This window comes from Mercurialis annua, linkage group LG4 (assembly GCF_937616625.2).
Source record: "Mercurialis annua linkage group LG4, ddMerAnnu1.2, whole genome shotgun sequence".
Classification (NCBI taxonomy): Eukaryota; Viridiplantae; Streptophyta; class Magnoliopsida; order Malpighiales; family Euphorbiaceae; genus Mercurialis; species Mercurialis annua.
In genome coordinates this window covers 30805347-30873774 of record NC_065573.1, presented here as the reverse complement: position 1 = coordinate 30873774, position 68428 = coordinate 30805347, and the positions used below count along the sequence as shown (strand labels likewise).

Genomic DNA, 68428 nt, shown 5'->3' with positions numbered 1-68428 from the left:
GTGAACCCTTTTGTAATAAAAGGTATAATTCAGTGACCATTTTGTAAAAAAATTGACTTTAGTGACCTTTTTGAGATTTCTTGAGACTTGAGTGACCCAGAGAATTTAATATCCTAGTATTTAGTGTTGGCCAATTTCTTTTTGTGCTCCTTGAAAAGCTGAATTGTACATTTAATGACAAATAGTACTCCCTCCGTCCCATTCTAATTGAACACTATTTCCTTTTTGGGTAGCCCATTCTAATTGACACTTTCTATTTATAAAGTACTTTTTATACTATTTTTCTCTTTATACCCTCTTTAATTAATGCATTTAGAAAGTATATTTTTGAAAAATTGTGATGCATTTAATGTAATATAAGGATATAAAAGTAATGTTACTAAATTTTTTTAAATAATATACAATTGAAATTTTTCTCAATTAGAATGGGACAGAGGGAGTACTAATTAGTAGGATGGGCATTGATACCTGGACCTGGTTTGTAGTGGTTCAGACTTAGATAACCTTTAGTCACCACATCAAAGCCTTTTGTATTACAAATGATTGGACATTTATTCAAAACAAACACTTATCAATCATAAATGATCAGGTATTGGTACTTGTTTAGGTATAAATATAATCTAATTCTTGAAAACCCCACGGACAGGGGCAGAACCAGCCCTTTACCTGAGGTAGCGACCGGCCCTGAAATTTATTTATTTTTGTAAAATTGCTCCTTCAAGTTTTAATTTTTTTAAAAAAATATGGTTATTTAAATTATAGATTTAATATAATTAGCCCCTTTAAACTTTATTTTGTACAAGTGTATTGGTAAGGACCATATGTCTCCATTCCGATTTGATGTTGAAAAGAATTGCACCCATGCACGAATTGCAATAGAGACAGTACCCATCTACTACTTCGTTTGTACCTTCATTTAACCAATATATACAATCTTTTTTTAAAAAGTATCTTCTGGAGTATTTTTCTTTTCAAATTGTTGCATTCTTGAACTCGTAAGGACAATAACTGGGCGGTTTACAACAACCTGACTGCAAAATTAAAAATACAAAATACCATTAAATACATAATTCCAACTTCAATTATGCATAATATATAATTCAGTGTTATGAATCTTAAATAATTGTATAGAAGCTAAAATAACTATTACTAGAAGAAAATCAAATATTTGAAACCTGTAACGGAGTAAAATTGGTATTGTAGAACTCCAACTCGTTAAGATGATTGAATTGCTCTCCAAATCTAGTGCAAACTCTGGAATCTGGTACCGCATCGTACATAAGACCAGTCTGTGATTCTCCTGATGAACATGCTTTGATAAACTCCTTGGAAAAATCCCCACGATCATACTCTTTGTAGGCTCTTCCAGGAACTACCCTTCCTTCTCCCTTATGGGTGACCACCATGGCGTAACCCATGACCAGGATGATCATGATGAGGATTTGAAGCATGGCCAGAGAAATCAAATTGGTTATCTTTGTTTTGCGACTCGGATAAAACCAGCACATCATCTTCTTAAAGAGCCATACAGCCAACGACAGTAGGCCCAGGTCTCGGAGGGGGTTCGGATGAATGGCTCTTCTCAAAGAACTCGCGCGCTGGCCAAAGTATAGCCATGATAACGGAGCTGCTAATCCTAACAACACAAGTGGTTTATGAAATTGATAACCACCTTTCTGCTGATATTTCTTGACATTAATTATGAACGAATGATCAAGTAATAATCTGGTTGTTTTTGTGACAAACTTGGTCCTTTACATATGCATTCATATCCTTTTCCTAAACCTAATGGGAATGATGAAATCAACGAGCCAATTATAGGTATCCTTGTTGGGAATTAAGGAAGTATTGTTATGTTCCATCTCCTACAACTGTGGATATTATTATTAGATTTTGTTTTTTGAAATCAAGAATTATTAGAATTTGTTAAGCTCTCGAATTTTAATAGCAAAACTTTACTTGTTTGTTATTCATGACAAACCTAACCCTATCTATAATCAATCCTCTTTAAACTTTGGCTTTTCTCACCATACTTGCGCCTAAAATAGATATAATATAATCACTAGAGGAAGTGAGGTCAGATGTATCATGTATGGTAGTTTGTCAGTCATGCATCTTGCAAATGGGTTTGTTTATTATGTATTCGTTGCTGTGACTGTGAAATCGAAAAAGAAGATGTATATACTGTTCTACTTTAAGTTTGGCTGTATTCATTTGTGCTTAATAATGTAGTTGAGATTTGGGATCGTTTTTGTACCTTAAGTTTCCCTTATTTTTAACAAGGAAGTTTATATAAGTACCTCAGGACTTTTTAAAACACATAAATTTTCCTTTTTTTATAGTGTTGCATGATAATTATCTGCAAAATAGTCCCGTAGGAGGAAATCAGAGAGAATATACAGAAATAGAGATTTTATTAACAATCATCTGGAGTGACACTGACTGACATCTCCAACATATTAAAAGATAATCTTGTGTTCTGGAGTTGGTGACTCCCTATGATAGTTATATCCACAGACGTATCTATGTAGTTAAAAGCAAAACAATATGTATTATTTCCTATTGATGCCATAATATGCTCTGGTGCAAGTCGAAGCTCTTCCTCTCCCTTTCCGCTTCTAAAGCATAGCGATACTTTTGGAATGTAGTCCACAGGGGTGCTCAGGGGTGAATGAAAACAGGTGTCAAATTGCTCTGATTCCGATACGCTCATCTTACCTGTCACACTCCTTCTAAACGAATCGCGGATCTTATTATACACATACATTGGAAAGCGCGTAATCGGCGTACCACTATCCAATACTACCCCGTATTTACCTCTTGTATCTCTGTTCCAATATTTAGCATCGATGGGGATCTTTTCTCCGTTAATTTTAATGCCTTCAAACTGCACATAGTGATGACCTAAGTGCGTTAGTGTCACAACAAATGTAGTGTCTTCGTTGAGGTGCGGGAATTCATAGAGATACAATGGGGCACTATCTGGCCTCCTTTGAATTTTTCCATCAAATTTGGAATGTGCAGCAACGAAGCAAAAAGAAAATCTGTATGCTTCTATCTGATTTGGAAAAGAGAATTCGCTATGCTGGAATCCCAAGATTCCATCAAAAAAGCCGTCAAATAAACCTTCGTTAGTGCTCGCACATCCAAAGATGATGCTCTTGTATAACATACCATCGTCTGATGATATTGTTTCATTGGCTAAAAAGCCTGAGGAAGAAGATCCATCTCTATACTTTATAGTATATTGGCACTGATTCATTATGCATTCATTGGTAAAAGTGTACCTGGTATTCTTATCACACCAATTTGAGGGGCAGATTACTGGTTTGTACGACGTAGAAAGAGATGGATTGTACAAAGAATTGAATTTTTGTTGAAAGCAATGTTTGCACGGTGAGCACTGCCACCAAACAAGCGGCGATCCGTTGTCTAGCAACATAAGTACCCTTTGGGATCCAACTTGCAATTCCACGATGTACTCGCCTGTGGGGACTGCAACAAGAAGAGGCATTTCAACTTGAAAAGGCCCTGGCAACCAATCTTTTTTTTGTATTAGTCTTTGCTCATTTTGTAGCCGAATTCTAGCTAAAGATAAAGACTGTGAGTCATTATTAATAAATTTCCCGATGTGATACATGGGAAATTTAAGGATTTTCTTAGAAGCAGAAGTAGATTGTGAGTGTTGTACTAAAGTGGAATTTGAGATGGCCGAGATGGTTGTGAAAATATCAAGAACCATGAAAAGTGCAAGTAGAAAGAAAGAAGCAGATGCCATGTTTGGAAAAGCAATTTAGAATTAGAATAATAAAGGTGGTGTATGTATGGCTTTTAGAACAAGGATTATATAGATAGATTTTTGGGTTTTGCTGGTTGAGTTTAGATGTGAATTAGATGAGTTTAACTATATATATACTAGGTGTAAGTTGAACACTAATTGTATGTGCTATGTTGGTATTGTCTAGATTGAATTGATGGTGTGTTTTTGATAAGTTTGGTGTACTTCTCTTTTTGCATGACTGTTTCTTTTTGTGTGATGATAGAGCAGTTGGGAGGCTCGTCTTTCATTTTTTATCTGAATGGTAAAATTACCCGTTTAACCTGTATGATAAAATTTTGAACTAACACCGTAACACGAACTTGCATACATTGCTTCTGTTTACTCATTTTGGTGCTAGCACACGTCAAGGTTGGCTTCTGGTGGAACCAGAGGATTAGTTCGAGTTTCCATTAAAAGATGCTGCTTCAATCCAACCCAACAGGAAGAAAAGAGACAGTTCATTGGTTTCAGCTGGTTCAATCAATCCTGCAGATGACAATTTCCTACTACTAGGTTTCAGATTCTTCAAGTTTTGTTTTTTTTGTTTGTTTATTTTTGTGTTTTATTGCTGGTTTGACTGATACCAAGTTTTATTTTTCTGTTTATTTCTGTGTTTTTATGTTGGAATGATCCTCATTCTCATCTATGCTGAAGCTTTAGCGCTCTATGGTGTCATTGTTGGCATTATCCTTTCTTCAAGAGCTGCTTAATCAAGAGCCGGGTAAAAGCTGTCCGTATGCTTAATAACAGCACCCTGCTTAAAAGGTTTTTAAATTTTTTGTAATTTGTCATGTTCATAACTTTGATATGGCAGGGTACTGTTTTTTCTGCTTATTTGAATAGATGTTAAAAGATTACGTAATTGAAGTTTCCCGAAAGTAAACCAAAAGTAAGCCGGTATAATTTCGGTGTAGTTTAAGTTTTTTTAAGTGTTATTTAGGTGTAGTATAAGTGTATTTTATTGTTATGTGATGTTGCTGTTGGTGTTTTTTGGTATTTATTTAATTTGGTTTATTTTCGTCGCAAGTAAATTTGGTTTACAAAGTATACCGGTTTGATTCCGATGGAGGAGTGTAAAAGTCAGGCTTTTTTGATACTGCTGTTTTAACATGGTTTGAAAGTATTTTTTGTTTTAAAGAAATTGATAATCAGGAGGAGTTATAAAATTTCACTGAACGTTTCGGTTTACTTTAGGTTTTTGCTGTATTTTCACCGAAAGTCTAGATGATTGTCACCAACTGCGGCGATTCACATGCTGTTTTGAGTCGGACCAGTGATTCAGTGTAATTTTAGTGTTTTTTCATGTAATTTCAGTGTTCTTTGGTGAAGCTGTGATTATATTAGCAACAACTGATGAAATGGTTATAGTTAGGGTTATAAAACTTCCAGAGATGGTAAAATCATTATTAATACTCGCTGATGTTTCTATGAGCATATATGCTGTCGGCTTATAGAAATTTTGTATGCTTTAGTTCCTTATTGATATAAGTAGTGTTAAGGCCAAGCGCAGGTCTAGAAATATTTAAATCATGAGATTATAAAGGCAGAGTTTTTTGGAATTCGCTCGGAAATAAAATACTGAAAGTTTATGGCCACAAATTTTATTTAAAGATTTTATGAAAGCCGCAGATGCTATGAGAATTAAAATTTTGATATTTAAAAGGATAATAAAATTGAAAAAGTAAAACTAAAGTGATTGATCTGTACCAAATTGTTAATTAATGTGTGAATATCAGGGTCAGAGACTAGGGGAGTGGTTGATGAATATGCTCCTGGATACAATGTTACGTTTTGAGAAATTGAGAAGTTTTTGAAACTTCGAAACTCTATATTTGTAACATTTTATTTTGTAAAAAATGTCATTTAGTTGTTTCTCGTTTCTGTATTTCTGTTTACGTGATACATGGTGTTTAACTTAGAAAGGTTTTTTGCCTTTGAATTTTCAGTGATTTCTCTTACAACAATCTGAGTGGCCCTGAACCAAGATTTGCTGCTAAAACATTCAAGTAAAATCTATATCCTTTTCTGTTCCACATTCTCTAAAATGTGAATTGGACACTTAAATTAGATGCTGATGCAGTATTGCTGGGAATGCTCTAATCTGCCCAACTGCAGAATGCTTTGGGGCAACATTTATACCAATGTCCATGAACTTGAATAGCAAACAAGGTAAGGACACTAGTTTTAACTGTTTTGCCCCAATATTTGCTAATAGATTAATGTTGGATTGAGTCTAAATCTGATCTCATTTACTTTTTAAGCTTCTTCGCCTTGGGGCAGACGGCGAAGTCATAACGTAGCCCTTGCATTTGGCTTCAGGAGATGGTGAATCCGGTTATCCGGTTTCATTTCAGATCTTAATCATGTGAAATTTTACAAGCGGTCATGTTTTTAAATGTTCTTCCATGGACCCACAAACTGGTTGTACATTTATTGAATGCTTTGTCTGCTTCTATGCAGCTGAATCAATATTGTAAGAACTTTTTGAAAGTTGTTTTGGGGAGTAATCATTGACTAAATTTGGTTTATTTTCGGTTTATTTAGGCGTTTCTGGTGCACCTGATTATTATTGGTTGATACTTGTATTTCTTCTTTGTTTTTCTGGTGTTCCATACTTCAGCGGATTACAAGTAATTCAAAATAAAAGGAGACTTGAGATTGTTTCGAAGATTTTAGTTGCATTTTTTCTGCATTTTGTGGTAAAAACTATTTTCACAAAAATTCAAATTCGTTGTTTGTGAGGTGCAGTGCAAATGAGTGATTTTAGGCGGGTTTGTGGGTTTTGAGCTGGATAATTTTGGATTTGGTTAGCTCACTCAATCCAAAACCTTAGGACCAATTTGAAATTAGAAACACAAATCTAACACCAAAAAACAAAAATTTAATTTTCTGCTCGTTTTGGTTTTGAAGAAAATTTAATTTTAATTGGTTCCATAGTTTGGTTAGGTTTGATTTAATTTTAGATTTAAACAATTTTTTTGGTTTGGTTAGATTTTGAAAAACAATATAAAAATTTGATTCATTTCTTTTCATATAATTTAAAAGATTAATTGTTTAAATATTCTTTTTTAATTTTTTTATTCGAGTTTAATTCATTTGCTCCTTATTGAAATAAAATTTCAATTGCGTTATACTTTTAATAATTTCAAACAACTCTTAAAATTTCATAATCGATTAGTTTAATGAATAAAGGATCAATTAACCCCCTCAACTTGGCATGAAATATCAAATAGGCCCAAGTTCGTCAAATGAGGTAAAAAAACAAACCAATAACTCTAAAAATCGGTCAAAAACACCCTTATGACACAAAAAGAGAGTGAAATTGATAGTTTGACCTAATTAACCCTAATTATTAGAGTGTTTATCCCATGCATTGTTTGTGCCATGTCATAATTACAACAAGCCAATGGTGATTTGCGATAGGGAATCTTTCATTTATTACTTAATTTTTTTATTATGAATTTTTTCACATGGCTAACGCACCATTGGTTTGTTGCACGAATGACATGGCGCAACGGTTGCGTGCAATAATTTTTCTAATTATTATAGTTAATCTTAATTAACCTTATTTAAAATTATAATTGAATTGAAACTCTAATTAATAAAAAGTTAGGGACTTATTCTATCCTTTTTCCTCAATTAATCTATTTAAACCTAATTAAATAACCTATTCAAACTTAATTCAACTAATTAAACCCTAATTGCAAATCCATTTGCCTCACAATCAATAAACCAATACCACAAACCACCATTTCCACCACCATCAGTAATTTGGGTTTCAATTCTTCATGCTAGATGTTACAGGCATTTTAACTTGCATTACACTGATCTAACCTAATTTATCATTCTAAAAAAACGAACTTCAACCCAACTCACTGCCGCCGCCGTCGTCGTTTTCTCACAATTCTCAAATTTCCAAAACAATTGGAAAACAAATCTTAAAATTAATAAAAAAAGAAGGCTAAACCCATATTCGGATCCCTGCACTATTACTTTTTTTAAATTGGATCCCTACATTCAAAAAGAGTAAATTACACACATAACTAATTGAGTCTGTGGTTACTAAGTGAATGACACATCAGCTATAGCTAAAAAAATCAAACATAATTATAAGGACCATTTTTTACTTTTTTCCATTTAATACCTTATTTTCTGCTACATTAAACTGATGCCTTTCTTCTTCCCCATTTCTCTGGTTTTTATTTTCTTCTTACCTCAACCATCCATATCGTCATATCCCGCTGCCGGAGTTTGTCTCAATGCCGCCTCAAGCCGTTTTCATTGGTACCGCTCATCTGTTTGTTTCTGGTGGTGGTGGAAGCGGCTTAGACATGGATACTTTCAGCACCGAGGTTTACCCTACCCCAACTGAGTATGCTAGTCATATTCGTGTGTGATTGTTGGTTTTATTGGTTGATAGATTAGATCTAGAATTAAATTTGATTTTTTTTATCAAGCTATCCCAATTGAATTGAAAATCGCTTAATTTCTAAAATCGCTTCTGAACCACCGGCGTCGGCATTGAAATTGAATCTCGACATATTGCGTGACTTGAAAGAAGCCAACGATGCAAGAACCGGCGGAGATTTTGAATTCGGAGGCTCCTCCTCGCCGTTGGTGTATTAATTGCAGCTGGACTGGGTGACGATGCAAAAGCCGACGGAGGTTTCAAATTCAGCGGCTACACCTCACCGTTGGTGTATTCATTGTAGCTGAACTGGGTCATCTTTTCTTTATGGTTTTGTTATCGATTTGAAAATGGAGATTGATGATTCTTTATGGATTTGAAAATGGGGAAGGCGGAGGAGAGGAGATGAGGCTGTGAAGGTTTTTTTTTTGTAATTTATATATATTTTTTTAATTTATTTTTAGATGTAATTCCACGTAAGCAATTATATGGCATTTGTTTAATTTTTTAATGACATGTAAATTATATCTGTCAACAATTATAAACTGTTAGTGTTCAGTTAACTCGCACAGATAAAAGAACTCAATTTTAATGTTTCTAATAGTGTAGGGAATTTTTTTTACACTTTTTAGTGTAGTGAAAAAAAAAATGATAGTGCAGAGATCTAAATATGCGTTGGGCCAAAAAAGAACAATAACCTGCAACAATGGCAGCATTAGTCTTAGTCTCGTTCCTGCAAAAGTGGTGGGTTCGGTTCGTGGCGACGTTTGGGGCTGCAACGGCTTGTGGGTTCGGTTCGTGGCTGCTCGTTGCAACTGTGTGTGGTTGATGCGGCTAGAGAACTTCTGCCGTTCGTGACCGGCGACGAGAGAGAGGATAAGAGATGGGTGTTGCTGGTCGTCCCATGGTGGAGAAGCGGTGCTCTTTGATGCCAAAAATGAGGTGAGGTGGCTGGCAAGGTGAGGTGGGCGGCGGTGATAGATGTAGAAGACGAATAGGTTGGGAAAATTTGACTGAAAGATGAAAAAGGTGTAAAATAATCCTTCAGTTTTTATTTTAAAATTAATGTAATTTTTGAAGTTTTAAAATATTAGTATTGTAATTGAAATTGAAAATTCATTAAGTATTAATTTGAAGAATGGAATACAAATTAAGGATTATTTTAAACTTTTTTCCATTTAATTAGGGAGAGTGTGTTTCACACACGGAGGTAAGAGTGGGAGAGGGTGTATTTGCTCCGGTTTGGTGTAGTAGTGGGCTGAATTGATCTGATTTTATGATCTTGGACATATTTGATATTGAGAAAATGTCACCATATACCTCAAAATCTGAAAAATTTATGTTAGTGACTCAACATAATTTTTTAGCAACAATCCCTCTTTTTTAATTTTTCATTTTCAGCTCTATCTCTTTCATTCACAAATTATTAAATTATCCTTGTCTTATACTTACCACTATGTACTATATGCACATGATTCCCTCCTCCTCACTTTCCCTTCTCTTATACGTTAGCAGTGATAGAATTTAGAGGTTATAGATGGGTTTTGGTGGCCGGAGGTGCTGGTTTTACATGTGATAGTTGTTGCTACGACTATGGTGATTTCTGGTCTGCCCGAAGTGAGCGGCAGTGGTTGGTCGGCAAAATAAAGTCGAGGAATTAATCAATTCCATCACTAGAGAAATCCAACTAATATGATCCATCGCCGGAAAATAAACATGAACGGGACACCAGCGGTCGGAAAAATCAAGTCAATGAATAGCTTCACGGAATCAATCAATTTCATTCACTACCAACTGATATGATCCATGGCCGGAAAAATAAAACATGAACGAGACGCCGACAATGTAATCCTTAATAAGATCGTTCATCGATTTCAATAATTTGCCCAGAACGTTGAATTTCTGTGACATTTGTGGTGGATGTTGTTTATACTTTTGTTGACAACAATGATATGTTGATGATGAAGAAGATACAAAAGTTGTCAAAATTGAAAAAAAATGAAGGGGTGGGTGGGGAAGGAAGAGGAGATTGATTTGCCAGATGAATGGAGAATTACCAAGGAAGATAATGAGAAAATGGTAAAATTATAGCAAATTTATTTACAAGGAATAAACTTGCAGATGTATTGTTATTGAAGAGACTGAAATTTACCTATAATAAGAAGAGGCCGGTATGGAATATACAGGAATCGATGAAAACTGCACAAAATTGTCTATATTGGAGCAACTCGTTACTTGTCAGCACATGGAATAGATAATGATCACCAATTTTTAATTAAAACTTATGAAAAATTAAAAATGATGAAGGTAACAAGAGATTGATGATTTCATTTTTATATGATGAAATGCATCTGGATACTCATATATATGTTGAGCTTCTGTTTTTAGTTTTAGTAGTGGTGCTTAATGTTTAGATTTGTGAAAAATGTTGGTCGTCAGTGAATAGTCTATAAAACCAAAAATTGACCTGATATTAACCTAATGTGAACATATATTAACTATACTATTTTAATTCATTTTTTTTATAAAATTTGTCTTACTACTCTTTACAATCGTAACTGACATTTTATATAGATAAAATTTTGAGATTTAGTGTAACATACAAATTAAATATCTCTTTTAAGTGAAAAAAGTATTTGATTGTCTATAACCAAAAATCAACTTCATATGAACCTATATCAACTGAACCATCTTAATTCATTTTTTTTATAAAATTTATTTTACTACTCATTACGATCTTATTTGATATATTATATAGAGAGATCTTGAGATATAGTCTATTATAAAAATTGAATAACTATTTTTAAGTGAAATGTAATTAACATTCTATAAAACTGAAAATCAATCCGATATGAACTTATGTCAACTAATTAGTTTAATTCAATTTTTGATAAAATTTGTCACACTTCTCTTTACAATTTTAAATGAGATTATATATAAAGAAAATTTAAAGTTTAGTGTAATATACAAATTAAATATCTCTTTTAAGTGTATTGTATTTGATAGTCTATAAACCGAAAATCAACTTGAGGTGAACCTGATATGAACCTATATCAACTAAACTATCTTAATTCATTTTTTTTTATAAAATTTGTCTTAGTGCTCTTTACAATCTTAACTGACATTTTATATAGATAAAATCTTAAAATTTAATGTAATTTACAAATTGAATATCTCTTTTAAGTAAAATGTATTTGTTTATAAAACTAAAAATCAACCTTATGTGAACCTGATATAAACCTATATTAACTAAAGTATTTTAATTCATTTTTTTATTAAATTTGTTTTACAGCTCTTTATAATCTTATCTGTATTTTATATAAATAGAATTTTGAGATATATTCTATTATAAAAATTGAACATATATTTTTAAATGAAATGTAATTGATAGTCTATAAAACTGAAAAGTAACCTGATATGAACTGTATGTGAACCTGAAATAATACCACATACTGAATTTTTTGGTACAGTTCTTATGAACATATTTAGTTTGATTCTGACTTCTGATTTCATAATTTGCCTTCAAAAGAGTTTTTCCACATTTCAAGTCTACATATATCTACGGAACAAAGAGCAAAAATGAATTGGTAGTGACGTGAAATGTAAATGAAATTAATCTGACCTAATGAAATGTATGTGTAGAGATATAACAAGTGAGTTCATGCAAATGTAGCCATTACTAGAAGACCAATAATGGAAACTATATAAACCAGCAACACAAATAATCAAATATGCAGAAGCATTTTGGTCATCATTCTATTGCATAACAATAATCAATTGATTGAATGGATAATGTGATTTGTTTGCATATAATTGGATCAATAATTAATTTAGTAGAGCTTCAAATGGGATATATGTACCAAAAAACTCTTTACATACACAAACTTTAAAAAAATTGCAAACCTGAGATTGAATTTTGTATGTTTTAACACTTTTTCATTCAGGACTTTTATCAAACATATAATGAGCATAAATAAAAACACAAAATACCAAACAATTTGAAAGACTTAAGAACATATCAATTAAAACAAAAACAATTAAAATAGAACCAATGGGAGTTGGTCCAAGTGGTAAGCGGCTTGGTATCGCTTAAGCAAGGTCTCGAGTTCGAGTCCTTGTGAATGTAGAAAATTCCCACTGGAAGACTCCCCCACCATGCCAGGTGGGCGACACGGGTCGGATCCGGATTAGTCAGGGTGAAGCCTTGAAAACCGGATGGGCTTACAAAAAAACAATTAAAATAGAGCAATATTCATTCTCTGAAAAACTGAACCCGCCGTCAACATAGCCGGTGTAGCAGCTGCAGCCATTTCTATAGAATATAATACTGAAAAATGTGGGCAAATTTCTTTGAAAGAGATCTCGACGTTAAACTCTATTTTTATGCTAAACTCGGCGCGACCGCTGTCAGACCTCCGCCAAATTTCTTCTCCGCCGAACCGCTGCTAGACCTCCGCCAAACTTCTTCTCCGCCGACCGCTGCCGATCTACTTCTCTGTCAGACCGCTGTCAAACTACTTCTCCGCTGATCTGCTTCTCCGTCCGACCGTTGTCAGACTGCTTCTCCGCCAAACGGCTACCAAATTGCTTTGTCTATGTTACTTTAAGCATAAGGGGCATAAATGTCCAGTTTCATATTAAAATCAGTTTATGGGAGATTTGTGAAAAGAAAGTTTTTATTTTGGGAGATTGTTGCACATTAAATTTTCCTGAGGTAAAAACATTAATGAAACCCTGTTTTGAGTTATTTGTGTAAAAAACCCTTTGATATTTCGTTGTCCTAATCACTCAAAAACCCCTCACCTTTAAACTTTTTTTCAATTCCACCCCGGCGTTGAAAATTTGTCAATTTTACCCACTTTTGAATTTTCCGTTTTCAATTGTACCCCAATATTTTAATTTTTGTTATTTTTTTACTTAAATGATGAAATCATTCAATTAATTAAGTCTAAACATGAAATTAAATTCTTTTTTATTCAAAAAAGTACAAATAAGTCCTTTATTTTTAAAAACTAACTAAAAACCATAATCAAATTAACACTAATTTAAATTCTTAGTTAATTTAACTAAATTTAAATAAATTTTAAAAATATACAATCAATATATGCGAGACATGGAGAATGTTTTAAACAAATTTTCAAACACAAAAGACGTTAATTTAATTTTTCAGGGTACAATTAAAACACAAAAATGCAAAATAGGGTAAAATTGATAAATTTTCAACGTCAGAATATGATTGAAAAGGGGCTAAAAGTTCGGGGTTTTTTAAGACACTAGTTTCGCATTACGTGCTACGCACGTGGCTCGTTATGTGACTCGTAATAAATATTATACCTCAGTTTATTAATTTTTCAAATTATTACTATAATTATACCAATATATTTATATTATAATCAATGTTAAAGTAGTTATAGTTTTGTCGGATTATAAGATATTTTTATTAGTTGGATTAAAACTATTAATTATACCAATAAATAGTATATTAATAAATTTATTTTGATTATTTTACTGATAATCAACATCAAATTTGTTAGTAGTTAAGAGTTTTCTCATTAGATTAAGATAGTAATTATTATAGGGTTAGAGTTATAAAGCATGTAGGTTAAGTTTTTCTATTTAGCTAACTTTTTCCTTTCAATCGATTATTTGAAAAAAAAACCAGTCAGACTATAAATATTTTTCTAATCATAAATGTTTGCAAATCAATTTGTTCAAATCATATGTATAAACAACATATTGTATCATAAAATGATCAATTGTAAAAAAAAACATAATACAAGGTAATTAATTTAGTAATTGACTTATTCTCAAAAAAAAACTTAGTAATTGACTCTATTCTCAAAACAAAAAACTTAGTGATTTACTCTTTTTGTAATAGGAAATTAATAAATATCATGGTATAGTGGTAGATATAATAGACGATTCTACAAAATATGTGAGTATTTTAATTGAATCAAAAGTAGTTTAAGTTAGTTAATATTTAGATAAATTAATAATTATTTAATATGTTTCACACGTGGCTTGTAACGTGACTCGTCATGTTAATTTAATTTATTTATAATCAATATTAAATTAGTTATAGTTTTTATTAGAGATAAATATAATTTTATTAGTGCTATTAATTTTATTCTACTAATATTTAAAGTAGTATTAAGTGTAATATTATACTAAATTAAATGAATTATAATTATATTACTATATTTTAAATTATATTTTAAATTAAATTAGTTAGTGTTTTGTTGGATTAAAAAATATCTCATGAGAGTTGGATTAAATATATTATAATAATATCATTGTGTTTGATTCATAATTAATATTAAATTAGTTAGAGATTATTTGAAGGTTTTATTGAATTTATGAGTTGGATAAGGATTTTAATTTGATTTATTAATAATATTAATAGTTAAAATAACATTAAAAATATGACCAATTATCAAAAAAATATTAATAATATAAATTTAAAAATACATGCTTCTCTTCGTATTTTATATATAATATAGATATATAGAATAGACTTGATAGCTATTAATAATTTAAATAAAAGTTAGCCATATGTATTTTAAATGACCTTAAAATCATCAAGTGTTATGCCCTTATCTTTGTTCTGTTATTGCACCACATCTACTTTTTTCGAATTCAGAAGGTCTTTGCAGCACATAAAAAAGAACCAAACAAAACAAATTAATAAAAAAAAGCAATAAAACCAAATAAAAACAATAGATTACAAAACAAAACCTATAAATGAGAAGAAACATAAATTGGCACCCATTTTTTGCAAAGATTGTGAGGACACCGAGTTCTAAGAAATTATATTAAAGATATTAACATTTTATTAAACCAACAATGTAGCTAGTTTTTAATTAGGATTCCGTTCTATTATATTTAGGATTTTAATTCTAATTAGAACTCTAATTCTATTATATTTAGGATTTTTTTTATGAAGTATATTTAGGATTCTAATCATACTATATTTTTAGTAATAAATTAAATAAATAATTAGTTAATGACCATATAATCGTTATTTAGTAATATATTAAAAAGGACTATTTGGTAAATTTGCCTGTCCCCCCCCCCCATCCGTGCTTTTATATATAGTATAGATTAGGCCTATTTCGTGCCAAGTTGAGGGTTTTTTTTATCCTTTGTTCTTAGTTTAATGGTCGTAACTTTATAATTAAATAATCAATTACTAATAAATTTGAAAATAAAAATTTAGTAAATTCTTTTTTCTTCCTATCCATATTTATACACATAATATAGATCATTCCTAACACTTCAGTAGATTTTTAGATTAGACCAGAAAAATAAATAAAAAATATAAAGCTGAAATAAATAAAATGTTGAAATATTCCATGCACAGAGAGTTCAATGTAAATAGGAATAGTAAAGACGAGGTAGCGAGTAAAAGAGCAGCAATGATAGAAGCAGAATCGTATTGGTAAGAACCATGTGTCTCCATTCCGTCTTGACGTTGAAAAGTACTGCACCCCTGCACGAATTGCAATTCCAACAGTACTTTTTGTCATCTTCATCCAAGTGTTCATAATGATGCCAACGTAGACAATCATTTTTTGGAAAATATCTTATGCTGCCCTTCGCTCTCCAAATTGTTGCATTCTTGAATTCGTAAGGACAATAACTGGGTGGCTTACAGCAACCTGACTGCAAAATCAAAAATATAAAATACCCATAAATACATCTTCAACTTTGCATAATAACTCTAGTTAGTTGCATGCATTCCAACTGCTTTCAATGACATTAATATTTGCTTAAACAATTGATATAGAAGCTATAATAAAATATCTGAAAGTAGAAAGATGAAACCTGTAGTGGAGTAAGATTGGTATTGTAAAACTCGGACTCATTCAGATGATTGAATTGCTGCCCAAATCTGGTGCAAACTCCCGAATCTCGTACCGCCACTGGAATCATAAAAGACCTTGATGGATAACTTCCCAATTCGTTTGGAAAATCCTCAAGATCATACTCTTTATAGGCTCTTCCAGGAATTACCCTTCCTTCTCCCTTATGGGTGACCACCATTGCATAACCCATGACCAGGATGATCATAATCAGGATTTGAAGCATGGCCAGAGAAAACAAACTGCTTATCTTTGTTTTGCGACTAGGATAAAACCAGCACATCGTCTGCTTAAGGAGCCATGCAGCCAACGATAATAGCCCCAGGTCTACGAGGGGGTTCGCATGAAGAGCTCTTCGCCAAGAACTCACGCGCTGGCCAAAGTATAGCCATGAAAACGAAGCTGCTAATCCTAATAACAAACACGAGTGGTTGATGAAACTTAAAACCAACTTTCTACTCATATTATTGCTTGACATTATGAAGAATGACCAGGTAATGATCCGGTTGTTTGTGTGACAAACTTGGTTTGGTTTGTCAAAAAACAAAATCAACTATGGCCCTTTATATACGCATTGTCCTTCTCATGTCCTTTTCCTAAACCTAATGGGAATGGCAACCAATTGGTATCCTTATTGGAAAGGAATTAGTGTCATGTTCCATCTCCTACAACTGTATTAGATTTTTTGTTTGTTTTTTTAAATCAAGAATTATTAGAATTTGTTAAGCTGTAAGACTCTCAAATTTTAATAGCAATACTTACATGGAGTACACGGCCGGTTTGCTACTCATGATAAACCTAACCCAATCTATAACATATCTATAATCAGTCCTCTAATTTGAGTTATTTTGGTCCAATTCAGTTTGGTTTTCCTCACCATACTTGCGCCTAAAATAGATAAAATAAACACAACATTTTTCCGTCATACTTTTTGTGTTTTGCTATAATCACTGCAAGCGAAGTCAGGTGTATGGTAGTTTGTTAGTGATGCATATACAACTGTAGTACTTTAAGTTTGGCTTTTCTGTACCTTTATTTTTAACAAGGAAGTTTATATATATATACCTCAGTTCTAATGAGGACTTTTTAAAACTCAGTAAATTTTGGTGGTTAAATCTACTTTTTTTTTTAGTGTTGCATGATAATTATCGACAAGCAAATCAGAAAGAATATAATAGATTGAAGAGTTGTATGAAATAGATATTTTTATTAACAATCATTAGGAGTGAAACTGACTGACATCACCAACATATCAAAAGATAATCTTGTGTTTTGAAGTTGGTGACTCCCTATGATAGTTACATCATCATTAGTATCTAGGGATGAAAAAGCTAAACAATACACATCGTCTCCTCCTTTAACCATAATATGCTCGGGTGCGAGTTGAAGCTCTCTCTCTTCGCCTCCGAAGCATAAATGTACTTTTGGGATGTACTTTACGGGATTGCTCATTGAATAAAAACAGGTGTCCATAATACCTAATTTAATTATGTGCTTTTTGCCAGTCACACTCCTTTTGAATGAATCGCGGATCTCATTATACACATTCTTTGGAAAGCGTGTAATCCGCGTACCAGTATCCAAAATTACCCCGTATCTACCCGTACGGCCTCTTTTCCAATATTTAGTATTGACGGGGACCATTTTCCCGTTAATTTTGATGCCCCGGAACTCCACATAGTGTAAACCTAAGTGAGGTAGTGTCACAACAAATGTAGTGTTCTGGTTAAGGTCCGGGAAGTCATAGAGATATAGTGGGGCATTATTTGTCCTCTCTCTAATTATTCCATCGAAGTTGGACTGTGCAGCAATTAAACAAAAAGAATATTTGTGTGCTTCTATTTGGTCTGGGAAAGAGTATTTGTGATGGTGGAATCCCAAGATTCCATCATAAAAGCCCTCAAATAAACCTTCGTTTTTGTTGCCACATCCAAAGGCGATGCTCTTATTTAACATACCATTATCATTTGATATAAAGTCACGGGCTAAAGTGCCCGCGGTATAAGATTTATCTGCATAGCTTATAGAATATTGGCATTGATCATTTTTGCAGACATCTACAAAAGAGTACTTGGTTTTATCACACCAACCTGAAGAGCAGCTTATTGGTTTGTACGAGGTAGAAAGAGAGGGGTCGTAGGCAGAATTGTACCTTTGTGCAAAGCAAGGTTCGCACGGTGAGCACTGCCACCAAACAAGCGGCGATCCGTTGTCTAGCAACAGATTTACGTGTTGGGATCCAACATTCAATTGCACGAAGTATTCGCCAGTGCGGGGCACAACGTAAAGAGGTAGATTAACTTCAAAAGGCAATGGCATCCAGTCTTTCAGTTTTTGGTCATTTTGTAGCCGAAATCTTTCTAAAGATAAAGATTGCGAGTGATTATTAAAAAATTTCCCAATGTGAAATACTGGAAATGTAAGGATTTTGTTAGAAGCAAGAGTGGATCTGGAGTGTTTGAAAGAAGTGGAATTATTTGAGCCAGCTGAGAGGGTTGTGAAAATATAAAGGAACACAGGAAGTGCAAGTAGAAAGAGAGAAGCTGAGGCCATGTTTGAAAAAGCAATTCAGAATTAGAATGGTAAAGGTGGTGTATGTATGGCTGTTAGAAGAAGGATTATATAGATAGATTTTTGGGGTTTGCTGGTTAAGTTTAGATGAGTTCAACGATATTTTTACTAGGTGTAATTGTATGTGCTATGTTGGTATGGTTTAGGTTGGCGGTGTGTTCTTGATGATGCTGAAAATAAAATTTAGTTAATTTTTTGTTTTTGCAGAACATAAACAGGTTTGATGTTGTTGAGGTAGTGCATACATGTTGAATGTTAGAGTCTTTTGTTTTCTATTGATTTGGTGTTTTGGATTACATAGAGCTCTTTGTTTGTGTAATGTGCTTTTGTTCCAATCTGAAGACTAAGGGATCCTGATGCTAAGACTCCGTTAAACGAATTAACCCTTCGACCGAATAAGATTTTTTAACTGAAAACCGAACCGACCGAATAAGATTTTTTAACCGGAAACCGAACTGGCCGAATTAGATAGGAAAAAGAATTCAAACCCGAAACGCCCGAATTGATCGGTTAATTCGGTCGGTGCGGTCAATACCGACAAATTATGAGGAAAAATTCAAACAAATTCAAAATTTCGGTTAATTCGATCGGTTCGGTTAACTTAGATAATTTAAAATTCAAACCAAATAATCAAATTTATTTTTTTCTATAAAAGCTGAATTAACCATTTAAACAACATTTTTGTGTGACGAGTAGTTGTTAGGCTCGTTTGATTTGTGCGGGTACCGGTTCTTTTGTGTGACGAGTAGTTGTTAGGCTCGTTTTTTATTTTCTATCTAACATTTTTCATCTCAATTTTATCTATACTCGTCCATCCATGGCATTCTTCATGACCTGGCCAGTTCTTTTGTGTGACGAGTAGTTGTCAGGCTCGTTTTCTATTTTCTATCTAACATTTCTCATCTCAGTTTTATCTATACTCATCCATCCATCATGAATCACCCTATATGTCTACCTTTTTATAAATACTAGTTTCGCATAACGTGCTACGCACGTGGCTCGTAATTTGACTCGCCAATTATATATTAATTATATTTGTTATAATTATATCAATTTCTTTTATTTATAACTAATATAAAATTAGTTAGAATTTTGTTAAAAATAAGTAATATTTATTAATTAATTTATTTTAAAATTAATTGACTTTAATAATATTTATTTATAATTTATAATATCAACATATTTTACAAATACCTGATATCAAATTTGTTAGATTTTTTTTTGAATTATATAATATATTTATGATTATGACGATATTTATAATTTTCTGAAAATTCTACTTTCTTTTTCCATATAGAACTCAATTTCTTGTTTAAATAGAACTATATCTTAAATAATAAAATAAGTATATTTTATTTTTATTTTTCATTATAAATAATTATAAAATTTTTGAAGTATAATATCAATTATTTTCAGATAGAATTCAATTGATTATGTAAATAGAACTCTATATTTAATAAATAAATAAGTATATTTAAATTTTATCCTTAGCTATTTCTATTCAAATAACAGTTGATTTTACTTTATATATAGTATAATTAAATAAATAATCATATTTATAATTACTTAAATAAGTCATAATATCTTAAAACACCCGATCTTTTAACCCCTTTTCAATTCTACCCTGACGAAAACTGATCAATTTTACCCTATTTCGCATTTTCTCGTTTCAATTGTACCATAATTTTTTAAATTTTCATAATTTTTTTATTTAAATAATAAAATCATTTAATTAACTAAATTTAAAGATAATATAAATTATTTCCATTCAAAAAAGTACAAAAAAGTCTTATATTTTAAAAACTAACTAAAATCATAATCAAATTAAAACTAATTTAAATTCTTACTTAATTTAACTAAATCTAAATAAATTAAATAAACAATTAGTTAATGACCATAAAACCGCTATTTAGTAATATATTAGGAAGGGCTATTCGGTAAATTTGCCTGTCCCCCCCCCCCATCCGTGCTTTTATATATAGTATAGATTAGTTTCGCATTACTTACAACACACGTGGCTCGTAATGTAACTCGTCAATTTAATTATTAATTAAATTTATTATAATTATATTAATTTATTATATTTATAAGCAAAGTCAAATTAATCAGTAATGTATTAATTTTTTAAAATTAATTAATGTTAATAATATTTATTTTATTATAACGAAACCATAAAATACTTTTCACCCATACACACCCATTATATAAAGGGTATGAGTTATAAAAGGATAGTTATTTCTTAAATGGGTAGTAAATGGGTAAAAATCTTCCAACCCATTAAAATAAAGTAATAAAAGGGTTTGACATTGGTACTCACACTCTGCCCGTAATGATCAAATAGTTGAATGACAAATGTCAATTTAAGAGTATTTGAGTTTTTTTACAATTTAAATAAATTTTATATTTTAAAATCAATATTTAAAAATCGTAATTAACCAAAATATTTTTTTTCGGAAAATATTTTTTTTTCAAAAAATTATTTTTTTCAGATGCTTCAGAAAATACTTTTTTCCAAAAAATACTTTTTATTCAAAAAATATTCTTTTTTGAAAAATATTTGTTCTCGTAACATATTCTCTCTAAAATTTATTAATTCTCACAAGATGTACAATTAAAATGTAATATAATTTAAATTTTAAACAGTCAATTTTTAATATTATACATATGAAGTGGGTTAATGGGTGGGTTAGGAGCATACATGATTACAAGAATATGGACACCCACATAAAATTAAAACGGGTCATAAATGAACAGATTACCCATTTATAACCTATCTATTTAAACCAATTCATACCAATCCATTTGTCGCCTCTACAGAGGGCTGGTGCACCAAACTTACAGATCCGCGCATGATGCGCGGGTCATTAAGTAGTCTATTATTATTTGTTTTGTCTTTTTTATAAAATCAAAAAAAGACCAACCCAATTTCTATGGATTTCTGTGATTTTTTTTATTTGATTGCTTTTTTTAAGGTACCTTATCTTTTAAGGACCAACCAATTCAAAACATCATTATGATAAAATTTACCTATAATTTATTTTTTATATATATATAAATTTTTCAAATAAGAATAGTAATATTAATTTTAATTCTAAAATATATTAAATTTTTAAAATGTAGAATGTAAATATATAAAAATGATACAATTTTAAAAAATTTAATTTTATAAATTATTTATTAGATATCACATTGATAGACAGGTCTAATTTATAAATAATATATATCACATAAAAATTATGTATCAGAGATGTATGTATCACGAATATTTAAAAAAAATATGTATCACGAATATTTAAAAAAATTTATAAAAAAGATAACAAAATAAATGCATATGCGGTTAACAAGCACACATTTAATAATAGAAAAGGGATATCAATATACAAATAATTATAAAAACAATTATGTCACAAATGTATCTGATGAATATATAATGTATCGAAAATTATGATGACTAATCTACATCCATATCTATACTATATATAAAAGTCTGGATGGAGGGAGGGGACAGACAAATTTATGATAATATCCTTTTCACTTTATAAAATTTAATTATTAAGTAAAAACTATTAAAATAATTATTAGAGCTAGAGTATTAATTAAAATAGACTACTATATCAAGATAAGTTAGAGTACTAACTAAAATAAACTATTATGTTAAGATAATTATCTAAAATACTACTTTAACTATCTAATAAAACTATTCTAATTATTATTTAATCATATAGAATTCAAAATAAGATAAACTATCCTGATAAATTACTATTTTAATTATTATTTTATATTTTCTATTAAAATATAATATAATTAAAAAAATTTGGATATTAACTCAACATAACAAGATATACTATTACAAACTACTATTTCATATTATGTTTGATAATTTGAAGAGTCACAAACACGTAAAGCAAAATTAGTATATATATATAGTAGAATAGTGGATTACGATGTTATAATTAGACCATAAAGAAAAATAAATAAAAAATAAAAAGCTGAAATAAATAAAATGTTGAAATATTACATGCACAGAGAGTTCAATGTAAATAGGAATAGTAAAGACGAGGTAGTGAATAAAAGAGCAGCAATGATAGAAGCAGAATTGTATTGGTAAGAACCATGTGTCTCCATTCCGTCTTGACGTTGAAAAGTACTGCACCCCTGCACGAATTGCAATTCCAACAGTACCTTTTGTGATCTTCCAAGTATTCAAAATGAAACCAACGTAGACAATCATTTTGTTGAAAATATTTTCTGGTGCCCTTCGCTCTCCAAATTGTTGCATTCTTGAATTCGTAAGGACAATAGCTGGGTGGCTTACAGCAACCTGACTGCGAAATCAAAAATATAAAATACCCATAAATACATCTTTAATTATGCATAATAACTCTAGTTAGTTGCATGCATTCCAACTGCTTTCAATGACATTAATATTTGCTTAAACAATTGATATAGAAGCTACAATAAAATATCTGAAAGTAGAAAGATGAAACCTGTAGTGGAGTAAGATTGGTATTGTAAAACTCGGACTCATTCAGATGATTGAATTGCTGCCCAAATCTGGTGCAAATTCCCGAATCTCGTACCGCCACTGGAATCATAAAAGACCTTGATGGAGAATAACTTCCCAATTCGTTTGAAAAATCCTCAGGATCATACTCTTTGTAGGCTCTTCCAGGAATTACCCTTCCTTCTCCCTTATGGGTGACCACCATTGCATAACCCATGACCAGGATGATCATAATCAGGATTTGAAGCATGGCCAGAGAAAACAAATTGCTTATCTTTGTTTTGCGACTAGGATAAAACCAGCACATCGTCATCTTAAGGAGCCATACAGCCAACGATAATAGCCCCAGGTCTACGAGGGGGTTCGGATGAAGAGCTCTTCGCCAAGAACTCACGCGCTGGCCAAAGTATAGCCATGAAAACGAAGCTGCTAATCCTAATAACAAACACGAGTGGTTTATGAAACTTAAAACCAACTTTCTACTCATATTATTGCTTGACATTATGAACAAATCAATTAGTTACGTAATAATTTTTCTAACATAAACACTTGGTTTGGTTTATCAAAAAACAAAATCAACTATGACCCTTTATATATGCATTGCTGTTCCCATATCCTTTTCCTAAACCTAATGGGAATGATTACATCAACGAGCCAATCAAATTGCTATATAGGTATCCTTATTGGAAATTAAGTATTGTTATGTTCCATCTCCTACAACTGTGGATATTATTGGGTTGATTATTAGATTTTTGTTTTTTAAAATCAAGAATTATTAGAATTTGTTAAGCTGTAAAACTCTCATATTTTAATAGCAATACTTACATGGAGTACACGGCCGGTTTATTACTCATGATAAACCTAACCCAATCTAAAACATATCTATAATCAGTCCTCTTTTAAGTTATTTTGATCCAATTCAATTTGGTTTTCCTCACCCTACTTGCGCCTAAAATAGATAAAATAAACACAACATTTTTCCGTCATAGTTTTTGTGTTTTGCTATAATCACTGCAAGTGAAGTCAGGTGTATGGTAGTTTGTTAGTGATGCATGATCAATATGCCTTTTCAAATGAAGATCCAGCCGATTGATTCAGTCACACGGCAGGCAACCAATTTGAATCAAACGACAAGTTTTGCTCCGTAACGTAGCACGTAATCAAGTTAGTCGATGAAAGAAATGAAGTTTCTTGGACATCTTTAATTTCCGAGTTCATGAAATATGGATTTAGTTTCGAAAGCTGCTTTTTGTAATTCTTTGAGCTCGTGAATGAGTTTGTTTCTTATGTATTCTTTGCTTAGAGCTTAGACCGTGAAATTGAAAAAGAAGATGTAAATACTACTGTACTGCTTTAAGTTTGGCTTTTGTACCTTTATTTTTAACAAGCAACTTTATATATATACCTCAGTTTTAATGAAACTCAGTAAATTTTGGTGGTTAAATGTTACTTTTTCTTTTTAGTGTTGCATGTAATTAATTATCTCCAAAATAAGCAAATCAGAAAGAATATAATAGATTTGAAGAGTTGTATGAAATAGAGATTTTTCTATTAACAATCAATCGTATGGAGCCAGCAACATATCAAAACATAATCATGATAATTACATTAGTATCTATGTATGTAAAACCAAAACATAATATAGATACAATGGGGCATTATCTGGCCTCTTTTTAATTATTCCATCAAATTTGGACTGTGCAACAACGAAACAAAAATCTCTATCTCATACAAAAATAATCTGAATCTCATACAAAAATCTGAATCCCAAGATTACATCATAATAGCCCTAGAGGTACAGCTTGCGATCCAACTTTCATATCAACTATGTATTCGCTAGTGGGGTATACAGCAAGAGACATGTTGACTTGAAAAGGCTCTGGCATCCAAAAACTTTCGTATCTTTGTTTTGTTAGCCGAATTCTGGCTAACAATAAAGACTCCGAATCATTCATCAATTTCCCAATATGTTACATGGGAAATTTAAGGATTTTATTATTGGAATTGAAAGCAGATGAAATGGTTATGGAAAGAGAAAAAAACACAAAAAGTTTTATGATAAAAAAAAGAAGCAACAGCCATGCTTTGAAAAACAAGCTCTTAGAATCAATTTAGTAATAGCTCTTACAATTAGAATATTAAGGGTGGTGTATTCCGCATATTTACACGGAATCAAATTAATTATTTATTTAAATAATAGATTTATTAAAATATATTTTTAAAAAAAAAAACAAAATACGCAGACTAATAAAATAAAAATCTCTTTCGATTTTAATAATAGATTATTTGAAAATACTGATAATCTCTAATATTAATACTATTTTAATAATAACTTTTATATTAGGTAAAAATAAAATAATATATAATATTAAAATCATAAAAATTAAATCAATATGTTTTATAACATGTGAATTTGTCAAAATTTTAGATTAATTTTATTTTTTAAAAATTAGTATTCAATAAATAAATAATTTGTAGAAATTAGAGGTTAATATATATTAAACATTATAAAATGCAGAAAGTAGAAGTTAAGTTAAATTAAAACACTATAATATGTAAAAATTAGAAGCTAATATAAATTAGAACACTCATTAAAATCAATATAATTTAAATGAATAATTTAAAAAAAGTGAAAATTGATGAGAGGCCTCGGATCCTCTCAATTATAGATTGTAAGAGTAGATGGTAAGAAAATAAGAGATATTTATACCAAGCTGATTTAATTTGTGTGACTGATAGCATTTCTTTTTCATTTTCTATCTAATTTTTATCATCTCAATTTTATTTTCTATCTAACTTTTACCATCTCAATTTCATTTTCTATCTAACTTTTACCATCTCGATTTCATGTATATCCATCCATCCATCCTCAGTCACTTTATACGTCTCTTATTTTATTAACACTTAAGTTTTTAATTGATGAGTTTGTATTTGTTTAGTGATATAAAATTATAGGGATTTTTAAACAAACTAGTTTCGCATTACGTGATATGCACGTGGCCCGTGATGTGGCTCACCAATGTATATATTGATAAATTTATTATAATTGTATTAATTTTTGTTTATCTATAATCAATATCAAATTAGTTAGAATTTTTGTAAAATAGTATAATATATCAAGTTATTAAAATTTAAAATTAATTACCGTAAAAAATATTTATTTATTAATTATTATATTAATTAGATCTATTACTATTGAAATATATACGCTTGTGTGTGTATGTGTGTAAATATATAATATTAAATTAATAATGATATCTTACTTAATATTTCATTTAATAATTTTAATAATTTAGTATTTTAACTAATAATTAAATTAAAATTATGTATTATATTATAAAGTAAAAAAAATAGCTGAACTTTTATTGTTTTGGAAAAAATTAAGTTAGACGCCAACAACCTACATTGAAGCTAGTAATATAACTTATTAATGGTCTACCATGCAAGTGAAATGGACATGTACTATTAGAAAAAACATGGAACAACCCAAATTAAACATTTTAATAATACCAAATTATATTTAATTAGCAAAATATTAAAAAATAAATTAATTTTTTTTGTTTAGTTTTGGTTTTTATCCTAATCCGCCCGTTTAAATGTTACATTAACTAATATTTTGGATAATTTTTATTCTGATTCCTAGTCAATTGGATACGTTAGCTACTTTTTTTCATACTGAATTTATTCTCTTTTTGATTTTATAATAACCATAATTAAATAACTAACTAAACTTAACAATTATATTTATAAAAATAATACGATATAAATTAAAATAATAATATATTTACTAATGCAGTATCTTGATTTTGTAGTTCAATTAAACTAAAAATTTGATATTCCTACTAATTTGAAGACTATTTAGCTATTTTTTCCATACTAAATTAGCAATGTTCCGCCAAAGACTAAATTATTGATAATTTAGCTATCTATCCTAATTAGAACTTTAATTATAATATATATTTAGTGATTAATTAAATTACTAATTAATTAATGACTATAAAACCTTTATTTATTAATAATTCAAAAGGATTATTCGGTAAATTTGCCTGTCCTCCTCCCATCTGTGCTTTTATATATAGTAATAGTTTTTTGCCACGTGCTACACACGTGAGCGGTATTTATATGACCTGGTATATATAAACTTATTTAATATATATAATAAATTTGTAATTTTTTTATTTTTATCTGAGTATTATCTTTTTATGTTATTTAACTTAAATATAATTTAAATTATTAAATCTAATACTTTAGTTTTAAATAAATTATATTTATTTCAATTAAAATCGTACCCGTAAATAATAGTTATATGACCCGTTATCTATAATAAATATTAATTAAATTATTAAATATAATATGTCAAATTGATTTGAAAACTCCATAAACATAAAAGGTATAGAGTGGTTCTCGCTATAACAATATTATAATTTTTTTTTGAGATTCAGAACAAATATCTAATTAATAGAAAAAAATTAACACAATATGGAATCTTGAACATGGTTTCACTTCATATCAAATATACACACAATAAAAATTAAACTAATTATCAATCAGATCAAACTAAAACTTTTAAACCGTAAAATAATTAATGAATCCATGTACACAAAAATAATAAAAATACATGTTAATGATAATTTAAATTGTTCAGTTAATAATTTAAAAAAAAAAACAAAATTAAAGTACTCAAATTTGACTAATTAAGTATTAACTTTTTTTTAAAAAAAAATCAAGACTTTCAACTTCAGTAATAATTAAATAGATTAAATTAGTACATATAATAACAAAATTCTTAACCATTAAAATAATTATTCCATGAGAGTAAATAGAGTTAATTTTTCGTGTTTACCTCTTTTTTGACTTTCAATTCCTCATTTGCATCATTGCATGCCTTCAAAATAAGATATTTTATTATTAAAAATAAAGGAGATGAATAATGAATCATACTCATCTAATTTAATATTCACGTGATAGATGTTTAGATTACCCGTTATATATATTAATATAAATTCACCCTAAAATAAATAAATTTGAATTAATAAAATTATAATATATAAAAGCATAGCATCAAAACATATATATATATATATTTGTCAAAGAAATAAATATTTTTGTGATGACTCATTATTTATATTAAATATTATTATTAAAAAATTAATTGGAACTAAAATTGTAGTATATGATTAAATATACTAAATATGATATTTTACTTTTTCATAAACTATTTTAAATTGTTTTTATTTAAATTAAAATTATAATACTTGAGTGGTATTTTTTTTATAGTAATTAAATTCTAATTGGCCCTATTTCCTTTGTGCTGTTTTCTATGATTCCCATAGTACTTTAACTCTTTAACTTTTATTAACACTTTTAATAGTACTATTGAACTTCTAATTAGCCCCATCTCTTTTATGTCGTTTTCCATGATTTTTTGATAATAATTTAACTCTTAATTAACTTTTATCAGCTCTACACTTTTAATAGCAATATATTGATTATTAAATTTGATTGGTTGTTTTTGAATTTTATATTAGCATATAGTATATTGATTTATTGTTATATTGCCATAATAAAGAAGATTCACATAAGTTAAACAAAATTCATGGTGGACCTATGAAGCAATTTTAGGTATTAAATCTAACAACGGAACAAGGGACAACTATGACATAAAAAAATTAAAAATAGAAAATCAATAAAAAGAATCAAAATTGATGCATAAAATTGAAAATTTAAAAGAAATTAAGAGAAACCACATACATAATAGCTACTTGCTTAACCCCGTCAGGGAAGAAAATCTCCATACCAAATTTTTGATCCCCAATTCATTAAAAAAAAAAAAATTGATCCAATTGAGAAACAGACCCTGCAATATATAAAAACTGATCGATAAACACGGTATTTAGTGTTCAACTTTACCAAAGGCACCGTTTGGCAAACAATGTTTAGTTGCAACCTGCCGCTGGAAATACACAACAATTTGTTTCTAAATTTTGCTTTAAGTCCACACATGAACACATATTTTTTAGACAGTAAAATTTTATTCAGAAGTGGCTAGTATTGACGAAATCTAAAAGAACAGCATATACATATTTCTATACCTTGTCTAAGTCTAACTTGTCCTGAAATGCCTTGTACACAAATACATGCAAGTTCCAAAAAATTTGATTAATGGCATTAATAGCTGAAAGTTTGTTAGAAGACCTAACACTCTTATGTATGCATATGCACATCTATTGCCTTTTGACCTGCGAAAGATCTCGCAAATTATTCCAAATGACTGATGGATATCAAAATTTATTGCCCCCGGGTTGCTACAAAAAATATGAGGAACAAGAACAGTTTCGAAGACACCGTGTCTTGCCGATTGGAAAAATGCAACCGGAGAAGTCATGATATTGCTATTGACATTGTGGCCTTTACAATCTTTTATTATCTTTGCTTCTGTGAAATAGCATTAAAGTCGTATAATTTAACTGGATGCACATCATTCAGCTGTGTCATTGTGCTCAGGAGCCAGAGAATCACTGATGGAAGATGATCCGTTTGTTACTGGCAAGTAAGACCATGCTAAAGAAGCAGTGCCTAGGGTTAGCACTGCAGCAATTGAGCCCCAAACCCATCTCTGCCTTATTTTCCTCACCTGCCTGTTACGCCGACCCATCTCTAAATGAACAAAAAGCACAAGAGTTAACGCACAGAACTACCGATATACAATATATCAGCGCAACAAAAAATACAGGCACATTTGCAAATCATCAATATCCATACATATTTGTTAAAACTCCCAACACCGAAAATTTTCCTTCTGTAAATGACACTAAAACCAGTTTTTAGGCAATGCAGCCAACAAAGTATAAAGCAGTATCAGACTAATTAAAGTAAAAAAAATTAAGGTAATTATGTTTGTGATACAAAATTAAATAGAACTTGTAAAGCTTTCCAAACAAAACAATGATGTGAAAATCTACTTCCCTACTTTCACAACAAAATTATCACCTACAATTGGCATGAGCCGCCACTCATGCAGGGTCAACCCCATTTATATGTAGGAGTAGGATTCACCAGATGAGAATTGGTGTAGACGTGTATTTTTTATTAATTAAACAAATTTGAGATTACTCTTTAGTTCAGATTTGTATTATATGTGAACGCACACATAAACCTCATCCATCACTTAACTCTTTAAGGTCTTACTATCATTTTAAGTGCTCCTGTCTCTCAAGAGAATTTAACTAGTTTAGCCTACTTTTTTCACGTTAATCGTTGTTACCCGCCCGTTCTCTTAACCTATTTACATTAAAATTAGATTCAATCTAGCAAGAGGCGTTCCCACCAATAACACTTATTTAAAAGCTTGTTAAAATTCTTGCAAATGTCAATAGCATCTCAAAAGGTATAAATGATGATAAATCAAACAAGAGAAACAAAATAAACAACAACAATGGCTTTTCTGGAAACCATAGATGAGCAAAACAAACCAAACAGCAAATTCAGAAATCTCACCTACTGCTTCTTGGTTCCTCTGAGACATTTCTCGATTCATAGCCTCATAATAATGAAGCCGGTCCCAAAGTCGAGCTATCTCAAAGTTCTTAGCCTCAATTTCAGCTTCCTTCTCTATCTCCGCCTCAGCCTTAGCTAATCCCCTACCTATAGAGTTTGAAACAAACCGAGCAAGATAAACCTGTCGACATAGTTCTTCTGCAGGATCAGCACCCAAAGAGTGCTCTTTCTCTGTAACAGTAAATGGAAATGCAGGAAGAGTCAATCCTACAAGGGCTAATTGTTCCCTCATCTTCTGCCACTGATTTTGCGCATTATTCAGGGTTTCCTCTGCTTGCCTCCGCTTCTCTATTTCCATAAAAAAATTTAATCTCATTTCACGCAATTCTGCTTCAATGTCACGAAAAGATGACTGCAACCCGCTCTCAGAAGAAAGCTCTATATAAGTGAAAATTAAGGGGGGAAATCAGCTTGCCTATAATGCTACGAATCAATAACAAGTATTATTACACTACTAAAAATGATAACACATAATAAGTCGTGAAACTCAACAGCAGGTGTATATGCAGAGCCAATATGCAGCACTGTCGGATAGTATCGAGAGGACATATCAGTTCTTTAATAAAAATGAGAAACTGTAAATGAATGTAGCAATGCCAAAAGCAACATATAACACCAGGATGTGGAAGTAAACTAGAAGAATTAGGCATGCTACACCAACTTTTGCAGGAATTAAATTTCCAAAAAAACAAATAAGAACAAAAATATAAAATGATATAATGGCAATAAACCCAAGTACCTTCCCAAGCATCATAAAACTCTCCCACTGGTGTAATTGTAGCAAGCTTCACAGAACTTTCGAAAGCAGAGTTCTCCTCAATATCAGTGTTGCTAGTGTAACTCATTGATTCCTGTGGGTCAAAGAAATCCTCAGACTCACCATCTCTGTCTGAATTCAAGGCTGTAAGGTTGGACACATCCTTTTCAACCGTGAAGTCATTCTTCATAAATCTGATTTTAGATTCACCATTACTGCTTCCTATTTGACTGCCATGAAGACCATTCATTTGCTTCTCACTAGAGGCCTCAAAAGCACCATTTGGAATCTCAAGCTTTCCATGACTGTCCTGCACACCATTTGATCGCATCTCCTCAACAGAATCAGAATTGGCAAAAGTAACACAGTGATCTTTTGTCGAATAAACAACCTTGTTTTGTCCATTCCCATTGATCTTTTCTTCGTCCAAGTTCTTCCTTGGAGAATCCACATCGTCCTCAGAAAAGCTCTTTAAGAGACGTGGCCCGCGTCGCTTGTGGTTAATAATGTACGGTGAAGGTGGAAATGAACATGGCGAATCAGGTAGTGGCGTTGCTTCTGGAGTGGCATAGAGAGCTGGCGAAACTTGAAGACGATTGACTTCCCTCTCTGTGCTTGCTATACTGTTTCTCCTCTGGATGTTTGAGTCAGGTGCAGGCCTTGTTTTCGGAAGGCGCTCTGGTTTCGACACAAAATTCGAACCACGAACAGAAGTGTCGACAGATTTAGAAATTCCAGGTTCTAACAGCCAGTCTAAAGCTATAGCAGTAAACGTTGGCATTGCTCTGCATTGTCAATCAATAAGCAAATACTTTAATTAAGTAACTATAGCACATCAACCTGAAATTCAAGCTAAAAATCAGACACTGCCAAAGGATTGCAAATTTGCAACAAAACAATTCAAATTTAAACTAAAATGATAAAAACAATAAAATATAAATCATATCCCTGCACGTCAGATATACAATCAAAAGAAAATATTTCATTGAATTCTAAGCTATATTTCTCATAGACAAACTAAGTAAAACCCTAAGAAATTATAATCAGTAAAAATAGCCATTTCAACCTAAAAAAAAAAATCTTTCCTGGATTATATTGTTCCAGACTATGATAAAAATAAAATAAAATAGCAAAAAAAAAATTACCTTGATTTGGGAGTAATTAATAGCAGGGGAGAGAAACCCTAGGTACCAGAGACAGACAGAGAATCAAAAGGTAAAAATGAAAGGAGAAGAGTAAAATAGCATCATGATGAGGCTGTTTTTATTTGAATTTGCGTTGGATTGGATTGGATTGGAGTTCACGACTCGATATCTTCTGTGACCTGACCTTGAAGAACAAGGCAGATAAAAAAATTAAAATCAAACAAATTAAAATAAAATTAAGAGATAGAGAGAGAAAGGCCGTTGAAGAGTTGCGTTTGGTTCAAGTTCAACCTAAGCTTTTTTTTGTTCTGGTTTGTTCGATTAAAGCAGCGACCGCCTGATATTTGAATCTTTTGAGTCGCTATTATAAAGTCAAATAAAAATGACCTTTAGGTGTAAAACATAACAATAAATATCATGAAAATATTAGACACGTTCCTTGCTCAACTTCTGTTTTTTTTTTTTTTAAGAAATTAAATTTACGATCTTAACATCATTTTCCGCTGAACGCTTATACTAAAAAAAATTATAAATAAAAGAAGCATTAAAATACAGTACATCTTTTTGACTGTTTTTATTTAAAATAGTTCATTTTTTAATTTTAATTATAGTTAAAGTTATTTATTTCAATTCAATTTTTTTATTATTTTAAATTCAATTTTTTTGATAATAGATAGACAAATTGTAGCAATATAAAAAACAAACATAAACTCTTTTTCACTCCATTTGAACAGACAATTAAAATTAAAAATTGAGAAAAAAAATTAAAATTAGCGCCTAAAATTTTATATAAAAAAATGAAATATTTTTAGGTGATTTAAAAAATAAAACTATAATTTTAGTAACTCGCAAGGGAAAAATACAGGTGTTAAAAGCATAAAATAATTTTCTTTCATAAAATAGAGTTTTTGAAGAAAGAAAATATATTACATTTTATATTATATGTAGTTTAAATAAAAAAAATTATTTGTCATTTGTATGTGATACGTAATTTAAATATTTACATTTTAAATAGTATTAAAATTGAATTTATTTTTTTCATGAACTCTAAATCCGTCTCTGCGGTAGATATAAGTAATTAATGTGATATTTATTAATTAGTTAATATATTTATTATTACAACGTGTTAAACGATAAATAAATGACTTATAATTCTACGTGGCGAATTAGGTTCGTCTAATTCATGTTGTGTCTTATTTTTCAACTATTGGTTATTGCAGTTTGCATCACTTCCTCTTATTTTGGTCTCCCCTTTCTATGATGTTTGCTTTATTTATTTTGAACAATGATGCTTACTCAAACATTAGTTCGGTTTTATGATGTTGGCTTCTGCACGCTACATTTCTTACCTCAACTTCCCCGCCCAAAACCGTAGTTCAAAAGCCATCACTTATCAAATTGTGCAGCTCCAAGACTATTACCATACCAATGAACACCAGCCGTTTGATGAAATTCCTCACAGAGACATCTACTCGCTCAACTCACAGCTCGCCCGTTTCTCTCGGCGAGGAAGCTTTCTTTCAACATGGGATCTATTTTATGACATGCATTCTTCTGCTTCCGTTAACCTCGACGCTTACACGTTCACACCAGTTCTCACTGCCTGCTCTGCTTTGCCTAATGCAGAACGTGGCAAGCAAGTGCATGCTCTTATGGTTAAAATTGGTACTCACTTGGGAACTATTACCAAAACTGCTCTTATTGATATGTACTCCAAGTATGGTTACTTGGATGACTCGGTTAAGGCCTTTGAAGAAGTTGAATTCCATGATGTTGTCACTTGGAATTCTTTGCTTTCCAGTTTCTTACGCCATGGTCTTGCAAATGAAGCCCTTTGCGTTTTCCGAGCTATGAGGAGGGGAAATGTGGAGTTTACCGAGTTTACGCTGTGTTCGGTGCTTAAGGCTTGCGCGTCGGTTAAGGCATTTCTACAGGGTAAACAGGTTCACGGTTTAGTGGTCGTGATAGGCCGTGATTTGGTTGTTTTGGGTACTGCTCTTATCGATTTTTACAGTAGCTTGGGACGTGTCGATGAAGCATTGAAAGTGTACACTAGTTTGAGTTCCAGAAAGGATTATGTTATGTGCAATTCTCTGATTGCTGGGTGTATTCAGAATAACCGATACAGAGAAGCATTCTCAATGATGAGATCAATAAGACCTAATGTAGTTTCACTCACTAGTGCTCTAATAGCATGTTCTGAGAATTCTGATCTGTGGATGGGGAGACAGATTCACTGCATTGCGATACGTTTTGGGTTTATGTCAGATACTCAATTGTGCAACAAACTAATAGATACATACGGGAAGTGTGGGAAAATCACAACTGCTAAGTCATTGTTTGACCGGATTTTGCTTAAAGATTTGGTTTCTTGGACAAGTATGATTGATGCATATGGAAGGGCTGGACATGGACATGAAGGTCTTGAGCTGTTCAAGAAAATGGGAGAGTCAGGAAATTCGGTATCACCCAACTCTGTGACATTCCTTGCTGTTCTATCAGCTTGTGGGCATTCAGGATTAGTGGAAGAAAGCTGGAAACTTTTCCATTTGATGAGAGCGAAATACGGTATAGAACCGGGAGTTGAGCATTATTCTTGCTTCATCGATAGCTTAGGCCGGGCTGGGAAAATAGAAGATGCGTGGTGTGTGTTCCACGATATGGAGAAAAAAGGCGTTAAGCCTACTTCTGCAATATGGGCAGCGCTGCTGAATGCTTGCAGTGCTAATGTAGATGTTTCAGGGGGTGCGTTTGCTGCAAAGAAACTCTTGGAGTTGGAACCAACGAATGCTGGGAATTATGTTATGCTTTCGAAATTCTATGCATCAATTGGAAGGTGGGATTCTGTTGATAGCTTGAGAAGGCAGATGAGTGATAATGCTTTGATTAAGGAGGTAGGGAGTAGTTGGGTTACTGCAGCATAGTTATGCCAAATTGGTATATGAGTGCCAAATTAAGTAGTAATTCAATATTGAGATAATTATTTCTAATACAATAATATGACAACATGTGAAGCAATTAATCTCGTGGGTTTAAACTTAATCACTCCCCTCAGTAAACAAAGATGGGTAGTATAATGCAACTTTCAAAAAAACTAGTGTCATCCGTATGATATACCACACTACCACTTGCGAAGTGATATATAGCATTTTTCTTACATTTTATTGGGCTATAACAGAAACAAAGGAACATGCCAAGAACTTTTTTTTCTCGTCTGTTGGAGTGTATAAAAATCGAATCAAACTGTACGGTCGAATCGAAACGAATATAAATTGGGTTTTTGATATTTGGGTGCCTCAAAGGCACCCAAAAATCCAGATCAGTGCCTCTTTCGGATTTAATTCCGAAAGAGTGCCTGGTCCCACGTGGTCCGCATTCTAGGAATGCGGACCACCTCGTGTTCCGCATTTCTAGAATGCGGAACACGCTAATCAGATTAAATAATCTGATTAGCAGTGTTCCGCATTCTAGGAATGCGGAACACTGCCAACTTTACCGTTGGGAGCTGGTCTCCCAACGGTAAATTAAATGCGTTCCGCATTCATGGAATGCGGAACGCATTTAAAACCGTTGGGAGACCAGCTCCCAACGGTTGGCTATAAAAGGGATGGGGGAGGGTTGGATTTGTAAGAAAAAAAATTACTAAATCAAAGAAAAAAAAATAAGAGTATAGGGGAGAAAAAAAAGTAGTTTCGAGGTTATATTTTGAAAAATATTTCGGGAAAAAGTTGGAAGAAATTATATTTCGGAGCTAAACGGATCTATTCGTGAAGTGTTATATTTTTTATTCGATACTTATTTATTTAAAGGACTACAAGAGGTTAGTACGTGTAATTTTTTTAATTATTGTATTAAATAATTTTAGTGTTTATAAATGTTAGAAATTTAATAATATGTAAAATTGTTATAAAATTAATTTTAATATAGCAAAATATTAGACTTTAATTGTAACTTAGAAATGCATGTATAATATAAAAAAAATAGGATATGTTTAATATAATTATATTAGAATATAATTAAAAATTTCATGTAATAAGGAAGTGTATAATTAGAAATTTCATACAATTATATTAGGATATGTTTAATTTATTTTTATTTGAAAAAAATATTAGAAATAAAGTAATAGTAATTACGATTGATATGTTAACGCTATAAATTTAAGATTAGCATTTTAAATATAACGGTGTTAAAATTTGCTGTTTATTAATTAGAAATGACGAGTCCAAATATATCTTTGTTGATATGGTGTGATGGCCGTATTGTGAGTTCTCCGTGTGGAATAGAATACCACGAGGGTCGTCCGGTTAATATGGCGCTTTTTTGCTCGGATGGTTAAAATGTTCGACACGCGTTGGAAGACGTATGAGGAGTTGATTGCTACAAACGTTCACTACACCCCAATATGCATCCAACTACTGAAGCAGAGGGGGGAGAAGGCCCGTTTTCATACAAGTCAGACGTACGACCGTTCTACGATGACATGCAAAGTGGAAACTAGGAAGAACCACTCAAATGGGAGAGGAGGAAATACCCATACGGTAAACCTTCAGCATAAGAAATGCACGTGCGGTAAATTCCAGCAATTTAAGTTGCCCTGCTCTCATGCTATGGCCGTTTGTGCGAAGGAGAAGCTGAACCCTCTTGAGTTTGTGCATTGGCATTACCAGACCAAGTTTGCAATTCAATGCTGGAACACTCCATTTAAAGTGTTACGTGCCGGCACATACTGGAAGAAGTCCGGCGTAGGCGAACCCCACTTCATTCCAAACCCTGAATGGCGTCGAAAAAGAGGGCGTCCAGTCAACCAGCGCTTCAGGAACGAGATGGATCAGGAATACAGGGAAGATCCGAGTCCTAACTGGTGTAGTAGATGTTGTCGCCGGGGTCACAATGCAGATGATTGTACCAATCCTATCCGAGATGAGTAGATTATGACTGTTATCGTGTAATAGACAGGAAGTAGTTATGACTGTTATTGTATTTGTGATGACTGTTATTGTATTTGTGATGATTGTTATTGTTTTAATGAATGTTACTTTAGTAATGTATTATTCTTATGAATCTCCTTTTAGTAATTCTTACGAATATCATTCACTAATGTATTATTCTTATTGTATGTATTTGTTATTTCAGCTATGGCTGAACGTCGGGACTACTACACTCCTGGGCCGTTGGTGTCAGACGTTCTGACAATGCAGGACGATCACAGATCCTCGGTTATTTGGGATAACCAGGTAAAATTTTGTTTTTTATTGTCCTAATTTGGTTATAATTTTTAGTGTCCTAATTTTTATATAATTTTTATATTTTCAGGGCGACGAGTCTTCCTTAGGGTCACGTTCGAGCGCCAGACTTACTCCATTTCACGAGCTAGATTCTCGCATCAGGAATGGGATTATTCAGACTGGCATGTCTGGTTTTCTCGCGATGCGCCAGTTTCCAGTTGACCTGTGCCTTATCACAGCTCTTGTGGAGAGGTGGAGACCAGAGACACACACGTTTTGGTTTCCAGAGGGCGAGTGTACTATCACGCTGCAGGACGTGGCCATCCTGACAGGGCTCCCAGTGGATGGGACGCCAGTTACCGGACCTCGTATACGGAATTGGAACACGGTGTCTGTTCCTCTTTTAGGGAGGCAGTTAGAGGTCAGCCGTCCCCGTAAACCGGGGTCCTCGTGGGTCAGTGGTGCTTGGTTGTCAGCCCAGTTTGGTTGTTGGACGGTATTGCCTGCGGGTGCTACAGAGGATCAGGTTGACCAGGCGGTTCGAGGTTACCTTTGGGCTGCTTTACAGGGTCTGTGCTTTCCTGACTTGAACAGCGGCCACTTGGGCGTGAGGATTCTTCCGCATCTGGCGGATTTAGGCCACTTGCGCGATATTAGCTGGGGATCGGCTGTTCTGGCGTATTTGTACCACGAGCTATGCCTCTGCGCCTCTGCTTCGGCGGACAGACAGAACATCGGGGGCGCCGTGTGGATTCTACAGCTCTGGGCTTACGAGCGACTTAGGCCATTGCGACCCCGTTTGGCCGACTTTGATGTCACGGGGGGATTGCCTTTGGGTGACAGGTACATTTTTCGTATGAAGTTATCTTAATTTTACGTTTTTCAGTACACTTAAAATATAATTTAATAATATGTGCAGATGGGGGGGTCCCAGACAGCGGGAGCGGGGGACACCACGAGTTCCCAGACACTCAGTTTCTCACTTCAGACTGTTATTGGACGGGCTGCGTTACGACGATGTAAGTTTTAATTTTTTTTTTGAATTTAACTAACGTCCTGACAAATGTTAACTAAATTTTTAATTTACGTGCGCAGATCGTTTGGCAGCCATACTCCGACGACGTTCTGCAGTCCATCCCACAGATGTACCTGACAGGGCGACATATTTGGCGTGCCCGAGTGCCAATGATCTACTATCACATCGTGGAATGGCACCAGCCGGATAGGGTTCTGCAGCAGTTCGGCTTACAGCAGCCCATTCCCCTGCCTGCTATGCAAGATCGGCGCCTTCATAACATCCAGTATCAGGGGAACTACAACTTTGATGAACTGCTCTCAGATTACATTCAGATTTGGAACAACAGAGCGGCTTACGTTGTTCAGGGTTACCAGCTCCAGCGTCCACCTCACTACCATTCAGCGTATATGGAGTGGTTTCGGAGCCGCAGCCGGCGTTGGATTACCCATGAGGGCGCAGCGGCCGGACAGAGTGTACGTATTTATTTTATTATTAAATTTCTCTTATTATTGTATACACTGACAATTTGTTTCTTTGATGTAAACAGCGCGACACTTTCGAGATGATCGCCCTTCAGAGAGAGGCGCGTGCGTCTAGGATTGGGACTGCTGCACGCAGTTCTCAATTAGCTTACGGAGAGGAGCGCCGTGACGTCACACTGCCCCCACCAGAGCCAGCAGTTCCGGCTTACGTACTACCTCCTCTTCCTCCCCTGACCATCGATCTGGCTCACATCAGGGGAGCGCGTAGACGGCAGCCTAGAGCCGCCCCGCCTCGCGAGCGCCCGGCAGACCCTATCCCCCCACCGGTCTACTTCCACTTCGATCCTACAGCCACTACAAACAGACGGGGGGAGTACTATGGCCCGACTCAGTACTACGGTTCCACTTCCACTTCAGCATCACAGCCTCCGTGGCATCAGACCTATTTCCCACAGGTTTCATGTCATTTATAATTTAATTTATTGCTTTTTTAACTCGTAGTTAAATATATATTTTAAATGTTGCGTTTTTAACTTTGTATTTCAGGGACCCCAGGTATCATCGTATCAGGTCCCGCCTTCGTCGATGCCGTTTTTTGAGCCGTCGTACGGACAGACAGCATATACCACTTCTCTGGGCACACCACCGGCGTCTCAGTTCCAGCAGGCCACACCACCGGCGTCTCAGTTCCGGCAGGCCACACCACCGGCGTCTCCGTTTCAGCAGACCACACCACCGCCGTTTGCTGCATCAGATCAGTATTACCGTCCAGCGCCATATACAGATGCTCAACCGTTCACGTCTTTCGATCAGTGTTACCGTCCCACGATGCCTTCGGATGATCAGCCGTCGACGTCACATTCGCGGCCATCTTCTTCTCACCAGGCCCAGGATCCATCACAGCTACATTTTACACTGTCAGAGTCATGGTTATTCGGTCCGGAGATCGGTTCAGAGGCGTACGAGGAGCTTTTATCACGACCGGATCTCACACCTCCATCTTTTAGACTTCTACCGCCCACACAGGAGGAGACCGGTACTGCACCACCAGCAGCAGACGTTCAGCATTCAGCTCAGGACGAGGACGCCTCCGACAGCAGCGAGAGCCCTCCGGTACCCAGACAGTTTCACTCGATCACAGACAGCTCGCGGCACCGACGAGAGACTCACGGTTTGAGGGTACAGAGACCGAGGACTCGTAGATATGAGGATTAGATTTCATATCTTTCTTTATTTATCGATTTTTGTATTTTAGTATATGTTGTATGTTTACTATATTATGTATATTATATTCGTGTGTTATAATTGTTATTTTGTTATCAGTGTCTGTTATAATCATTAGTTAAATAAAATAAATATTTATATCGTCTGTTAAATTTTGTCGTTTATTTATAAGCGTTTGTTAAATTCAGTATCGTCTGTTAAAATTATTAGTTAATATCGTCTGTTAATATCGTCTGTTAAAATCATTAGTTAAATAAAATAAAATTATTTTATATTATTTTTAGTTTATAATTATTTAAACCAAAGGGGTTTTTAAAAAATTAATAATCAGCAATGATTGGGCATTTTAGTGCCCAATCATTGCTGCCCCAATGATTGGGGAGACAAAACTGTCTCCCCAATCATTGGGGAAGCGTGTTCCGCATTCCTAGAATGCGGAACACGCTTTAATCAGATTATTAAATCTGATTAGCGTGTTCCGCATTCTAGGAATGCGGAACACGTGGTGGTCCGCATTCCTGGAATGCGGACCACGTGGGACCAGGCACTCTTTCGGAATTAAATCCGAAAGAGGCACTGATCTGGATTTTTGGGTGCCTTTGAGGCACCCAAATATCAAAAACCCATGAAAATTCTAATAATGATGTGATTATTTGATTAATATAGTTTGGTCCGGTTTGATTTTTTCAAGAACTCCGGTTTTTTAATTTTTATATCGTTTTGGCTATTTCAGAAAATCAAAATATATGAAATAACGGAATAAGTAAAAATCAATGCAAATACATTATTTATATTATTTTAGTCTTTATTCCTTAAATATATATATATATATATATATATATATATATATATATATATATATATATATATATAATTATTAGATAATATTTTCATTAATTTTAAAATAGGAAAAGAAAAAATATAAGTAAAAAATTATTTCAATTTCTAACCGAAACCAAAACCAAAAAAATTCAGTTCGATTCAATTTGGAATTATAGCAAATCTCAGTTTTTGGTTTCGGCCAATTTTAAATCAAATCAAATCAAACCGACCCATGCACTATACCACATCATCCTCCATTTAGCTCATTTTCCGCACGAGCAATAAAGTTTGAATAACAAATTCGTTTTGCGGTAGTTGGAGCTGTACTACATACAAGTCAATAAAAAATCCAACTTAGCTTCCTCTTATTTTCACACCAAAAAGCCGTGACAACTTTTCAAAATACACTCACCAAACACCAACACATCACAACAGCAAAACAATAATAATAATAAAAAAAGAACATCGAAGAACGTAGCAAACCAAATAAGACCAACTTGTGGAAATGCCTAATATATATATATATATATATAAACTCTTCTCTTTTGCCATAAACCTTCATCCTCACTACTCATTCTCTTACAAATCTGAAGAAATTTATAAGTTTACACACTCATTTTTCTTTCATATTATTCACATCAAAACTAATAAAACATGTTGAGAGCATTGAGCACAAGAAAAGGCCGACGAGGGTATGACAGATTAGTAGCCGATGAATCTACAGCCCTTAGTCTTTTAGATGGGAACTTGAAGAGGTCTAAAACACTGCCTGCAAAATTACCTCGATCTTTTGATTTATCTGCTAAATTACCCTTACCGCATGATATTAAAGTGAAGCCTGCTCCTAAAAAGCTCAGCAAGATTGCTACTCACCCGCTCTTTGCTCTCTTTGATACTCGCCGGAAAAAGAAAACTACGGCCAAGCCGGAGTTGGCAAGATACTTACAGTATATGAAGGAAGGTGGGACGTGGGATGCCAAGTCAAATATGCCTGTCATCTTCTACAAATGAGAAAGCGTTGTTAATCGTCTTTTATAATTGACTTTTTTTCTTCATCTATACCGTAATGATAGAAATTAAATTTATGTTTTTAATTTCTTTCTCGATAGAATATAAAAATGTTGCAAATCTTGTCCATTTTAATTATATGTAAGGGTTGCACATGAAATTTTTTGGATTTAAAGACCATGCAAAAAAAATACAATATACAATAATTCTCAGAGATTTTTTTTGATGAATAATTCTCAGAGTTATATTATGAATTTGGAGTATTATAATTTTTATGAGTTGTTACTATCATCTGGATATTACATTGAAATTATTTTGTTTTTCTTATAGAAGGAATTTGTTTAACACTTCATTACAAAATCATAATAAATTGGTTAATCACCCAAAAATATCTCACGGTTTCGACTTTTTTCGTTTGTAGCCTTACCTTTTAAATTTTTTATTTTTTGTCCATTTTTCAATTTTTATTTGCATGTGTAGTCATTTTTTTAAATTGGAGCAGAAAAAAGTTTAAATATGCCGTTTATATTACTTCATATGTTTTTGATAATTTATATTTTTATCATAATAAATTACAAAAATGAAATAGTACGAAAAGTTTATTTAGATCATTTTTTACTCCAACAAATGGCTATAATTGAAAGTGGAAACTGAAGATAGATTAAATTATAAAAATTAAAAAATGAGGTCATAAACGGAAAAAAGTTGAAAAAGTAAATATTTCCGTGACTAGGTCTAATAAATTATACAATTCATGCAATTACAAAATAGTATACATTATGGATTTTTCAATTTATATGAACTAATTACATGTGTTACAAATCATAATAACTTAATAATTTTCAACAATGTTTCCCTTAGTTGTCAAAAGAATTAGCATGTGATGGAGGAAAAAAAAAAGAATAAGTACCCCTTAGGTGATAAGTGTGATGCTGCTTTCATTATAATTTAACTAATTTTTTATATCCAAAATCAAACATAACTAGAAAAGCAAATTTTTCGTTAAATTTATTACACATTACAATTTTTAATATTTTTTTAAAAATATATTAAGAACTTATTTAGATTGCGTGCCAAACATTAAGGGCGTTTTTTATTTGTTTCATCTCAGTAAGAGCGTTTTCGATTTCTTTTACTCCAATTTAAAAGAGTAACCATAATTAAAATTGATACTTTTAAAAATTTGAGTCATTAAAAAACGAAAAAATACGTGGTAAGCGGTTTGGTATCGCTTAAGCAAGTTCTCGGCTTCGAATTCTTGTGAATGCAGAAAATTTCTACTGGTAGACTCACCCACCATGCCAGGTGCGCGATGCGGGTCGAATCCGGATTAGTCAGGGCGAAACCTTAGAAACCGGATGGACTTACCAAAAAAAACATGAAATATTATAAATTGATGATTTTAAAATTTTATTTCTATAATTTTTAGTAAGATTTATATGGGAATTATAAATTGATGACTTTAAAAATGTGATTTAAAATCATCAATTTATGAAACCGCTGGACACCTGCCCTATCCTTTGCTTACGTTATATCCCAATAATTGCAAACTATGTTATCAATTTATATTGTTTGAAATCATTGGGGTATAAGTATAACATAAACAACAAGAACATTCGTTTTTGTCTCTACATTTACTCACAGGCTCGATCCATTGAGCTCATTTTCCACATGGGAACTAAATTCTGAATAAAATAATTTCATGCCAAAGAGATGAGACAACTTATCGATAATAAAATAATAATAGTAATAATAACAATAAAATACATAGCAACCCAATAATGACCAACTTGTTGAAATGCTTAATATATAAAATCTTCTCATTTGCCATAATCCTTATTCAGCCTCACACTACTCCTTAATTTCTCTTACTAATTATCTGAAGATATAAGTTTATACAGTTTCAAAGCTTTAAGCATGTTGAGAGCACTGAGCACAAGGACTAGCCGTCGTGGGTACACAAGATTAGTAGCTGATGAATCTGCAGCCATCAGTCTTTTAGATGGAAACTTGACGAGGTCTAAAACATTGCCTGCTCGATCATTTGATAAATTAAACGATATTAAAGTGAAGCCTGCTCCTAAGAAGCTTACCAAGATCGCTGCTCACCCGCTCTTTACTCTCTTTGATACTCGTCGGAAGAAGAAAACTACGGCCAATCCGGAATTGGCAAGATACTTGCAGTATATGAGGGAAGCTGGGACATGGAATGTCAGTTCTAACACGCCTGTCATCTTCTACAAATGAGAGCGTATTTAGTGTCTCTTATTATTGATTTATTTTTGTTCATCTATACCATATCTGTAGAATTACATATATATTTTCATTTCTTCCGTGATTGAATGTAAAAATGCTGCAACTGTTATCCATTTTACTTCTATATACGTGCGTCTTTCTCTCATTCTAATAAGTTTATATAGAGGTTGAACTTCTTTTTATCTCATTCTAATAAGTTTATATAGAGGTTGAACTTCTTTTTATTATTACATTTTACGTCATGACTGATATCTTTTTCAATAATTTTTTAGAGGGAGTCTTGTTCCACTAAATAATTTTTTTTTCTTTTTTTTTCTTTTTCACCCAATCAGCTTTTTTTTTTAGATTTTTTCAATATTATCCACAGGTTTCTTCTAATTTGGGTCAAAATTAGTGGTGTTTTGGAATTAATTCTGAAAGAGGCACAACAATAGAAATTTGGGTGCCTATGAGGCACCCAAATATCAAAAACCCTAGAATTACATATATATTATCATTTCTTCCGTGATTGAATGTATAAATGTTACAACGGTTATCCATTTTACTTCTATATACGTACGTCTTTCTCTCATTCTAATAAGTTTATATAGAGGTTGAACTTCTTTTTACTATTACATTTTACGTCATGACCGATATCTTTTTCAATAATTTTTTAGAGGGAGTCTCGTTCCACTAAATAATTATTTTTTTATTTTCTTTTTCTTTTTCTCCCAATCAGCTTTTTTTTTTAGATTTTTTCAATATTATCCACAGAATTCTTCTAAAGAAATTTCAAGCAAATATCTTGAATGTCAGTTGCCATTTGGCTATGTGAGTAGATATCCAACCAAGACGTATATGTTATATTTTTTCCATCATGTAATATTTTATTTATGCTTCTACATTATATATTTTAACTATCTGATAAAATTTCCATAATATATGATATAATAGAAAAAGTTGTTATGTTTACTAGGAGTAAATTCTCTTGTTTTATGTCTCATTTTTGTAAGGGTTTCAGTAGATTTTTTCTTCCTTTTTCATCGTCTCAAGGTAACCATTGTTTTAAACAAATTATCGAATTGTAATGGATCTAAATACTCCAGGTTGTAGTGTTATAATTTATGAAAATAATAATATTTCTGATAACTTTTCAATTGAATAATGACATGAATAAATCAAAAAAAAAAAATCCAAATCATAATAACATAATAACTTTTGAACAGTTTTTGGATCGGCTCCTTATTTGATTATAACTATATTATAAATCATTCATAAAAAAAACTATATTATAGTTTTTTTCATAGCAGTTGTACTTATTCCAAATTATAGATTATTTTGCCGAGCTTGTATAATGTATAATTCAAATGTTATAAGCCTTGGACAGCAAACTGTTAGATCGTGGAGTCATATCTTTCTACAAACGTTTCCATTCCCTAATTATAAAAAAATCATATCAAGTGAAAAAAGAATCAGGTTGGAATAGAAAATTAAAGGTGCAAATTTGGATAAATTGCACAAAATTACAGTGTCGAGATGAAATTGAAAATGAGCTCAAATGTAACAGCTCAAATTCAACTAGCCCAAATTAACTTTTATGTCTAATCCACTGCCCAAAATAGTTAACCCAAATAAATTTAATAGTTGAATCCCAAATATTATAAACTACTTAAACCATCCTCACACTTTTAATATGGGATGTTACATTCACTCATCTTTAATTCTGCGATGTCCTCATAGCGACTCAGCTCAAGTCTAGTCTCAGACCGCACTTGAGTGTTGTGGTTCATCAACGCCTCCTTTTTCTTCACGCCCGACATACCACAAAGTAAGAGTGTGTATTCGGTTCAAACCGAACCGATTTTTGGTGTTTTTAAAAACCGATCCGAACCGGAATAATAAAAAGTTATAAATTTTCAAACCAAACTGAATTAGTTAGTTTGTTGGTTATTTCGGTTCGGTTCGGTTTTGCACACCTCTACCACAAAGCACATGGGTCGGCTCTGATACCAAATGTAAGAGCATGGATTCAACTGACTCATATTAACTTTCAGATTTAATCCATTGGTCTAAAATTATTAACCCAAGTTAATTTACCAGTTGAATCTAAACTTTATAAACTACTCAAACCATCTTCGCTAATGTGGGATGTTACATAAGAAGTGGAAGGTTATTTTGGTGATTAGGCCTATTAAATAGTAGTATGATTAGTTCACTTCTTTGAAAAGTTGACAATAGATGGTGTACTTTAACTAAGAGTAGTATAAAAAAGTTAATCTTAAAAATTGTGATTTTAGCAAGTACATCTAGAATACAAAAGAGAAAAATGAACAATAATTTTGGGATAATGAGAGTATAATTTATATATAAATTAATTGCAGTTGTCATAAAAACATAATGTTTATTTATTTATTATACAATTTATGTGAATGAATTACGGTTGTTACAAATTCATAAAAAAAAAACATAATGAATATATTATAAAATTTAAAATTTACATGAACTAAGATAAATTAATAAGGGTATCGCTGAAGAATAGATCAAGCCTCAAAATAATTAATAAATTAATTATATTCAACTGTCCAACAAAAAATAGCATGATAAAAAAAAAGAATAAAAATCATTTAGGTGATGCGTGTGATGATGCGAAATCATATTTATACAGTTTGCATAAAGAAGGAACATTTCAAGAACTTTCATTTTTGTCTCTACGTATACTCACATGTTCTATTTAGCTCAATTTCTACACGAGCACTAAAATTTGAATAAAAAATCAATTTTTCCGATAGTTGAAGTTGTACTACAAGTCAATAAAAGATCCATCTTAAATATTCTAATCAAATTGCAGCGAACCAAGTAAGACCAACTTGTTGAAAAACTTCATATATAAAATCTTATAATTTGCCATAATCCTTATTCAGCCTCACAATTCTCCTTAATTTCTCTTACTAATTTTGAAGCTACAAGTTTATACATTTTCAAAGCTTAAAGTATGTTGAGAGCATTGAGCACAAGAACAAGCCGTCGTGGCTACCAAAGATTAGTTGCTGACGAATCTTTGGTATCCTCGACTACCGATATCCGTCGAGGATGCCAAAGATTAGTAACTGATGAACGTGCAGCCACTAGTCTTTTACATGGAAACTTAAAGAGGTCTACGACACTGCCTGCAAAACTGCCGCGATGTGCTAAAGTAAACGATATTAAAGTGAAACCTGCTTCTAAGAAGCTTACCAAGATTGCTGCTCACCCGCTCTTTACTCTCTTTGATTCTCGCCGGAAGAAGAAAACTACGGCCAATCCGGAATTGACTAGATACTTGCAATATATGAGGGAAGGTGGGACGTGGAATGCTAATTCAAATATGCCCGTCATCTTCTACAAATGAGAGCATTTTTTATGGCTTAATACATAGTTTGACCCCTGAACTTTTACCCTTTTACCCATCTAACCTCTAAACTTAACGTCTCACCTATCGAACCTCTGAACTTGTTAAATAATCCGATTTAACCCCTAAACTTGATAAATACGTAAATATTGAACCCCTCCGTGCCACCTGTCACTTGAAACATTCTAGAAGAAATTGTGTACGGAGAGGTTCGATGTTTACGTTTTTATCAAGTTCAGGGGTCAAATCGGATTATTTGACAAGTTCAGAGGTTCGATAGAAGAGACGTTATGTTTAGTGGTTAGATGGGTAAAAGTGTACAAGTTCAGGGGTCAAACTATGTATTCAGCCCATTTTTTATAGTCTTTTAATATTTATTTTATTTTTCTTCATGTATACCATAATCATAGATATTAAATTCATGTTTCTGATTTCTTTCTCAATCGAAGGTGAAAATATTGCAAATCTTATCCATTTTAATTTCAAATGTCTTTCTGCAAAAAAATCTTTTTATTTGTATTGTTTTTTAAATTTGTCTTGTCGCTTTTGTCATTGATAGATACTTTTTTAAAGACTTTTTTAAGATAACTTCTACTCCCTCCGTCCCACTTTAGAAGTCCCATTCAACTTTACACACAGATTAAGAAAACATTAATCATTCTTGTCTTTTCATGTTTTTTCATGTTTTGCCCCTATTAATGATAATGGAATTTTCCATAAAACTCTTTTAAAATAACTAAAATAAGGGTAAAATGGGGTATTCAATGGAAAAGTATTCTAAAAATAGTAATGGGACTTTTTAAATGGGACATCCCAAAATAGAATATGGGACTTTTTAAACGGGACGGAGGGAGTACTAGTTACTTTGAGTGTCATTCGCCATTTACACATACGAATTAAATATTCAACCAAAATGTAGGTGTAAGTATTTATGTTTCTATTAATGAAAAAGAACGTCAACTACAAATACGATAATAAACTTTTCGGTTGCCATAAAAGGCAATAGCTGAAACCAAAAAACTAGGCACAAAACTGCACCAACAGCTAGTAGATGAATAATCTAAAAGCTTTCTTTGATAAAACATCGGCTCAAATGTTCTCCTCCCTATAAATATATATGTACTAACATAATGATCGAGTCCAGTTGCAATTAGCACTGATGCCAAGCTGCTTTCCACTGCAATACAACATTTCCTCCAGCCATAAGTCCAAGGTTGAAGGTCCATTGACTGTAAAAATGTATTGCAGCTAGCTCTAGTACTTCATAAGCAAAACAAAAAACAATAGGGATAGAAAAATAAAGAAGGAAAAAACTCCGACTATTCATAAAAACGTGGCATGTACCAGCTCTTCCAAGAGCTCCGAAAGCAGCTCCATTTGTGTTAATTTTAATCCAGGCCATCAGCGGAAGGCCTGGATGCATCACCAATGATTAACTTGTTTGAATTAAAAAAAATTATATATTCTCATTCTTATATTGGTAACATTTTCAGGATATATGGTAGAATGGTAAAAGTTTTATGTTCATTAGCAGTCAATTCTCTTGTTTCATTTCTCATTTATGTAAATGTTTCTGTGAGAATTTCAATTTGTTTTTGAAAATATAGTGAAGTTTAGTAGTTAATATATACATTTTTTTGAAAATGTAGGGAATTTTGGAATGATTAATTAGACTGTTACTATTTACAACTGTTTCGAAGTGATATTCATCATAATTAATTATACAATTCACCAATGAGTTATAGCTCAAATGATATAAGCGCTAAGCAGCAAACTGCTAGGTCGTGGGTTCGATTCCTTCCACAAGCGCTCCCCCTTTCCCAGATTATCAAAAAAAATTATACAATTCAGTCACTTGTAAAATATACCCCGTCGAGTAATAGACATCTATGAATATTACTATATGAATTAATTACCAGCTATTAATTACATAATTTGTACTATATAAAATAATTAAGGCGAATCCGATCCCCTTCAAAAATCCTCACTTTTTATCCGTAATTCGATTACACCCTCACGTTGCAAAACCATCAATTTTATCTAAATTACGACCTTTTAGTTTTAATTGTACCCTCAAACATTGAATTAACCTTTTTCACTTGAAAAATGTTCAAATCAATATTTTATGTTTGAACATATATTTTAAATAGTGTTTAGTGTTATCTTTAGAACAAAAAAAATTCATTTCAAAAAAATTAAAACTTAATAATAATTTTTTATTTAATATAAATAAACATTATTAATTAAATAAAGTTTTTAATATATCATTTTTTTCCGGCAATTTTCTTTTCAAATTTTTCTTAATTTTTTTCCCGGCTCCTCTTCGTCGCCCATCTTCCGAAGAAGAAAATATCCGCTTTTTTCTGATTGAAGAATAAAACGGAGAAGATGAACAGAGTTTTCTCGGCGGTGGCGGGCGGCCTCCGAAAAACAGTGGGTGCTTTTATCAGACCGTTTGGGTTATAAATTAAAATATGTTCGTATTTTTTGTGACGAACACGACAAGGGTTCGTCTCGAGGAAGACATGCAGTTTTTAATTTTTTTTTTAAAAAAATTAATTTGATATTTTAAAATTATTATTTTAAAATTATATAATAATATATTTAATTGATTTATGTTTAATAAAAAATTATTATTAATTTTGAAATTTTAGGGAATATGGTATTTTTGTTTTAATTATAACATTTAGAGCTATTTATTAAAATTTGAAATATTAAAAAAAGATCAATTTGATGTTCGAAGGTGTAATTGAAATTAAAATATGTGAATTTTGATATTTGGAGTGTAATTGAAATTGAATGGTTGTAATTTGAAATTGTGAAGTGGTCAAAAAAGGAATATTGCAAGAACTTTCATTTTTGTCTCTGCGTATGCTCACTTGCTCTATTTAGCTCATTTTCCATATGACCACTAAATTCTGAATAAAAGTATTATTTTTGTGGTAGTTGGAGTTGTACTACAGGTCAATAAAAAGTCCAACTTAGGTTCCTCTTTTTTTCATTAAAATAAAATTAAAGCAAACCAAATAAGACCAACTTGTTGAAACGCTTTATATTTAAACTCTTCTCGTTTGCCACAATCCTTCAGCCTCACTACTTATCCTCTTACTAATTCTGAAGCTATAAGTTTACACAGTTTGATCTTATTCGCATCAAAGCATAAACCATGTTGAGAGCATTGAGCACAAGAACAGGCCGTCGTGGCTACCAAAGATTAGTAGCTGATGAGTCTTTTGTATCCTCCACTACCGACCGCCGTCGAGGACACCAGCGATTAGTGGCTGATGAATGTGCAGCCATTAGTCTTTTAGATGGTAACTTGAAGAGGTCTAAAACATTGCCCGCTCGATCATTTGATTTATCTGCTAAACTAGCCTCTCCACATCATATTAAAGTGAAGCCTGCTCCTAAGAAGCTCAGCAAGATTGCTGCTCACCCGCTCTTTGCTCTCTTTGATACTCGTCGGAAGAACAAAACTACGGCCAAGCCGGAATTGGCAAGATACTTGCAGTATATGAGGGAAGGTGGGACGTGGGACGTCAATTCTAATATGCCCGTCATCTTCTACAAATGAGAAAGCAATTTTTGTAGTCTGATCTTATTATTCAATTTATTTTTCTTCAATTATACCATAATGGTTGAAATTAAATTTATTTATGTTTTTATTTCTTCCTCAAGAGAATGTGAAAATTTTGTGAATCTTTTGCAATTCTAACTATATGTAAGGGTTGCACGTGAATTCTTTAAAATACATTATTCAGAATACTATTGAGAATTTGGAATATCATTTTTCCTTGAATTAATTATTAGTATCTTTGATATTAAACTGAAATTATTATTTATTCTCATAAAATAAATTAATTTTATAAACTTGATATCTAAATATTAAAAATACTAAAGAAGTTTATTATTAATAATTTTTTGTTAACTCATCTTTTATCTTTTTTTCTTGAATGTAGTTGCTAAAAATTGTCATTTTTTACAAACTATTTCACTTGTGGTTGTTGCTGGATTGGTAGAAACTGATATGTAATTCATAGATAGTTGTGCAAGTTTATTGTCTATGCATATTAGGTGTCCCATTTTATTTAAAAAAAATTATTTATAGAATATTTTTCACAATACTTTTTTTCTTTTACCCTCATTAATTAATGCAATTTAAAAACATTTTTACAAAAAGTGGTAAATTATTTAAACTTTTTGAATAAATTCTATGGACAATTTTCCTGAAATAAGCTGTTATATGTATGATTTCTTTTTTAATTTTTTACTTGCAGTTCGTTGATTAGCTAGTAATATAAATTATTGACCTATAAAATAAATCTGATAATCTATTCTTCTTTTATGAGATGTTTCATTTTAAAATTAAAATTAATATAGTATTATTGTCATCCCATTTCCCTTCTTTAAGCTAATTTTCTAAACATTGTAATACCATTCCTTTTAGCTTATATATAAGGTTGTAATTATATTTCTTCTTTAGGGTTCATAAATACTAATAATTATATTCTTTTTATTTAATGTCTCTTTTGATAACATGTTTCAATTTTCCAATTATCTTAATGAAAATTAATATTATAACATTATTTAGATCAATTAGAGATAAGTATCTTAAATATTTTATCCATTTAAAAAAAATGTGGCAAACTATATAACTGAAAGGACATTATATAATTCAAAAAAAAATCTAACTCGAGAAGGTGAGAGACAAGACCAAATAATATTGACATAATATGATGATCCTCTTTGAAGTCATAATTTGATCTTCGAATTTTAAAATTTTGACTTATATACAAAATCAAATAAAAACTTAAAATTTTAGGTAAACTAATAAATAAGCTCCGGAATTTAGATACAAAGTAAAAGAATTCCTTTTTAATTTTGAAAAGTGCATAAGAAAAATCTAACTTGGGAAGTTAAGAGACAAGACCAGACAATATTGTACATAATGCCTCTTTTTGAAGCTATAATTTGATCTTCGAATTTTAAAGATTGGACTTATATACAAAATCAAATAAAAACCTTAAAACTTTAGGTAAAATAATAAGTAAGCTTCGAAATTATGATACAAAGTCAATAAAAATCCTTCTTAATTTTGAAAAGTTCAATTTTTCTGGTTATTTCGGTTTTACAAACCTCATAACCGAATCGTTAACCAAACTCTAAGTTTTTCCGAATTACCCACCGAAGTAGACCATTTGACTGAACAACCGAACGAAACAATAAATTTTAATTCGGTTCAATTCAGTTCGATTTTTTTGGTATGGTTCGGTTTCCACTCATCCATACTCACGTGCTCCATTTAGCTCATTTTTCACATGGCCACTAAATCTGAATAAAAGAATTATTTTTGGGCAGTTAGAGTTGTACCACAAGGCAACAGAACGCCCAATTTAGCTTCCTCCTAATTTCATGCCAAAGAGATGAGACAACTTATCACTAATAAAATTATAGTAACGATAATAAAATAAAATAAAATATATAGCAACCCAAATATGACCAATTCGTTGAAATGCTTAATATATAAATTCTTCTCTTTTGCCATAATCCTTATTCAGCCTCACACTACTCCTTAATTTCTCTTACTAATTATCTGAAGATATAAGTTTATACAGTTTCAAAGCTTTAAGCATGTTGAGAGCACTGAGCACAAGGACTAGCCGTCGTGGGTACACAAGATTAGTAGCTGATGAATCTGCGGCCATCAGTCTTTTAGATGAAAACTTGAAGAGGTCTAAAACACTGCCTGCTCGATCATATGATTTAACTGCTAAATTAGCCTTCCCGCATGATATTAAAGTGAAGCCTGCTCCTAAGAAGCTCAGCAAGATTGCTACTCATCCGCTCTTTACTCTCTTTGATACTCGTCGGAAGAAGAAAACTACGGCGAAACCCGAATTGGCAAGATACTTGCAGTATATGAGGGAAGGTGGGACATGGAATGTCAATTCTAATGCGCCTGTCATCTTCTACAAATGAGAGAACATTTAATTACTCGTCTCTTGTTAATTGTTATTCGTTTCATTTTTATAATTTTAATTTTAATGTGAAAATATTGAAATTTTATTCCATTCTAGCTAATTGTATGCGAGGGTTGGACAGTTTTTTTTTAAAATATAATGTGTAACAAAATTTAGAGATTTATTGAGAACCTGGAATATTTCTATTCGACCAATTTAGCATTTTATTAGGTGACGCACTGTTAGTTTTTGAGTCTTAAACAACTGCTAAGTTAAAATAATTTTTTACTTAGAAAAAAACTTGAAATCATTTTTTTTTATAAATGAAAACTTTTGAAATCATTAAAAAAACTACTTAAACAGCATTAAAACCGTATTAAACTTATAATGAAACTGCTGCAAAATTGCTACAGTTTATCATCCATTAAACCTATTAAATAAAGTTTGATTAGGTCATCTTCAATAGTTCCTCATTTTACCATTTTAGTGTAAAAATCTTTTTTCCCATAGTACTTTATGTACAATTCTATTATAGTGTATTTTATTTTTTTATTCTATATATAAAGTCACTCTATAATAGTGTGTTTTCGAAATAGAATACCATTAGAGATAATAATAGAATAATTTTATTTTACTTTAGCTTTCTTATTTTATAATAAATTCTATTATTAAATATTTATTAGTTTTTATTACAAAATAGTCCAAATAAGCATGCCAAATTTAGTCAAAAAATTTAAATATGTAACATTAAAAAATAGATTTGTATTAATTAATTCAATAGTCTATAAATAGAGTATATTTTAATGTCTTTATTATTTATAAATTTTTTATATTTTTTTAATAAATATAGTATAATTTTGTATATTTAAGAATATATTATTGAAATAAATAATATATTTTACTATAAATAAATATATATTATAAGTATTAAATAATTCATGAATCTAATTGTAAAATATTTACGTAATTTATTGGATAGAAATATGTTGAGGATATTTTTTTACTGTAAAGAATAGAGTCAACTATTGGAGATAAAAATACTATTGTCGTGAAACTTTAGTGTAAAATTTATAATATTTTGGCTTCTACTATTGAAGATGCCCATAATTATTATATTCTTAATATTGATGTACAATTTTGAGAGTATATTCACTAAGGATGGATTTGGATTTGGATTTAGAAAATTCAATAAATATAGTATAGAAAATTAAAAATGTAATTTTTTTAGAGTGTGTTTGGATACATGGATTTGAATTTTCAAATCCAAATCCAAATCCACCCTTAGTGAATATACTCAAAATTGTACATCAACATTAAGAATATAATAACTATGGGCATCTTCAATAGTAGAAATTACATTTTTAATTTTCTATAGAAGTGTTGTTAAAATTTACAGTAGATCAAATAAACTCAATATACATGAAGCACAGGTTACAGCTGCTCGCTCTAATACAGAGTTGTTCAATATCCAGCCCGCTTAGGCCTAGCCCAACCTAGTCTTTTCATTAAGCTTAGTAGAGGAAATTATAGAGCAATTTACACAATTCCCCTAAATGGTCCCCCTTCTATTGTATTTCCCTCAGTTTTTCTATTTTGGCAATAATCCCTCAAAATAGGCCTAATTACTTAAAAAAAACCTACCTTATAATATTTTTTTGTTTATACCCTCACGTAGGAAAAAATTCATTTGTACTTTTTTTTTTATTTTTCGTTTTCATCTCTACCCTAAAAATTAATTTTTTTTGATAATTAAATTAAAAATTCATTTGTACTATAATCCAGTGCAGTCACCATCAAAACCTTCCTAATTCATGTTTAAATGCTATACACGTTGTAGACATGGACTACATAATCAACACAAGTACACATAATACTCTTCAACTTCATAGTTCATCCAACAACTAATCTTTGATACACCATTAACCTCTACTTTATTTCTTTTTATGGGTCATTTAGTTGGGTACTTAAATAAACCTCCTCAAAGTTTATTATTACCTTTATAAAGAATTTGATATTTTTCTTTTTTTATAAAAAAACGAGTTAGCCAAAATAAGTTTTTTTTTTTTTTTTTAAATTTTGATTAGAATTGTTCTTTTTTAATCCCTATTTAATTTTCTTTAATTCTTTAATTCCTTTTCCCTTTTGCTTTTCTCTGTTTGAAACTCTGCCTGCCAAAAAGAGAAAAAAAGAAAGCACACAAAACAGACCACACTCTCTCACTCCTTACAACCGAACCCTAATCTTCATCTCTCAGTGTCTCTTCCTTTTCCTTCATTTCCATGGAAAATCTTCCACATTCTCGCCAGCCAAACATCTTTTCCAAGAAGACCTGCAATGGCAGCTCAACCAAGTCCATTTACGATGACGTCTTCGGTGGGCCTCCCAGGTCAGGCGCACCAACACTGGCGCCTCGAGTTGAAGACTACAGTGAGATTTTTGGCGGGTTTCATTCGTCACGCGCCTCCTCGATTCCTGTGCTTGATCTTCCGTTGATAGGAGATGAGCCGGTTGAGTATTTATTTGATGTGCGCGGCTCTGGTTTTGACTACAGTGAGGTGTTTGGAGGATTCAATGGGCATGATTTTGCAGTTTCTTATGAGGAGATGGTGATGATGATGATGATGGAGCAATCCAACGGTCGTGCTGATTCCTCTGATGATGATGAGGCATGGTAATGCTCTTTGTTTTTAGTTGTCTTGCTTGTGTTTAAAGTGAAATTAAAATATGGAGATACTTTTTTAATTTTAATAGTTATGTATAAACTCATAATCTAAGATATATTGTGTTGACTCTTTGAATGAAAATTTGAAAAAGATGATGTGATTATGTATGCAATTTTGGCTTGTTAAGTCTTAAGGCTGTTGGCTGATGTATTCGTGCAGAACTATGTCATTAATTCATGTAATTTTTTTAATTCAGCGTTGGCTGCAATTTGGACCAATCTGATGCATGTGGGAATTGTAATTTTTTTGTAAAGAGTCTGTGTATTCTACATATTTAAATTTATCCGTGAGTAACGAATTTGATGGTAGAAAATGCTATATATGTCTCCTTACTCAGGACTCCAGCAGGGGTAGATAGTCTATCCGAAGAGTTGGATCATTCTATGAAGGACCGGTGCTTTTCAAATAGAGATTCACATGAGTCTGTTGATGATAGTGTGGAATTTAACATATCATATAACCAATATGGTGGAAGAATTAGCGAAGATTCGTCAAATGGGGTTGTACATGTAACTCAGCACCACAATGTTTCTGGACATACTTGCTCGGTTGATAAAACTAATTCCTTGCCAAAAGCAGATTATGAGTACTGGAGTTTGCAGGAAAGCAATGAGGATGATCTTAATATTACCTATAGCGGGGATATGTTGAAGGGGAGGCTTCTCAGGAAAGTCATGTCACACCCCGCCAATGGTAGTACAGATGGACTCAATTTCAGAAATGACGTTAGAACTTCCAAGGAATTTGTCAGAAATAATTCTCTTCCTGGTGAAACATTTGTGACGATTTCAGATGTCAGCCTCAGAACTTGGCCCTCCCATTTGCCGCCACCCTCCAGACCGCCGCCTGCATTAGATGAGAAAAAGGGAGACTGTGGTAAAACAAGTCCAACCTTTGAAGCTATTGCTTCAGAAGAGATTGGTGGTGAATCTTCTCCTCCTTACTTTGATGTGGAGATAGATGCTAGTTCTTCTGCCGGAGTCTCTGCTGCTGCTATGAAAGAAGCAATGCAGAAAGCTCAGGCAAAGCTGAAAAGTGCAAAAGAATCCATGGAGAGAAAGAGAGAGGGTTGTGGCCAAACAAAATTGGGTACAAAGACTGACAGAAAAGTCAAGGAAGAAAAAATATCTAAACATGGATATGGTAGCAAAAAGGATGACGGGGGGCAGGTCATTTGTGAAAGAGAAAAGAATGGAATGAAATTTTGTGTTTCGGAGGAGAAACAAAACATCAGAAATATAAGTCAGCTAATGTTAAATTCAATGGAAGGGAAAACACATCCAAAAGTGGCCAAATTATCTGCAGAGGAGAGTCGTGGAAGGGAATGCTTTTCATCCCAAGGTTCTGGTGAATGGAAAGAAGCTACTGAATTTTTTGAACTGGTAACAGATAAGTCCAGGAAATGCTTTGGCCAGGATAGCAATGAGAACATTTTAATCTCTAATTCAAGCTTTTCTGAGCATGAGAAGAGGTCGGAAAAAGCAAATCTTGAAGCATTGCAGCGGCTCCAAGGAAATGCCAAGAAAGTAAAAGCTGTTAGAGCAGATCATCAACTGGAAGAAACTGAAAAGATATCTGAGGTGTCCATAGAGGCTTTTAAGCGGGACAAATTCAGTGGTAGATCAGAAGCGGCAAACAAACAAAAAGTTGAGATGGAGGTACACTGCTCGACTTCAAGAGGGAGCCATGAAGTAAATGGAAGTGACACAGCAGGAAAAGAAGATCATAATCCAGAAAAGATCAGGGAAGCGTCCCAAACTGAATGTAAGTGGGAAGAGATACAGAAACTCTATGACGACGTTGGTGAGAGCGGGAAGGAAGAGGGACTGAACAAGATTGGAGCTGATCATAGTGAATTCAATCAGGCACACAATCTGGCTGAAGATAAGAATCACCAGTCAACTCAATTACAAGGAAAACATGAGAGGAACATTGAAAAAGAGGAAGCAACAGATGTGAAATTAACTGAACTAAAAAAAATTAGAAACGAAGCAGCACCTGGCATTGTACAACCCAACAAACAGGAAAGAAGCCAACTCCAAATGGAAGATATAACTAGCACTGAAATGAAGACCATTGAGAAATTTAAGAGTAGCATGCAAGTGGACTCGGATATTGGAAATCAAGGGAAGAAATTTGGCAACGAACGAAATGGGAGGAAAAAAACTATTGAGCAGACTCAAGTTCCTTTATACCAGGATAACAACAAGGGCGATTTCATGCCAACCAGAGTAGTGAGAGAATCAGTTGAAACTGGAAGGAAAACTGAAGCAGCTCAACCAACTATACTGGAAGTAAAAGAAAGCAGTTCAAGAATAGGCCAGCAACCTTTATACCAGGATAACAACAGGGATGATTTCGCACCAGCCAGACTGGTGAGAGAATCAGTTGAAACTGGAAGAAAAACTGAAGCAGCACAACCAACAATACTGGAAGTAAAAGGAAGCAGCTCAAGAATAGGCCAGCAAGTTAATGCAAGTCAGAGTACTGAAAGGAAATTGAAGAATGGGGCCTCTTCATCAGAAGATAAGGAAGCTGAGAGATTGAAGAGAGAAAGAGAGCAAGAAAAAGAACGTCTTAGAAGGATGGAAGAAGAATGGGAGAGAGAAAGGGAAAGGGAGAAGGATAGGATGGCTGTTGATAGAGCAACACTTGAAACTCGTGAAAGTGCTAGTGCTGAAGCTCGTGAGAGAGCAGAAAGGGCTGCTGTTGAAAAAGCAACGTCTGAAGCTCGACAAAGAGCACTTAATGAGGCTCGTGAAAGATTAGAGAAGGCCTGTGCCGATGCTAGAGAAAAAACCTTATCTGACAAGGTACCTGTGGAGGCCAGGCTCGGGGCAGAGCGTGCTGCAGTAGAGAGAGCAACTGCTGAGGCACGAGAGCGTGCTTTTGAAAAAGCAATGGCTGAAACGGCTACTTTTGAGGCAAGAGAACGAATAGAAAGATCAATCTCAGATAAATTCTCCACTTCAACTGGGACTGGCGGAACAAAACCAGGCTCCTCATCCTCTGTGAGTATAGTCGTAATTGATGTTTTTCTGAAGCAAGCAATCTTCAACAGTTTTCTAATAGATTATTACTGCAGGATCAACAAGATCTTCTATCTAAAGGTGCAAGCTCATTTAATGGTTCCGGATATCAATATTCATTTTCTAACGGTGAGTGCTCTATAAAAAATCAGGGGTGTGTATTTGTGGGATGCACATTTTATCTGAAATATTTTGTACATTGTACAAGTGTTGGTATGTGTTTTACTTGTTCCTGCTAAGTGCTAAACCATCTATTTCACACAAGAAGGCTTATAACTTGCAGAAAGATTTGAAGAAGTTGAAGGTGAATCAGTTCAGAGGTGTAAAGCTAGATTAGAGAGACATCGAAGAACAGCTGAACGTGCGGTATGAATCTCTATCCTCATTGCAAGGTCAAAGAATGGTTTACATTCTGTCTTAGCGTCAAGAAAGTGAACTCTAACTTTCAATTATTTCAGGCAAACGCCTTAGCAGAGAAAAACATGCGAGATCATCTTGCTCAAAGAGAACAAGCGGAGAGAAGCGTAAGTAATATGCTATGAAATTTCTCAAACTCCACAACTGTCATTAACGCAATTCACTTACTGTCATGAGTCAAATTTTGTTTGCAGAGATTAGCAGAAACCCTGGATGCTGATGTTAAGAGGTGGTCCAATGGGAAAGAGGGGAACCTGCGTGCATTGCTCTCGACTTTGCAATATGTATGTTGTTGCAGTTGATCAATTCTAATGTTTTAGGTTTAGTTAAAAACAAATGATCAAGTTTTAGCATCTTTTGTCTTCATTTTGTTGATCCTCAATCTCATTACTCAAAACATTCTTTTGTTGGCAGATACTTGGGCCTGATAGTGGTTGGCAGCCAATTCCACTTACTGAAGTTATAACTCCAACTGCTGCAAAGAAAGCATACAGGAAAGCCACTCTTTGTGTCCATCCCGATAAATTACAACAACGTGGTGCAACTATTCGGCAGAAATACATCTGTGAGAAGGTGTTTGATTTTCTGAAGGTGCGTTACTGCCATACTTTTTCCATTCAGCTCAAGTTATGAGTACTTTTCATATAAATGTGATGAGTGTGTTTTAGAATCTAAATGCTAGAACTCAACCCAACTGAATTCTCTACTTACTCAACTCTTACCGTTGATTTAAATAACTAAATGAGACCTAGTTGTGAACCTGTAAAAGCATCTCCAGATAGTTTTGCATATAAATGTCAAGATTACTGTTATCTCCTTGAATTTTGACATCAAACATAATCCAACTTATTGTTACTTTAACTTATTGTATTATTGGATTGGTGGTTGATTTACAGGAAGCTTGGAACAAGTTTAACTCTGAGGAGCGATAGGCCGGAGTTCATGTTTGATTGATCTATAACTATTAAATCATCCATTTTGTAAATACATTTTGCTGGTAAATATATCTTATGAGATTACTTGTTATATTAAATTTTTCGTTATTGTTCCCTTCAGTTTTGTCTTTCTGTTTATGACATTTCTTATGACCTCACTTTGATTTTTCCATTATTCTTTGCCCAAAAAGTAAGACCTGCTGCTCAAGAATATATATTTTCTAAGTTGGAAAAGTCTTGTTTATTAGTTGTTGCATTATTAGTTTAATTAATAAGATGTTTGCTCGGTGTTAAGTTGGACATTTTTACTGATTTTTGCATTTGATTCTCAATTCTAAATTTGCTTTCTCGTTTAAAGTTTTTGCTGATGATGGAGATTATTTAATGGTTCTGACTAATTTGTTATTATTGCAATCAAGTTGTTATTAAAATTTGTAAATTCCCCCCTTTTGGTTCTACTCCTGTTGCTTTTTGTTGTTTATTTCATGATTGTTTACTCCAAATCTAGAAGTATAATTAATTTACTAAAATATTGGTTAGTTTACTAACAATTTACTAACAGTTTCCTACTAATTATCTTCAACATAGAACTATTTGTTTATGAAATAAAAGTTGCATAAAGCCACCAATTTCTAATAAAAAAAGTTGCTATTACAAAATACAAAACTGGCTGGACAACATTAATCCACCAAATACATAATCCACTAACAATAAAAACACATTTTATTGACCAATAAAACTTAAATAACCCAAAATTCAAATATTCTAATAGTTTACCTAAAAGTTTACCAATATTACTATTATTAAAAATTGGCAATTTTAAAAAATAAAATGAATTTATAAATGGTAACCAAAAGCTTACTAAATAGTTGCTAAATGGTTACCAACAGATGACACAAAATTAATAATAATCATTAGATAATTACAATAATTACTAGTATACTATATAAAAGTTTATCAAATTATATATCAAAAATTTACTATTAGATTAGCAAATATTTACCTATAATTTGTAATAAAATAAAACATATACTAAAATATATTTTACTATTAGTTAACTAACAATGTACTAAATAGATACTGAATTTATAAAACTAAACAAAAATTAGTGGAAGAGCCATTTTCAAGAGTCGTTATCTTTTAAAAACATCACATCAAACATCATACATGTAAAGCCATGAACAGAACAAGAATTTCAATTAACAATACATCATTCGACCATTTTTTTAGATTAAAAGATATATTGATTAAAATTTTTAATTCAAATGGGACGATTTTTTTATAAATTTAATCCATTGTTTATGTCTGGAGCTTTTGAAGATGTTATTAACCCAAATTCAAAACTTCTAATTCCCAGCTTTAGCCGTAGGAGAAATGCTCAAAGCATCAAAGCCATCATCGAAACAGCCACACGATTAGTAAACCTTTAGTAACTTATTTACAAACATAAAGCAATACTATCCCGATTTAAACTATTTTTATCGGCGAATATTAGGAAATCTATTGGTAATTTTTTTTAGAAATCTGAATCTTGCTAAATCTATTAGTTTCCATTGGATAACATGTTAGGTTACACTTAAAATACGATTTTTAACGGTTTACTAAACATATGTTCACTATAAGTTCACTAACAATTTACTAACAGCCTATTACTAGTTTACTTAAAAATGAAATTACTATTTTTTATTTTACTAAAATTAAAATGAATTATTACTTAATTTACTAAAATTATTGGTGTTACATTGGTAAGCAATTGATAACCAACAACAAAACCATTATAAATACACAAGTGAAAAAAAGAAGTACATAAAATATTGAGAGCATCATCAAAAAATAATTATAGATTTACCAATGGTTAACTCAAAATTTACTGACAGTATTATTAAAATTAAATTTATTCGTACTATTATCAAACCATTGGTAAACCAACAACAAAATCATTACAAATCATAAATTACAAAATAAAATCACAAAATATAACGGGTTTGATTTTTCTCTTTCAAGTAGGGAATCCATTACAAATCATAAATTATAAAATAAAATCACTACTGGTTTACTAACGATTTACTATCAGTTTATTAAAAGATAAGTTATTTTACTAACTGTTCACTAACGGTTTACTATCCGTTTATTAAAAGATAAGTTAATTTGCTAACTATTTACTAATGTTTTACTATCAATTTATATAAAGATAAGTCATTTTACTAATGGTTTACTATTAATTTACTATCGGTCTAGACAAATTAACCATCACAGAACAACCAGAATAATGAACAAGTTGATTATCACTTTACCATCAATATTATTAAATGTACGAAATCCGAATTCGATTTGTAAAATTTAATCTTTTAAAATTAGTTTACCACAAATTTACCATGTGTTTACCATGAGTTTACTTCGACATCATAAACCACCACAAAAATTTATTGTAATATAAAATAGAGTTTACAAAAATATTTACAATGAATTAAAAAAATTACAAAATTTCATTAGTATAATATAAATAACAAAATAATTAAAGTCGTCCAAACACGTCGTTTTCTTTCTCAAAACTTCCATTCTTCCGCTAAATATGTATTTTTGTCGAGAAACCTTAAATTGGAACAATAATAAACTCTAATAAGCAGATTGGAAAGAAACTAAATTTTAATAATTAAATTGAACCATATAAATTCCACTATTCTTTAAACCGTATAAATTGGGTGGTGCTATTTCCAGAGCAATATTTGATAAGGACAGAGCAAATTTTTTTGTTATGACAAAATCACCCTAATTTATGATGAATTCATATCTCTCTTCTTTACAAAAGAAGGATAATTTTGTAAAAATAAAAAGATTTGCTCTGTCTCTATCGATTCTTGCTCTGGAAATAGAGCCACCCGTATAAATTCCACTAATCTTCAATCTCAAATTGAAAGCAACTGGACCCATTATTACATACTAATCCCGTTTTACATGTAAAGCAACCAATTTGATCACAATATGTCATTTACAATTCAAAACCCAAAAACTCTCTAATTGCCAACAATAAAAAAACGAACAAAGGATCACTTTACCCCCCGAACTTGGCACAAAGTATCAAAAACGTCCAAATTGAAAAAACCGGATCACTTTTACTCTGAACTTGGCAAAACCGGTTCAAAAACCCCCTTTATGCTGACGTGGCACTTAATTGGAGAGTGAGATTTATAAAATCATAATTAACTCTAATTAATCACACTTAAATACTAATTAATTCTAACTAAATTTTCAGGGATCTTTTTGAACTTTTTCAAAAAAAATTGAATTTTTTTTCTTTTCCTTCAACAGGTTGGCCGGAAAATTTTCCGGCCAACCTATTGAATTAAAACAGACCCGTCGGTGGAACAGACCCACCGGCGGGTCTGTTTCTTTCGTCATCTGAGTTCGCCGGCGAACCCTGCGAATCCAGATGAATACTCATCTGGGTTCGCCGAACCCAGATGGAAAACTCATCTGGGTTCCGGTGAACCCAAATGAAGGATGATGAGGCAAACCCATCGAGGAGGAGCTGCTGCTCCTCACCGGAGCAGCAGTTCCTCCTTAAATTTTTTTTGAAATAATAAAATATATAATTAAAAAAATTTGATTATTTTTGTAAAATATACAAAAGGGTCCTTTTTAATTTTAATTAACATCAATTCGATTTGTAAAGTTTTAAAATAAAAAAGATTCATTTGTTTTTTTTAATTATTAGGTATTAATTTAAAATGAATTAACAAAAATTAGGATCTTTTTAAACCTTTTTCCATTAAAAACCATCTAGGAAAAGAAAACCACTATCAAAAACCGGAGAGTGATTCTCACTCTCTTAGGTGAGAGTGGGGAGGGGTGTTTTTGTACCAAATTTGACAAGTTCAGGGTAAAAGTGATCCTGTTTTGCTAATTTGGACGTTTTTGATATTTTGTGCCAAGTTCAGGGGGTAAAATGATCCTTTGTTCATAAAAAAACATATTCACAAACAAAATAAATTGAAATTATCTATCGTAAGATACTCTCATTATAAGATGTTTTATGCAGAAGATAGGACAAGTGATAAAACTAAACCATATGAATGGTAATTACTGTTCATCGTCATCATTATCGTCAACATCAGATTTTGAAAGAGGCAATCTCAAAAACATGCTCAAACCAACATTTCCCTTTCTCCTACTCCTCTTACTTCATACCCATTTCACAATTAGCCATCAGATTTCAGTTTCAACCCTCAAAAACACTGATGTCGACTCAATTTTCAGTTCCGACAACGGCATCATCGGAATCCCCATTTTTTCCATTAAGTAGCGGCGCTACGACGACGTCATTAAGAGAGCGGCAACAGCGACATCGTAATAATCAAATCAGATTCAAATAACCGGAACTGAAGTTGGTGGTGGAGAGCTAACGGGAGTTGGAGTTGGTGGCGGTGCTGAGCTGATCTGATCAAATCCAAGTGGGATATAAACAAAAAATGAAAAGATAAAATAAAAAGAAATCAGTTTGGGTCGTAATTTTGTAATCAAACAAAGTCTGCGGTATCGTTGAGAATAAAATGGGCTTTCACCGTGCCCAGTCTAATTTCCTCTTTGAAAAAATGGAGTCAAGAGCTCTAGCTACTCAAGTTTCCGCTTGTGCAGAGCTCTAGCGTCAATTAAAGAGTCTCATGAGACTCGCGAGTCTAATAGACTTCTTATATATATATATAATAATTGTTTATTAATATATTAGTTTTTTATACCTTTAAATTTAGACGTATATTGTATTAATTCGTTTAATTGCATATCTTAGAGTAAATGAATTTAAAATACACTATATACGATTATTTTTAATAATTGGTTTTATTATTGATGAATTCCAGAGAAGCTTGAGTTTGGATAGAACATATATTTTTGTTGGTCGATCACCAAAAATAAACACCTTCGCAACTTAGCAACGACCCTCCAAACTTATTATTATTGAAGATCCAATCATTTCTCATAGCTCGGATATTGTTTGATCGAATTGGCATTTGAAAATTTAAATCTACTCGAGTTCGAACTTAACCTAACTTGGGCTCAATTCAATCCGCTTATACCCGTAACTTAGACTTGATGCTCTAATTACGGTCTAAGATCATATGATACCAAATTACCAATATTGCAGACTGCGTTGTTTTTAAAATATAAAAAAATAAAGGCAAAAATACTTAAAAATCTTCCACTTTTGATTTTATTTTCAATTGCACCACCACGTAGGAGAATTTTTAATTACACCCTATTTAGGGTTTTCAGTTTTCGTCTGTACCCCAATTGACTAAAATGACCTCTTTTTATTTAAAAAAAAGTTTAAATTAATCCTTTATATACTAATTTATTTGTTTTTTTCAAATGAAAAAAATAATGATACAATCCCTCTATTTAGTTGGTTTTAATAATTTTTATCATTAAATTAATTAAATTATCAATTTTTTTTATTTTGGGGTACAGATGAAAACTGAAAATCCTAAATAGAGTGCAATTGAGAATTCTCCTAGGTGGTGGTGGAATTGAAAAAAAATTTCAAAAGTGGGAGAGTTTTCAGTATTTTTGCCAAAAATAAATAAATTATAAAAAGTCTAAAAAATATAAAATTTTCAACAATATGTTCTTTTTTTAAATTAGTAAATTACCCACAACTTCACCTTTAAAATTCTCACCATGTATGTTCCGCATCATCGGTAAATATAACAAATGAAACAGTAAAAATAGAGAATAAATTAGAAAAAGAAAAATATAAGAAGGTAAGTAGTAGTAATATTTTTACTACTAATTTTGAAAAATAATAATAATAATAATATTATTGTATATATTTTTTTATCAACACGTTACTTTTACAAATAGAAAAAATAAAGATTACTGTAGTGATTTTTATTTAAACAAATTATATTAAAGAAATTAAAAAAAGGTAGTAAAACAAAACTCCAAAATTCGGGCTTGTATTAACCCAAACCCGGAAGATTCAAACCCTAAATGCCCCAAAGTTGAGCCGACCCAACCCCCAATTTTGCAGTCTCAATTTGCAACACGTGTACACTGCAGGGTTTGTTAGGGTTTAAGCCCTCTTTCAAGTTCACAAAAATTCGATAACGAAGCTCAATTAAATCAAATAATCTCAAAACTATATACTATAAAAATTCATTTCCCTCTGTTCCTACAGCAAATAAACTGATATAGTAAAGAATTAGAATCACAATGATAGCAGCAGTTTCATGGGTACCCAAAGGGGTTTCAAAGTCTGTACCAGCAGTAGCTGAGCCACCATCCAAAGAAGAAATCGAAGAGATTATAAAATCTGGTGCTTTGGAAAGAACAAGGTATTTCATTTTTTCATGTTTATGCAAATTCATTTCTTGGCAGGTTTAATTTCATTTTTTTTTGGGGGTTATAAAATGGTAATATTTTGCTTTCTAGTTCCATTTCTACGGAGTTATATCTGTTTTGATTAGAACGGTGATGTAGTATAGATTTTTTTGTGATGCTTTATTAATGGGTATGTAGTGATGATGCGGAAAGTGAGAGGGAGGAGGAGGAGGATGAAGATATGGAAGTCGATACATCTAAGCAGACTGATGAAGTCTCGCAAGCATTAGCGGTAGCGGATGCCCTTGGTAGAGCTCCTAAGAATAAGTCAACTGCTAAATTTGATGATATAACTGAGGGCTTGAAGGAACTTGATATGGATAATTATGACGAGGAGGATGAAGGTACATTTCAATCGCCACTTTCATTTTGGACTGATTCAAAGAATAAACATCGTGATTTATATTAAATTAATGATGCATTTATGCTTTTCAGGCATCGAGTTGTTTAGCAGTGGACTTGGGGACCTTTACTATCCTAGCAATGAGGCAGACCCTTATCTTAAAGACGATGATGTGAGTTTGGCTGCTTGCATTATGACTGCAATTTCTTAATTAGTAGCCCTTAATTGGCACGGCATGTTTTTGTAGGATGAAGATTCTGAAGAGCTTGAGGACATGACCATTAAACCAAAGGATGCCGTCATAGTTTGCGCTCGTAATGAGGATGAATTTAGTCACCTTGAAGTATGTAACTTTTAATATGACGGTGATTTTAAATTACCTTGCTATCTCAATCTGCTCTTTTGCTTTTTTGTCTCTGATGAAGTATTCATTGTATGGCAGGTTTGGATATTAGAGGAATCAGATGAAGGTGAATCTAACATGTATGTTCATCATGATATTGTCCTGTCAGCCTTTCCTCTCTGTGCAGCATGGCTTGATTGTCCACTTAAAGGAACAGAAAAAGGTACTAAAGTTAGCACAATTATTTTGAAGCTGAATAAGTTATCTTGTGCATGAT

General features: G+C 32.2%; 15 protein-coding genes across 16 annotated transcripts in view; 9 read left to right on the top strand and 6 right to left on the bottom strand.

The window, feature by feature from the left end:
- Nucleotides 1-773: 773 nt before the first annotated feature.
- Nucleotides 774-2314, bottom strand: LOC126676461 (tetraspanin-8-like). The gene is made up of 2 exons (XM_050370671.2): nt 1176-2314; nt 774-1031 (listed from the first exon to the last, which is right to left on the bottom strand). The coding sequence occupies exons 1-2, from the start codon at nt 1509-1511 to the stop codon at nt 972-974; spliced, it is 396 nt and encodes a 131-aa protein (XP_050226628.1). The 5' UTR covers nt 1512-2314; the 3' UTR covers nt 774-971.
- An 81-nt stretch (nt 2315-2395) lies between these two features.
- On the bottom strand, nt 2396-3901 carry LOC126676460 (aspartic proteinase nepenthesin-2-like). Its single transcript, XM_050370670.2, has one exon. It carries the CDS (start codon nt 3776-3778, stop codon nt 2417-2419), a length of 1362 nt encoding a protein of 453 aa, XP_050226627.1. The 5' UTR covers nt 3779-3901; the 3' UTR covers nt 2396-2416.
- A 69-nt stretch (nt 3902-3970) lies between these two features.
- On the top strand, nt 3971-6348 carry LOC126676462 (protein NSP-INTERACTING KINASE 1-like). Its single transcript, XM_050370672.2, has 5 exons — nt 3971-4333; nt 4475-4585; nt 5767-5826; nt 5901-5989; nt 6082-6348. The coding sequence occupies exons 2-5, from the start codon at nt 4557-4559 to the stop codon at nt 6147-6149; spliced, it is 246 nt and encodes an 81-aa protein (XP_050226629.1). The 5' UTR covers nt 3971-4333; nt 4475-4556; the 3' UTR covers nt 6150-6348.
- Nucleotides 6349-15533: 9185 nt separating this feature from the next.
- On the bottom strand, nt 15534-17114 carry LOC130014553 (tetraspanin-11-like). The gene is made up of 2 exons (XM_050370815.2): nt 16053-17114; nt 15534-15890 (listed from the first exon to the last, which is right to left on the bottom strand). The coding sequence occupies exons 1-2, from the start codon at nt 16566-16568 to the stop codon at nt 15594-15596; spliced, it is 813 nt and encodes a 270-aa protein (XP_050226772.1). The 5' UTR covers nt 16569-17114; the 3' UTR covers nt 15534-15593.
- Nucleotides 17115-17277: 163 nt separating this feature from the next.
- On the bottom strand, nt 17278-19031 carry LOC126676584 (protein ASPARTIC PROTEASE IN GUARD CELL 1-like). Its single transcript, XM_050370812.2, has one exon. It carries the CDS (start codon nt 18641-18643, stop codon nt 17300-17302), a length of 1344 nt encoding a protein of 447 aa, XP_050226769.1. The 5' UTR covers nt 18644-19031; the 3' UTR covers nt 17278-17299.
- Nucleotides 19032-22632: 3601 nt separating this feature from the next.
- LOC126676585 (tetraspanin-11-like) lies at nt 22633-24506 on the bottom strand. The gene is made up of 2 exons (XM_050370816.2): nt 23149-24506; nt 22633-22986 (listed from the first exon to the last, which is right to left on the bottom strand). The coding sequence occupies exons 1-2, from the start codon at nt 23665-23667 to the stop codon at nt 22693-22695; spliced, it is 813 nt and encodes a 270-aa protein (XP_050226773.1). The 5' UTR covers nt 23668-24506; the 3' UTR covers nt 22633-22692.
- Nucleotides 24507-29303: 4797 nt separating this feature from the next.
- Nucleotides 29304-32944, bottom strand: LOC126678162 (uncharacterized). 2 transcript variants are annotated; one of them, XM_050373053.2, is made up of 4 exons: nt 32625-32944; nt 31462-32264; nt 30663-31010; nt 29304-29822 (listed from the first exon to the last, which is right to left on the bottom strand). In XM_050373053.2, the coding sequence occupies exons 2-4, from the start codon at nt 32258-32260 to the stop codon at nt 29644-29646; spliced, it is 1326 nt and encodes a 441-aa protein (XP_050229010.1). In that variant the 5' UTR covers nt 32261-32264; nt 32625-32944; the 3' UTR covers nt 29304-29643. The 2 variants fall into 2 exon arrangements, with proteins under 2 accessions (XP_050229010.1, XP_050229009.1); XM_050373052.2 differs by having other exon boundaries at nt 30663-31100; nt 32625-32943.
- Nucleotides 32945-33832: 888 nt separating this feature from the next.
- Nucleotides 33833-35646, top strand: LOC126676266 (pentatricopeptide repeat-containing protein At5g66500, mitochondrial). The gene has a single exon (XM_050370431.2). The coding sequence runs from the start codon at nt 33941-33943 to the stop codon at nt 35546-35548; it is 1608 nt and encodes a 535-aa protein (XP_050226388.1). The 5' UTR covers nt 33833-33940; the 3' UTR covers nt 35549-35646.
- Nucleotides 35647-37695: 2049 nt separating this feature from the next.
- LOC126678565 (serine/threonine-protein phosphatase 7 long form homolog) lies at nt 37696-40668 on the top strand. The gene is made up of 6 exons (XM_050373460.2): nt 37696-37858; nt 37938-38692; nt 38769-38868; nt 38945-39340; nt 39415-39804; nt 39896-40668. Exons 1-6 carry the CDS (start codon nt 37760-37762, stop codon nt 40562-40564), a joined length of 2409 nt encoding a protein of 802 aa, XP_050229417.2. The 5' UTR covers nt 37696-37759; the 3' UTR covers nt 40565-40668.
- A 1263-nt stretch (nt 40669-41931) lies between these two features.
- On the top strand, nt 41932-42616 carry LOC126676237 (uncharacterized). The gene has a single exon (XM_050370397.2). The coding sequence runs from the start codon at nt 42050-42052 to the stop codon at nt 42404-42406; it is 357 nt and encodes a 118-aa protein (XP_050226354.2). The 5' UTR covers nt 41932-42049; the 3' UTR covers nt 42407-42616.
- A 5014-nt stretch (nt 42617-47630) lies between these two features.
- On the top strand, nt 47631-48026 carry LOC130015424 (uncharacterized). The gene has a single exon (XM_056105534.1). It carries the CDS (start codon nt 47631-47633, stop codon nt 48024-48026), a length of 396 nt encoding a protein of 131 aa, XP_055961509.1.
- A 3073-nt stretch (nt 48027-51099) lies between these two features.
- LOC130015440 (uncharacterized) lies at nt 51100-51829 on the top strand. Its single transcript, XM_056105582.1, has one exon. The coding sequence runs from the start codon at nt 51193-51195 to the stop codon at nt 51598-51600; it is 408 nt and encodes a 135-aa protein (XP_055961557.1). The 5' UTR covers nt 51100-51192; the 3' UTR covers nt 51601-51829.
- A 1755-nt stretch (nt 51830-53584) lies between these two features.
- LOC126676238 (uncharacterized) lies at nt 53585-54201 on the top strand. Its single transcript, XM_050370398.2, has one exon. The coding sequence runs from the start codon at nt 53658-53660 to the stop codon at nt 54003-54005; it is 348 nt and encodes a 115-aa protein (XP_050226355.2). The 5' UTR covers nt 53585-53657; the 3' UTR covers nt 54006-54201.
- Nucleotides 54202-56074: 1873 nt separating this feature from the next.
- On the top strand, nt 56075-61188 carry LOC126677295 (auxilin-like protein 1). The gene is made up of 8 exons (XM_050371843.2): nt 56075-56657; nt 57047-59720; nt 59795-59867; nt 60022-60104; nt 60197-60262; nt 60350-60439; nt 60570-60746; nt 61052-61188. Exons 1-8 carry the CDS (start codon nt 56266-56268, stop codon nt 61085-61087), a joined length of 3591 nt encoding a protein of 1196 aa, XP_050227800.1. The 5' UTR covers nt 56075-56265; the 3' UTR covers nt 61088-61188.
- Nucleotides 61189-67108: 5920 nt separating this feature from the next.
- Nucleotides 67109-68428, top strand: part of LOC126678826 (uncharacterized WD repeat-containing protein C17D11.16) — a 5544-nt gene continuing 4224 nt past the window's right edge. The window contains exons 1-5 of the mRNA XM_050373733.2: nt 67109-67419; nt 67604-67809; nt 67901-67980; nt 68056-68151; nt 68251-68374. Of these exons, the coding sequence (XP_050229690.1) occupies nt 67298-67419; nt 67604-67809; nt 67901-67980; nt 68056-68151; nt 68251-68374 (628 nt within the window). The 5' untranslated portion in view covers nt 67109-67297. The remainder of the gene's footprint in view (nt 67420-67603; nt 67810-67900; nt 67981-68055; nt 68152-68250; nt 68375-68428) is intronic.

What these genes read in the sequence shown, in the direction of transcription:
- LOC126676585 (XM_050370816.2), bottom strand. Translation starts at nt 23,667, where the DNA reads ATGTCAAGCAATAATATGAGTAGAAAGTTGGTTTTAAGTTTCATAAAC. An exon ending in CCAATCTTACTCCACTACAG is followed by an intron (nt 22,987 to 23,148) that starts GTTTCATCTTTC and finishes TTGATTTCGCAG; the next exon opens with TCAGGTTGCTGTAAGCCACC.
- LOC126676238 (XM_050370398.2), top strand. Translation starts at nt 53,658, where the DNA reads ATGTTGAGAGCACTGAGCACAAGGACTAGCCGTCGTGGGTACACAAGA.
- LOC130015424 (XM_056105534.1), top strand. Translation starts at nt 47,631, where the DNA reads ATGTTGAGAGCATTGAGCACAAGAACAAGCCGTCGTGGCTACCAAAGA.
- LOC126678565 (XM_050373460.2), top strand. Translation starts at nt 37,760, where the DNA reads ATGGCTGAACGTCGGGACTACTACACTCCTGGGCCGTTGGTGTCAGAC. An exon ending in ACGGGCTGCGTTACGACGAT is followed by an intron (nt 38,869 to 38,944) that starts GTAAGTTTTAAT and finishes TTACGTGCGCAG; the next exon opens with ATCGTTTGGCAGCCATACTC. An exon ending in ATCAGACCTATTTCCCACAG is followed by an intron (nt 39,805 to 39,895) that starts GTTTCATGTCAT and finishes TTTGTATTTCAG; the next exon opens with GGACCCCAGGTATCATCGTA.
- LOC126676460 (XM_050370670.2), bottom strand. Translation starts at nt 3,778, where the DNA reads ATGGCATCTGCTTCTTTCTTTCTACTTGCACTTTTCATGGTTCTTGAT.
- LOC126678162 (XM_050373052.2), bottom strand. Translation starts at nt 32,260, where the DNA reads ATGCCAACGTTTACTGCTATAGCTTTAGACTGGCTGTTAGAACCTGGA. An exon ending in GTTTTATGATGCTTGGGAAG is followed by an intron (nt 31,101 to 31,461) that starts GTACTTGGGTTT and finishes TCACTTATATAG; the next exon opens with AGCTTTCTTCTGAGAGCGGG. An exon ending in GAGGAACCAAGAAGCAGTAG is followed by an intron (nt 29,823 to 30,662) that starts GTGAGATTTCTG and finishes TTGTTCATTTAG; the next exon opens with AGATGGGTCGGCGTAACAGG.
- LOC126677295 (XM_050371843.2), top strand. Translation starts at nt 56,266, where the DNA reads ATGGAAAATCTTCCACATTCTCGCCAGCCAAACATCTTTTCCAAGAAG. An exon ending in TCTGATGATGATGAGGCATG is followed by an intron (nt 56,658 to 57,046) that starts GTAATGCTCTTT and finishes CTCCTTACTCAG; the next exon opens with GACTCCAGCAGGGGTAGATA. An exon ending in TCAATATTCATTTTCTAACG is followed by an intron (nt 59,868 to 60,021) that starts GTGAGTGCTCTA and finishes TATAACTTGCAG; the next exon opens with AAAGATTTGAAGAAGTTGAA.
- LOC126676462 (XM_050370672.2), top strand. Translation starts at nt 4,557, where the DNA reads ATGCTTAATAACAGCACCCTGCTTAAAAG. An exon ending in AACAGCACCCTGCTTAAAAG is followed by an intron (nt 4,586 to 5,766) that starts GTTTTTAAATTT and finishes TTGAATTTTCAG; the next exon opens with TGATTTCTCTTACAACAATC. An exon ending in TTTGCTGCTAAAACATTCAA is followed by an intron (nt 5,827 to 5,900) that starts GTAAAATCTATA and finishes ATGCTGATGCAG; the next exon opens with TATTGCTGGGAATGCTCTAA.
- LOC130015440 (XM_056105582.1), top strand. Translation starts at nt 51,193, where the DNA reads ATGTTGAGAGCATTGAGCACAAGAACAGGCCGTCGTGGCTACCAAAGA.
- LOC126676266 (XM_050370431.2), top strand. Translation starts at nt 33,941, where the DNA reads ATGATGTTGGCTTCTGCACGCTACATTTCTTACCTCAACTTCCCCGCC.
- LOC126676584 (XM_050370812.2), bottom strand. Translation starts at nt 18,643, where the DNA reads ATGGCCTCAGCTTCTCTCTTTCTACTTGCACTTCCTGTGTTCCTTTAT.
- LOC130014553 (XM_050370815.2), bottom strand. Translation starts at nt 16,568, where the DNA reads ATGTCAAGCAATAATATGAGTAGAAAGTTGGTTTTAAGTTTCATCAAC. An exon ending in CCAATCTTACTCCACTACAG is followed by an intron (nt 15,891 to 16,052) that starts GTTTCATCTTTC and finishes TTGATTTTGCAG; the next exon opens with TCAGGTTGCTGTAAGCCACC.
- LOC126676237 (XM_050370397.2), top strand. Translation starts at nt 42,050, where the DNA reads ATGTTGAGAGCATTGAGCACAAGAAAAGGCCGACGAGGGTATGACAGA.
- LOC126676461 (XM_050370671.2), bottom strand. Translation starts at nt 1,511, where the DNA reads ATGATGTGCTGGTTTTATCCGAGTCGCAAAACAAAGATAACCAATTTG. An exon ending in CCAATTTTACTCCGTTACAG is followed by an intron (nt 1,032 to 1,175) that starts GTTTCAAATATT and finishes TTAATTTTGCAG; the next exon opens with TCAGGTTGTTGTAAACCGCC.